The sequence below is a fragment of the Hibiscus syriacus genome, unplaced genomic scaffold (assembly GCF_006381635.1).
Source record: "Hibiscus syriacus cultivar Baekdansim isolate YM2019G1 unplaced genomic scaffold, ASM638163v2 tig00111129_pilon, whole genome shotgun sequence".
Taxonomy (NCBI): Eukaryota; Viridiplantae; Streptophyta; class Magnoliopsida; order Malvales; family Malvaceae; genus Hibiscus; species Hibiscus syriacus.
Window position 1 is genome coordinate 279,966 of NW_024062990.1, and position 72,089 is coordinate 352,054.

The 72,089-nt window shown below is 33.8% G+C and overlaps 3 protein-coding genes and 2 pseudogenes across 4 annotated transcripts; 2 read left to right on the plus strand and 3 right to left on the minus strand.

Annotated features, from left to right (window-relative positions):
- Positions 1-24,442: 24,442 nt before the first annotated feature.
- On the minus strand, positions 24,443-26,549 carry LOC120154444 (protein DETOXIFICATION 3-like). The gene is made up of 7 exons (XM_039166201.1): positions 26,275-26,549; positions 25,657-26,201; positions 25,434-25,520; positions 25,302-25,358; positions 24,982-25,220; positions 24,708-24,910; positions 24,443-24,629 (listed from the first exon to the last, which is right to left on the minus strand). Exons 1-7 carry the CDS (start codon positions 26,470-26,472, stop codon positions 24,543-24,545), a joined length of 1,416 nt encoding a protein of 471 aa, XP_039022132.1. The 5' UTR covers positions 26,473-26,549; the 3' UTR covers positions 24,443-24,542.
- Positions 26,550-32,115: 5,566 nt separating this feature from the next.
- LOC120154438 (cytochrome c-like) lies at positions 32,116-34,394 on the plus strand. Its single transcript, XM_039166191.1, has 3 exons — positions 32,116-32,404; positions 32,514-32,647; positions 34,034-34,394. The coding sequence occupies exons 1-3, from the start codon at positions 32,134-32,136 to the stop codon at positions 34,127-34,129; spliced, it is 501 nt and encodes a 166-aa protein (XP_039022122.1). The 5' UTR covers positions 32,116-32,133; the 3' UTR covers positions 34,130-34,394.
- Positions 34,365-42,878, minus strand: LOC120154435 (protein phosphatase methylesterase 1-like). Of its 2 annotated transcripts, XM_039166189.1 has the most exons (13): positions 42,688-42,878; positions 41,448-41,529; positions 41,293-41,363; positions 39,420-39,534; positions 39,210-39,289; positions 38,552-38,636; positions 38,381-38,461; positions 36,708-36,802; positions 36,586-36,636; positions 35,666-35,746; positions 35,098-35,170; positions 34,846-34,923; positions 34,365-34,621 (listed from the first exon to the last, which is right to left on the minus strand). In XM_039166189.1, exons 1-13 carry the CDS (start codon positions 42,798-42,800, stop codon positions 34,565-34,567), a joined length of 1,062 nt encoding a protein of 353 aa, XP_039022120.1. In that variant the 5' UTR covers positions 42,801-42,878; the 3' UTR covers positions 34,365-34,564. The 2 variants fall into 2 exon arrangements, with proteins under 2 accessions (XP_039022120.1, XP_039022121.1); XM_039166190.1 differs by lacking the exon at positions 34,365-34,621 and having other exon boundaries at positions 34,873-34,938.
- Positions 42,879-47,757: 4,879 nt separating this feature from the next.
- Positions 47,758-54,260, minus strand: LOC120154434 (annotated as a pseudogene).
- Positions 54,261-63,259: 8,999 nt separating this feature from the next.
- Positions 63,260-69,729, plus strand: LOC120154403 (annotated as a pseudogene).
- Positions 69,730-72,089: the final 2,360 nt, after the last annotated feature.

The following is a 72,089-nucleotide window of genomic DNA, read 5'->3' on the forward strand; positions in this document are numbered from 1 at the left end:
GTTTTTCCGGGCTAAACTAGAACCTTTCCCTAGCTTTTACACGGGATTAGCTAGAACCTTTCCCCTTTACAAAAGGATAAAAGATGTAAACAAGAAAACCTCTCTAAGGTAGGTGTTTACAAGATTGAGCTCACAAGAACAAAATATTTACAAGAGAAAGATGAAATAAGAATGAAAAACTCTTCTCTTGTGTTTGATTGCTTGGATAGTTGTTCTCTTTCTTCTTCAAGTGTCCTCAGCTTGTATTTATAGCTTGGAATGAGTTTGAAGTCGTATATAGCCGTTGGGGATGTTTTGGAGCCGTTTGGGGATGATTTTTATACTCAAAAAGGTTGCCCAGAATAGAGGGAATCGGTACCCTTCATAGGGAATCGATACCCCTTCATAATATTCAAATATTATGACCGTTGGGCTGTTGAACAGGGGGGAATCGGTACCCCCTGGGGGGGAATCGGTACCCCCTAGACATTCTGTTTTTCTCAGAGGCAAAAACCTGCAGGGGGTATCTGTACCCCCTGGGGGGTATCTGTACCCGGTATCTGTACCCCTGGGGGGAATCTATACCCCCTGGGCAATCTTGAAACCCCTTAAAATATTTTTGGCTCATATCCGAATTTTAATTGATTTTGAATTATTTTTGAAACCTTTTAAAAACTTTGAATAAATTCAATTAAGTCCAAAAACATTTTGTAAATTCAATTCAAGTCCAAAAACCATTTTGCCTTAAATTGTTATATCGAAACATAGTTCAACAATCTCCCCCTTTTTGATATAACAAAACATTTGAAAAATTGTTTTTGACAAAAACTCCCCTTAGTAAAATGTTTAATGAAAAAGATACTAGTTGTTGAAAAACATATGAAAATGTTAAGCTCCCCCTTTTCTCCTTTTTCATTAAGAAATTGAATTTTTCAAACCATAACCTCTCCCCCTTTTTGTTATATCAAAAATAATTCAATCTTTGAAGTTCAAATAACTTTGGAGAGTAAGTAGTAAATTTGACATTTTAAAAATCATTTGAAAAATCAAAACCCCCATGAATAAATGCATTCCAAATAAAATTAAGCTTTTAAGTTCATGACACTTAAACAAATATTGAATTTCTACAAATAATAACAAACATGTTAGAGGCACATGAAATTCAATATATCCAAGTCTAAAATACTTTATGCAATGCCAATTGTTGAAATTTGATATTAATACCAATTGTTAAAATTAAGTGCATATGCATAAAGTTTTCCAAAAATGTTATGCATTTGAAAATTTTGATATCAATTGTTAGAGAGATATCATTTTCATTTAAACCACATGCATAAACATTCAAATTTAGGTCAAAAATTTTTAAAATTTGTAAAATCAAAGTATTTGAAAAATTGATATCAATTGTTAGAGAGATATCAATTGCATTACAACCAATTTGACCAAATTTTATTATGATGAACTAAAAATTTTGAAAAATTATTAAGACATTAAATGTTCATCATAATTCTTTTTAACATACTGAGATTAAAAATAATACATAATTACTTAAAATCAAAACTCATGCATGCTTAAAATTAAATGAGCAACAAAATAACCAAAATTAAAAGCATTAAGCTTAGAGGTTACCCATTCCTTTTTCATGTGTGGCTAGAGCATCTTGAATATCATCATCTTCATCACCATTGCTCACACACACCTACAAGAGACATTCATTTCGATTTTGGTATCCAAATTGCTTTGGATCCTTGGACGTTAGTTTCAATGCCCCTTGTTCCTTTCGGAACCGTACTTGTCTAATTTTAAAATGTTTTCCTTTCTTCAAAGGACAAGTATGTTCCAAATGACCATGAAAATGGCAATGTGAGCATTTTGCCATTTTTACACATAATAGGTTATTTTTAGAAATTAATTCTTTTTCTTTTGTTAAGCCTTCAAGCTTAACTTCTAACTCAAATTTTTCTTTTCTAAATCTTTTATTTTGATTTTTGAAAGCTCTAAATCATTTTTCAAAATTTGATTTGATTTTCAAATCAACTTTTGCTTTCAAAATCAAATTATCTTTAATTTTGAGTTTTGAAATTAATTTCGTATATTTGGAATTCATGGTCTCAAATCCCAAATACAACCTATTATAAGCATCTTGTAACTCATCAAAAGTAAATGAATTAAATTCATTTGAGTTAGAAGATACCTCAACTTCTTCATGAGTGGCTATGAGGCATAGGTTGACTACTTCATCTTCATCATTGGAATCATCTTCATCACTCCAAGATGCAACAAATGTCTTCTTCCCTTTTTCTTTAGAAGAGGACATTCATACATGACATGCCCCTTCTTTGACAATCGAAACATACCGGGGGACTCTTCTTCTTGGTTGATTCATGTTTCACTTCCTTGGAAATCATGAATCTCTTGAGTTCCTTCAAGAGCTTGATCATTTCTTCTTTTTGTTCATCATCGTCTTCATCAACCTCATCACTTGAATCTTGATAGCTTTCATTGATGCCTACGTCCTCATTCTTCTTCTTCTTGATTTTCTTCTCTTCCCTTTCTTCATCTTCCTTCACCATCATCTCATGAGTGAGAAGGGAACCAATTAGCTCGTCGAGAGTGAGAGACTTTAGGTTTCTTGCTTCGATAATGGCCGTCTTCTTGATTGCCACTCCTTTGGAAGAGAGTAAATCATCTTCCTCACAAGCTTCTCATTTGGGATTACTTCTCCATATCCATTGAGACCGTTGACAATCATAGAGAATCTATCCGTCATAGCTTTGATGTCTTCATCGGGTTTCATCTTGAAGTTCTTGTAGCTATGGTTGAGAAGACTTTTCTTTGATTCCCTCACTTCGTCGGTTCCTTCATGAGTGACTTGGAGCTTATCCCAAATCTCTTTGGCACTGGAACAAGATGAGACTCTTCCATATTCATTTGGGCCTAAAGCACAAAATAGAATATGTATAGCCTTAGAATTAAGCTGAAAATTTTTCTGTTCTTCTCTACTCCAATCGTTGTACTTGCCGGGTGGAAAGGAGTAACCGTCCATGATTGAGTACCAAGCTCCTAGATTGTATGATTGAATGAAGTACATCATCTTATTCTTCCAATGTGCATAATTTGCTCCATTGAAGAAGGGTGGCTTGTTGACCGGTTGTGAATCCATAATAGGATATTCTTCAAGATAATAAGCACCGGAGGAAAAAGTCATTTCTTTGTCGGTTGCGTCGGGAATTGATAGAGCTTCTTCTAGGATCGTCTCAAGGTGGTTAAACATTCTTAACGAGTTAGGCTCTGATGCCAATTGTTGGGATTTTCGGAAGCTCGAAACGACAACTGGAATGATTTGCAAAGAGGGGTCGGAACGGTTTTTGTGTTTAGGGAGTAAGGAGATTGAAAGATAGAGAATTGCACAGCGATTTATAGTGGTTCGACTTTCTCAATCAAAGTCTACGTCCACTACCTTAGCTCCTCACCAAGGATTTTCCAACAAATTCACTAATTTGTTCTTTCTTTTGAGGATAAAGAGTAACCTTACAAACTCCCTAGTTTTTCCGGGCTAAACTAGAACCTTTCCCTAGCTTTTATACGGGATTAGCTAGAACCTTTCCCCTTTACAATAGGATAAAAGATGTAAACAAGAAAACCTCTCTAAGGTAGGTGTTTACAAGATTGAGCTCACAAGAACAAAATATTTACAAGAGAAAGATGAAATAAGAATGAAAAACTTCTTCTTGTGTTTGATTGCTTGGATAGTTGTTCTCTTTCTTCTTCAAGTGTCCTCAGCTTGTATTTATAGCTTGGAATGAGTTTGAAGTCGTATATAGCCGTTGGGGATGTTTTGGAGCCGTTTGGGGATGATTTTTATACTCAAAAATGTTGCCCAGAATAGAGGGAATCGGTACCCCTTCATAGGGAATCGATACCCCTTCATAATATTCAAATATTATGACCGTTGGGCTGTTGAACAGGGGGGAATCGGTACCCCCTGGACATTCTGTTTTTCTCAGAGGCAAAAACCTGCAGGGGGTATCTGTACCCCCTGGGGGGGTATCTGTACCCGGGGTATCTGTACCCCCTGGGGGGGAATCTATACCCTCTGGGCAATCTTGAAACCCCTTAAAATATTTTTGGCTTAAATCTGAATTTTAATTGATTTTGAATTATTTTTGAAACCTTTTAAAAACTTTGAATAAATTCAATTAAGTCCAAAAACATTTTGTAAATTCAATTCAAGTCCAAAAACCATTTTGCCTTAAATTGTTATATCGAAACATAGTTCAACACATTCGATGTTCAATTTATTCCATGGTGCATCGATGCATGGATTGGTGCATCTGTGCATCACTTTGAAAATTTGATTTTAGGCTTGATTTTGGTTCAAAATACTTTGTGAAAAATTGTTTAAAAAAATAGTTTAAGTATAAAACACAATTTTACACATTTAGTAAGGTTTGAAATTGATCTTGAAAGACTTGGAGTAATAATTTGATATTCGATTAATTAAATCGAATATTCTTATAAAATCTTTGTAAAATCTTAAAATTCATTTATACTTAGTTTGTTATATCGAAACATCAAAATGTTTTCAACAATGGGTTTTAAACCCGACTCAAAAGTATTGTAACCCATACTCTTACTACTTAAACTAGGTTACTATTTCAATTTTATAATAGTAAAAATATTACTTTAAGTTACCTAGTTTGGATCTTAAATCAAGGGAAAGTTATCCTAGTTGGAAAAAAATCAAACCAAAATATTAAACCCCTTCGTAGCTTATCGTTCGATGTCATCACCATCTCTGGCAGACGTGTCATACATTGTCGTCACCCCCGTAATCGCTGTCCAACCCCGATAAAAACCCACCTATAACCTCTCATAGTATTTCATCGTTGTTCGACATGAATTGTCGATTATTTGCTCGTTGAAACCAAAACTCGTCACTGTAGGTTTTCGCGTTTTCGCATTGATTTATCCACCGTAACGCTACATCGTTGTTGTCACGAAGTTCCTCACTTAGTTCCGACCAAAACAACGGCCACCTTGACCCCTTGTTGCCGTCAAATCCTCTATTGTCTGTATGGGTAAGATTCTTTGTTGAAAACATTTTGATATTTCGATATAACAAATTAAGTTAAATGAATTTTAAGATTTTCCAAATGATTTTCTAAGTATATTCGATAGAATTATTCGAATATCAAAACATTACTCCAAATCTTTCAAAGATCATTTTTAATCCTTACTCAAAGTGTAAAATTAAATTTTAAAATTAAAACAATTTCAAAATAATTTTACAAAGTATTTCGAATCATTTCAAAGCCAAAAATTCCAGATTGCTCAGAGGGAACCGATTCCCCCCCAAGGGGATACCGATTCCCCCTGAATGGTTTGGCTCCGAGAATTCCAGTATGCTCGGAGGGAACCGATTCCCCCACAGGGGGTACCGATTCCCCCACACTCCAAATTGTTTTATTAATTGTTTTCACACTAAAACGGCTATATTATTTTCTCTAATCATCCCCAACGTTCAGAAGTGATTCAATGTGTATTTAAGCAAGCTTAGAAGCCATTGATCAATAACAAGAAACATCAAGCAATTAGAATCAAGAGAGAATCAAAGAGAAAGTATCAAACCTCAAGTTTGAGCATTTCAAGCCTATTTTTCATTCAATATTCATTTTGCTTTCAAGAACACTTATTGTGCTCAATTGTATTTATTATTGAGTGTTCTTTCTTTGTTCTACAATTGTGAAAACATATTTTCCTTGTGAGGTTTTTCTTGTAATTTTGCAAATTTGTATTTCTCTTTGAGAAAAAGAGTGTTCTCAAGAATTGGGGTATATTCTTGAGGGAGTTGTAAGGTTATCTCTTTGGCCTCAAAAGAAAGAACAAATTAGTGAATTTGTTGGAAAATCCTTAGTGTGAATAGCTAAGGTAGTGGACATAGACTTTGGTTGATAAAGTCGAACCACTCTAAATCGCTGTACAATTTCTTTCAATCGATTAACTCAACAATTGGCATCAGAGCCTAACTCATTTGAAGGTTTAATCGCCTCTTGAGTCGATTCGGGAAAAGTTATATCGATAATCAAAGTCATCAATGGCCTCCACTTCAAACTTCGACTCCGGTCTCGATTCGATGCCTGTCAACAAGCCTCATTTCTTCAATGGAGCTAACTATGCCTATTGGAAGAATAGAATGATGTACTTCATTCAAGCAAGTGATATGGGAGCATGGAATGCTGTAGAAGAAGGATACATCAAACCTCTCACTCATCCAAGTTTGTGGAGTGAAAGAGAGACAAGAATGTTCCAGCTCAACTCCAAAGCCATCCATATCATTTTTTGTGCTCTTGGACCAGATGAATACGGAAGAGTTCATCGTGTACAACCTCCAAAGAAATATGGGACAAACTTCAAGTCACTCATGAAGGTACCGATGAGGTAAAGAAATCTAAAATTAGTATTCTAACGCATAGCTATGAAAATTTTCAGGATGAAACCAAATGAAGATATCAAAGCTATGACGGATAGATTTTCAACGATTGTCAATGGACTCAAATCATATGGAGATATCATTTCAAATGAAAAGCTTGTGAGGAAGTTAGTCTACTCCCTCCCAAAATCGTGGCAATCAAAGAAGACGGCAATCATCGAGACTAAGGACTTAACGTCCTTAACTCTTGAATAGCTAATTGGGTCACTCCTCACTCATGAAATGATGCTCGAAGATGAGGTGGACCTCGACAAGATTGACGAGACACCAAAGGAGAAGGAGAAGAAGAAAAACATTGGAGTTGCTCTCAAATCCACAAAAGATGAGAGTGATTCGAATAACGATGACGATGACGAGGAAATGGCATTGTTTGCCAAACGGTTCAGAAAAATGATGAGACCTTATCGAGGAAGAAAATTCAAACGAAATGAAGGCCTCAAAAATGAACCGAAAGAGAAGGACCTAATCATTTGCTACGAATGCAAAAAGCCAGGGCATGTTAAATATGATTGCCCACAATTGAAGAAAAAGGGTCAATCAAAGAATAAGCACAGGGATCATGTGGCTACATGGAGCGATGAAGAAAATTCCGATGAAGAGGAACAAGAAGTAGCTAACTTGTGCTTGATGGAATTTGGGGAAGATTCTAAGGTAACCTCTAACTCATCCGATTTTGATGATTTATCCTATGATGAGTTATTAGAGGAATATAATGGGTTGGCTTCGTATTATGAGAAATTATTTTTAAAATATAAAAATGATGTTTCAAAATTGAAAAATGAAAACAAACTCATATCCAAAACCAACAACGATCTTGAAAGTAAAATCAAAGATTTGCAAATCAAACTAGAAGAGTTTGAAAAGAAAAATTTAGATTTGCAAAATTTACTTTCAAAGATCAATGATGATCATCAAAAGAAAATTGATGATCTTAAAACTTCTTTTGATAAAGTTGGAACAAAACATTTTGAAAAAGGTGGAAATTCAAAATCTAACTTTGTTAGAAAAAGTTTTAGAAACTACAATCATAGAGGTCCCCAAAGAACCTCTAATGGAAAAATCATTAGAAGTATGTGGGTTCCTAAAGAACTCATTACTACTAAAGATAAAAATATCCTACACAAATGGATACCTAAGGGGACTAGGATTTTGGAAACTAATGAATATGGACCCAAAAGAATTTGGGTACCAAAAATCAAAAATTAATTTATGTTTGTAGGGAAAGGGGCATTGCTACAAGGCACGGGAAACAAATTCAAATTCATGGTGCCTTGATAGTGGATGCTCAAGACACATGACCGAAGACAAAAGCCGGTTCATTGAGCTTAAAGCCAAAAATGGAGGAGAAGTGACTTTTGGAGACAATTCAAAAGGTCACATTGAAGGTATTGGTACAATAGGTAATACTCTTCCATACAAATTAAAAATGTTTTGTGAATGGATTAAAGCATAATATATTGAGTATTAGTCAATTATGCGATAAAGGATTCAATGTCTTATTTGAAATTAATGGTTGTAAAGTCATTGACATTGCATCTAATCGGATTATGCTTGTTGGTCATAGAATAGGAAACATATACATGGTGCATTTAGATTCTTTTGATATGACTAATTTATGCCTAGTTGCTAAGGATGAACATGATAGTTGGTTATGGCATAGGAGACTAGGACATGCTAGTATGAGTGTTTTGCAACGGTTAATTCAAGGAGACCTAGTAAGAGGGTTGCCTAAGCTTAAATTTGATAATGATAAAATATGTGATGCTTGTGCTAAAGGAAAACAAAAGCGAGTTTCTTTAAATCCATTAATGATGTATCAACTAGTAGAGTTTTACAATTGATCCATTTAGATCTTTTTGGGCCAACTAGAACTACTAGCTTGGGTGGAAAACAATATGCATTTGTCTTGGTAGATGACTATTCTAGATATACTTGGGTTTTATTTTTAAGTACTAAAGATGAAGCATTAGAACAATTCATCACGTTTTCAAAAGTAATCCAAAATGAAAAAGGTTACTCTATAACTAGTGTTAGGAGTGATCATGGAACTGAATTTGAAAATCTTGGATTTACTGAATTTTGTAACTCTAACGGTATTAGCCATAATTGTTCAGAACCTAGAACCCCTCAACAAAATGGAGTTGTTGAGAGGAAAAATTGAACTTTAGAAGAAATGGCTAGAACCATGCTTTGTGAAAATAATTTGCCAAAATATTTTTGGACGGAATCCACAAATACCGCTTGTTATGTTGTAAATCGAGTAATGATTAGGCCAATTTTAAAGAAAACTCCATATGAAATTTTCAAAAATAAAAAGCCTAACATTAGTTATTTTTATCCTTTTGGATGTAAATGTTTTGTTTTAAACAACGGTAAAGAAAACCTTGGCAAATTTGATGCTAAAAGTGATGAAGGAATTTTTCTGGGTTATTTCTTAAATTCTAAAGCCTATCGTGTATTTAATAAAAGAACTTTAGTTGTAGAAGAGTCTATACATGTTGTTTTCGATGATAATCCCCTTCCGAGGAATGATTCTTGTGTGAATGATGATGTAGGTGTTATAAATACAAATGACGTTAGACATGACGTTGGAGAACCATTATCAAAGGAAGAAACGAAAAATGAGGAAACTCATGATCCTCTTGAGAATCCAACCATTGAAGAAAGGGAAGTATCTTATCCAAGAGAGTACAACTATGTCAAGGATGGTGAAATTATAGGTGATCCAACCATAGGTGATCCAACCAAAGGGGTAACAACTCGATCTTCTCTTAGAAATATTTGTAATTATGTTACATTTATCTCATGCATAGAGCCTAAGAATATTAAAGAAGCATTAAATGATGAACATTGGATTATGGCTATGCAAGAAGAGTTAAATCAATTTAGAGAAGTAAAGTATGGACATTAGTTGAAAGGACTAGTAATAAATCTACTGTAGGTACTAGATGGGTATTTAGGAATAAGCTTGATGAGAGTGCTAATATAGTGAGAAACAAGGCTAGACTTGTTGCTTAAGGGTATACTCAAGAAGAGGTCATAGACTATGATGAAACATACAATCCTATAGCTAGGATGGAAGCAATTAGAATGTTATTAGCATTTGCATGTTTCAATGAATTTAAATTATATCAAATGGATGTTAAAAGTGCATTTTTAAATGGTTTTATAAAAGAAGAAGTGTATGTGGAACAACCTCCAGGTTTTGAAGATTCAAATTTTCTGGATCATGTTTTAAAATTGAAAAAAGCTCTTTATGGTTTAAAGCAAGCTCCTAGAGCTTGGTATGAAAGATTGTCAAATTTTTTAATTGAAAAAGGTTTTTCAAAAGGGAAGGTTGAAACTACATTGTTTTTGAAGTATAAAGGTAAAGATTTATTAGTAGTTCAAATTTATGTTGATGATATAATATTTGGTTCTACTAATGATGTTCTTTGCCAAGAATTTTCTAAGCTAATGCAAAGTGAGTTTGAGATGAGCATGATGGGGGAGCTCTCATTTTTCTTGGGACTCCAAATCAAGCAAAGAAAAGATGGCATCTTCATCAATCAAGCTAAGTACGTCAAAGATATGCTCAAGAAGTTTGGACTGGAAAATGGGAAACCTCATGACACTCCAATGAGCTCTTCAACAAATCTTGACTTAGATGAAGGAGGTAAATGTGTAGATGTTAAATTATATAGGTCAATGATTGGATCTCTACTTTATCTAACTGCAAGTAGATCGGACATTATGTTTAGTGTTTGCTTATGTGCTAGATTTCAATCATGTCCTAAGGAATCACATTTACTAGCTGTTAAGAGAATCTTTAGATACCTTAAGGACACTCCTAGTTTAGGACTTTGGTATCCTAGAGACTCTCGCTTTAGCTTGCATGCTTTTTTTGATGCTGATTATGGAGGATGCAAATTAGATAGGAAAAGCACCTCCGGTACTTGCCAATTCCTTGGAAATATGCTAATTTCTTGGTTTTCAAAGAAACAAAATTGTGTTGCATTATCTACCACTGAAGCCGAATACATTTCAGCTGGTAGTTGCTGTGCACAAGTTTTATGGATGAAACAACAACTTTTTGATTATGGAATTGAAGTAGGTACCATTCCTATCAAGTGTGACAATACTAGTGCTATTTGTCTCACTAAAAATCCCATCCAACACTCTAGAACTAAGCACATTGAAATAAGACATCACTTAATTAGAAACCATGTCACTAAGGAAGATATAGTTCTAGAATTTGTTGATACTTTGCACCAATTAGCGGACATCTTTACAAAACCTTTAGACAAGGAATGATTTTGGACACTTAGGAGAGAATTAGGTTTGACCAATCTATCTTCACTGAGTGTTTAAAATAATTTTAGCACTTTTAATAATAAATAAAAAATGCTTATAATAGTAATTTTTGATTGCATTCATTGCTATTAGTTAGGGGGAGTTTATGATTCTTGATAAAAAAAATTAATTTTATGTTCAAATATCGTTTAAAGATTAATTAAATTGTTTGAACATGATTAATTTTCAATATATGAGTTGCCAATACCACTAGAGGAAATTAATTTAGCATTTTGGGTGTTTAAAATCGGATTTTAGCATTTTGGTGCAGAGGGAATCGATCCCCCTTGAGGGAACCAATTCCCCCTTTGAAGGGGAACCGATTCCCCCCACAGGGGAATCAATACCCCCTGGGGTTCTGGTTAAACCCGGGCAGAACCCTTATTTTTGTTCAAAACCCTATATTTTCTTCCTTGCCACCAAACTCTCTCCCTATCTCTATTCTTGCCTCCAATCATCGATTTTAATCGGAATTCACTTCAAATATCATCTCCTAAACTTGCAATCTTCATTAAAATCGTGCAAACAACATTAAAATCCACTCAATCTCATCCTTCAAGGTAAAATTTTCTAAACTCCCTATTTTATTGATTTTGAACATAGGACTTGTTTTAATTAGTTCTAGGATGAAATTTAGATTGGGAATTGATTGTTTAGTGATTAGAAACTAGATATTACAACCAATTTCATCAAAAACACAAGAAGTTTCCAAATTTTTTAAATTTTCGAAATTAAAAAAAATGTCAATTTTCAAATTATTGTGTTTTGATTAAATTATGTTGTTGTTATGAAAACTATACATATGTTGTTTCTCAAAACCATATTTTTCAAAAGTTTTTTCAAAAAAAAACTTTGCCCATTAGGATTGATTTAGAAAACCTTGAAATATTGAGGACTCAATTGAGTTTTGGGATTGATTAAATTGCATACATGTGTTTTCTAAATAGCAGGTTATCAATTCTTTTCCGATTTACTAAACCATGTCAAATCCTAAACGTGCTAGGTCATCATCTAGTCGCACACACCGTCAACTAAATCCACCTCCAAATCCTACTCTTATTTCAATTTCTAATCCTAATCCCATTGATCCTAATTTGACTATCCAAAATTCGTGTTTCAATCATCCTGGTCCTAGAAATCATCATTTTTGGTATTATCAATATTTCGACTCTTACAAAATCCGGGAAGAACGTATTCCTTCTCGTCAAGCTATGTTAGCTATCAATTTTAAATATCTTCCTCTTTTACAATAGTGGAAATTTGATAAACTCTTTGACCTTGAACTCATCGCTTACCATCAACTTGTTCGTATTTTCTATTCTAATGCCGTTTGTGTTAAAAACCAAACTGAAACCGAAACCATAGGAATTCGTTCCTACCTCTTAGGACAATTCTTATATATTGACTCAGCTTACATAGGCAATACATTCAGACTAGATAATGATGGTATTTCAAATGAAAAACAGGTTTTAGGATCTCGTTATAAAAGAAGGTATAGTGCAAGTGTCTTAGACCTTCATGAATGTTTTCTTCATCTAATGATTTCTTGGTGGTTTCGACCATCCGGAGGTCGTTATTCTACTCTTAGAGCCTTAGATCTTTGGTGGTTACATTGTTTCGAAAACAATATTAAAATTAACCTACCTCAAATTATTTTTGCTGAAATTGTTGAAACCGTAAATCTTGTTCCTAACAAGAAACTCTGTTCATCTCTTGTTTACGGTTACATTTTGAGTAATCTGTTTTCCAAAGCTGGGCTTAGAGTCGGTCTAGATGCTGTTTTTCCCCTTAAGAAACAAATTAACCTTCTTTCCTTAACGAGAGTGGGATGGATTAAGGATAAGGAAACTGGTGAATGGGTTCGATCTTCTGCAAATACTCCGGGAGCTAGTTCTTCACAAGCTCCACCCGAAGCTGACGAAGATCTCGAGCTTGAGAAATTAATGCGAGACATCGATGAAGCCGAAGATGAGCCTGAGCAGCCCGAGGAGCAGGCCGAAGAGCAAGCACAACAAACGCATCAAATGCCTCCATATTTCCAATCCTTTATGGAGACATTCGATTTTCGATACGCTACCATGGATTCACGCTTTTCTTCTATAGAGTCTCACTTATCTACAATGGGAGCTCAACAATTAGAAATTCTTCGGGAGATGCGTGCAAACAATGAAGCAACCAATGCGCGTATTAATGACCTCACTAACGAAATGGCCGCTATGCGAGCTCGTTTTCCTCCTCCTGATCCTGATATGTGATTTTATATTTTGCTTTGAACTCCAAACTTATTGTTTTAACATTTTGAATATTTTGGAATGTTTGAATTTGTGGATTGATTGACTTTGAATTTGTTTGGATTTATGAATGGTTAGAAATTATATATTTAGTGTGATTAAATTTATTCATTATTGCATCATTTACTTCATGATTAGATATATGACCAATTTTGCCATTTCACATTAATTATGAATATTGATTATGAAACTAATGGCTAACGTTTCTCTTGCTTGTGATCTTAGCAGCTTATATTATATATAATCAATTGGCTAAATGATTTCAAAACCTTGTTTAAATTCTTTAAAATGTCTTTTTGATTTAACAAAAAGGGGGAGAAGTGTTAAATGTGTTTTTAAATGATAAATGGGAGAAGTGTTAAAGTAAGGGGGAGTAATTTCAAAACTTGATTTCAAAATCTTAAAATTACTAAAATGTTTTGTTATATCAAAAATGGGGAGATTGTTGAAAACATTTTGATATTTCGATATAACAAATTAAGTTAAATGCATTTTAAGATTTTCCAAATGATTTTCTAAGTATATTCGATAGAATTATTCGAATATCAAAACATTACTCCAAATCTTTCAAAGATCATTTTTAATCCTTACTCAAAGTGTAAAATTAAGTTTTAAACTTAAAACAATTTCAAAATAATTTACAAAGTATTTCGAACCATTTCAAAGCCAAAAATTCCAGATTGCTCAGAGGGAACCGATTCCCCCCCAAGGGGGTACCGATTCCCCCCTGAATGGTTTGGCTCCGAGAATTCCAGTATGCTCGGAGGGAACCGATTCCCCCCCAGGGGGTACCGATTCCCCCCTTGTATAACGGTCGAAATATTTGAATTATACACTTAGGGAACCAATTCCCCATAGGGGGTACCGATTCCCCCCACGCTCCAAACTGTTTTATTAATTGTTTTCACACTAAAACGGCTATATTATTTTCTCTAATCATCCCCAACGTTCAGAAGTGATTCAAGGTGTATTTAAGCAAGCTTAGAAGCCATTGATCAATAACAAGAAACGTCAAGCAATTAGAATCAAGAGAGAATCAAAGAGAAAGCATCAAACCTCAAGTTTGAGCATTTCAAGCCTATTTTTCATTCAATATTCATTTTTCTTTCAATAACACTTATTGTGCTCAATTGTATTTATTCTTGAGTGTTCTTTCTTTGTTCTAGAATTGTGCAAACATATTTGCCTTGTGAGGTTTTTCTTGTAAGTTTGCAAATTTGTATTTCTCTTTGAGAAAAGAGTGTTATCAAGAATTGGGGTTTATTCTTGAGGGAGTTGTAAGGTTATCTCTTCGGCCTTGAAAGAAAGAACAAATTAGTGAATTTGTTGGAAAATCCTTAGTGTGGATAGCTAAGGTAGTGGATGTATACTTTGGTTGATAAAGTCGAACCACTCTAAATCGCTGTGCAATTTCTTTCAATTTTCTGCAAAAGCTTCCACAAAAATTTTTATTGCCAATTCATCCCCCCTTCTTGGCCGATTCAGTCAATCGATTAACTCAACATTCTTTTTCTTTTTCGGTTATTTCTCGTAATTTTGGTTGATTGTTTGGTTGGTAACTGCGTTAAATCGATGGCTATGGGAGTAATCGGTCGGTGACCCTACTTCGGTTACCCGTTACACGTGCCACCATGCGCCGTCGTGGCACGTGGGCTTTACTCCCATACGATTAAAATATTTCTTTGAATTTTCATTCAAATATTTATAATTTAATACTAAGTTTAACTTTAAAAACAAATATATATCACAAAGATAATTTGGTAAAATATATATTTAAGTAATTTTATGTTTCTCCAACCAAACACGATAATCTTATATTCCTGTTAAGCAAACTAAACAAAGTAATATAATATTCTCATAGTAATGTTATATTCTAAAAAATAATCTTTCATTCCACTAATATTATTCCTAAAGTAATCTTATATTCTATAGACCAAACCGCTCCTGAAAGTAGTCATTAAGGGGCTGTTTGTTTGGCTCTTAATTGAACCATTCAGATCTTAACACTAAATCAGACCGATTCATCGCTTTTGGTTCGCATAAAATCATGGCTCTGAATGATTTAGAGGGGATGACCGATTCAGACTCAAAAAGGACGCCTAATCATTCAGACGTAAGACGTTACGCTAATACCCTTTTGCTTACCCCTCTTGTTCTTGTTTACAATCCCAAAACAGAGATCAATTCCTTATACGTTCTACAATCGATTCATTCTCCTTCGGTCGTTCATCCTTCTTCGGTCGTTCACCTCCTTTGGTCGATTCATCCACCATAGAGAACACAACCAGATAATTATTTCTTTGTTTTAAATAGTCTATTTCTTTCTCTGCAATTATTCCATTTTTCGGCTTTGGGTTTTGTCAATTTCAGTCTAAAATCCAAAACCCACGCAGAATTGTCAATCTCTACACTTGATATCGAGTCCTTTCTGGTTGTTAGTGAAGGAAATTGAGTGATTGAGAGAAACAAGCAGAATTTCTCCATGGATTCTCAAGTTATGGTGGCTCTTGCTCTTTCTCTTGTCGGCAGATTCAATACTTCTCTGGGTCAGTTAACAGTCTTCTTCTTCATCATCTATTCCCCTATTTTTCTAAGTTGTTTTTATCAGTAAAATCTTAATTGTTTCTCTTTTTATGTATGTGTTTATGGGTACTTTGACTGTGCTTTGTTTTTCCCTGCTTGTTTTTGTGTAAATTTCTTCTATGTGAGATATCAAATTTTCTTCATTTTTTGAAGTATATTCATCACAACTAAAGTTCTCTAATGCTTGTTTCTTGGACTTTATATGTACAGATATGATGGACTTGTGCTAAAATTCCAGTCCTTTGAAATCATAATATGAATTGTAATCTTTGGCAATTGCTAAAGTTCTCTATTGTAGTTGGTTGTATTGTTTAATAAAAAAAATTCATGTTGAGATGAATTTTTTATTTTAATATTTATTTATAAAGTTTTAAGTCACAAATAAGTTAGAACATGCTTTTATTTTATGTTACTCGGGCTAAGGTGCGAGTGTCGGATACAAATATGTTTGAAAAAATGAAGCCGGAGTAACATAGCTTTTCATGTTATCTTTTCATAGAGATTTTGAACATGACAATTACTGGTCATGGTGTTGTAGGATGATAGAGAATGTTAGAGACCGTAAACCCTATTTATTACAGGGAACCCTTTCCGTTTTGTGTTGATTGGAGAAAGGAAATAGATAATTGATTATGGTTACATATGATATTAGCCTCTAGCCTTTATGGTTAGTTGCCTTTTCAGATTAAAAGCGTCTGATATCTTGTAGAAAATGAGGTGGCTTGTTGTGCTCAACTGCTACTTTTTGGTATAAAGTGTAGGAATGATTTTTGCTTCAGATAGTTATGCAAAAAGCATACCCTGGCAACTCTATTACACCCTGTTGAAAACATTTTGATGTTTCGATATAACAAATTAAGTGTTAATGAATTTTAAGATTTTATATTGAATTTTAAATTATATATTCGATTAAATTATTCGAATATCAAAATATTACTCAAACTTTTTCAAATGCCAATTTCAATCCTTACTCAAGTGTAAGATTATGTTTTAATCTTAAAATATCTTTTTAAACAAATTTTACAAAGTATTTTTAGCCTTAATCGAGCCAAAAATATTTTTTTAAAGGGCTTCAAGAAAAACCAGATTGCCCAGAGGGAACAGATTTCCCCCAGGGGGTACCGATTCCTCCCATGTTTTTGGCTCCGAGAGAAAACAAAATGTCCAGAGGGTACGATTCCCCTCATGGGGTACCGATTCCCCCTTGTGTAACGGTCGAAATATTTGAATTTTACACTACATGAACCAATTCCCTATGAGGGGGTACCAATTCCCCCCACGCTCCAAGTTGTTTTATTAATTGATTCTCATCCCCAAACGGCTCCAAAACATCTCCAACTGCTATGTACGACTTCAAACACATTCCAACCTATAAATACAAGCTAAGGACACTTGAAGAAGTAAGAGAATAACTATGCAAGCAATCAAACACAAGAGAAGAGTTTTTCATTCTTATTTCATCTTTCTCTTGTAAATATTTTGTTCTTGTGAGCTTAATTCTTGTAAACACCTACCTTAGAGAGGTTTTCTTGTTTACATTTCTTATCATTTTGTAAAGGGGAAAGGTTCTAATTCAGCCGGGAAAAACTAGGGAGTTGTAAGGTTATCTCTTTGTCCTCAAAAGAAAGAACAAATTAGTGAATTTGTTGGAAAATCCTTGGTGAGGAGCTAAGGTAGTGAACGTAGACTTTGGTTGAGAAAGTCGAACCACTATAAATCGATGTGCAATTCCCTATCTTTCAATCTCTTTACTCCTTAAACACAAAACCGTTTCGACTCCTCTTTGCAAACCGTTCCGGTTGTCGATTCGAGCTTCTAAAAATCCCAACAATTTTCATCAGAGCCTAACTCGTTAAGAAGGTTTAACCACCTTGAGACGATCCTCGAAAAAGCTCTACCAATTCCCAACGCAACCGACAAAGAAATGACTTTTTCCTCTGGTGCTTATTATCTTGAAGAATATCCTATTATGGATTCACAACCGATCAACAAGTCACCCTTCTTTAATGGAGTAAATTATGCACATTGAAAGAATAAGATGATGTACTTTATTCAATCCTACAATCTAGGAGCTTGGAACTTAATCATGGGCGGTTACTCCTCTCCACCCGGCAAGTACAACGATTGGAGTAGAGAATAGCAGAAAATTTTTTAGCTTAATTATAAGGCTATACATATTCTATTATGTGCTTTAGGGCCAAATGAATATGGAAGAATCTTATCTTGTTCCAGTGCCAAAGAGATTTGGTATAAGCTCCAAGTCACTCATGAAGGAACCGACGAAGTGAGGGAATCAAAGAAAAGTCTTCTCAACCATAGCTACGATAACTTCAAGATGAAACCCGATGAAGACATCAAAGCTATGACAGATAGATTTTCCGTGATTGTCAACGGTCTCAAAGGATATGGAGAAGTAACCTCAAATGAGAAGCTTGTGAGGAAGATGATCTAGTCTCTTCCAAAGGAGTGGTAATCAAAGAAGACATCCATTATCAAAGAAAGAAACCTAAAGTCTCTCACTCTCGATGAGTTAATTGGTTCCCTTCTCACTCATGAGATGATGGTGAAGGAATATGAAGAAAGGGAAGAGAAGAAAAACAAAAAGAAGAAGGAGGATGAGGTAGGCATTGCCTTCAAATCCACCAATGAAAGCTATCAAGATTCAAGTGATGAGGTGGATGAAGACGATGATGAACAAGAAGAAGAGATTCATGATTTTAAAAGAAGTGAAACATGAATCAACCAAGAAGAAGAGTCCCCCGGTATGTTTCAATTGTCAAAGAAAGGGGCATGTCAAGTATGAATGTCCTCTTCTAAAGAAAAAGGGGAAGAAGGCATTTGTTGTATCTTGGAGTGATGAAGATGATTCCAATGATGAAGATGAAGTAGTCAACCTATGCCTCATGACCACTCAAGAAGAATTTGAGGTATCTTCTAACTCAAATGAATTTAATTCATTTACTTTTGATGATTTACAAGATGCTTATAATAGGTTGTATTTGGGATTTAAAACCATGAATTCCAAATATATGAAATTAATTTCAAAACACAAAATTAAAGATAATTTAATTTTGAAAGCAAAAGTTGATTTTGAAAATCAAAATGAAAATTTGAAAAATAATTTAGAGCTTTCAAAAATCAAAATAAATGATTTAGAAAAAGAAAATGTTGAGTTAGGAGTTAAGCTTGAAAGCTTAATAAAAGAAAAAGAATTAATTTCTAAAAACAACCTATTATGTTTAAATATGGCAAAATGCTCACATTTCCATTATCATGGTCATATGGAACATACTTGTCCTTTGAAGAAAGGAAAACGTTTTAAAATTAGGCAAGTATGGGTTCCGAAAGGAACAAGGGGCATTGAAACTAACGTCCAAGGATCCAAAGTAATTTGGATACCAAAATCTACTTAAATGTCTCTTGTAGGTTTGTGGGAGCAATGATGATGAAAATGATGATATTCAAGATGCTCTAGCCACATATGAAAAAGGAATGGGTAATCTCTAAGCTTAATACTTTTAATTTTGCTTATTTGGTTGCTCATTTGATTTTAAACATCCATGAGTTTTGGTTTTAAATGATTATGCATCATTGTTTTAATCTCATGTATGTTGAAAAGATGATTATGATGAACATTTTAAAGATATATTAATTTTTAAGAATTTTTAGTTCATCATAATAAAATTTTGGTCAAATTGGTTTTAAATGTAAATGATATCTCTCTAACAATTGATATAAACTTTTCAAATACTTTGATTTTACAAATTTTAAATTTTTGACCTAAATTTGAATGTTTATGCATGTGGTTTAAATGAAAATGATATTTTTCTAACAATTGATATCAATTTTTTTCAAATGCATAACATTTTTTTTTTGAAAACTTTATGCATAATTCAACAATTTGTATTGCATAAAGTATTTTAGACTTGGGTACATTGAATTTCATGTGCTACTAACATGTTTGTTATTCTTTGTTGAAATTTAATTTTGTTTAAGTGTCAAGATCCTAAAAGAATAATTTTATTCGGAATGCATTTATTGAGGGGGAGCTTTGATTTTTCAAATGATTTTTAAAATGTCAAATTTACTACTTACTCTCCAAAGTTATTTTGAACTTCAAATATTGAATTATTTTTGATTTAACAAAAAGGGGGAGAAGTGTTAGAGTAAGGGGGAGTAATTTTTCAAACTTGATTTCAAAAATGATTTTCAATTAGAAAATCTTAAAATTACTAAAATGTTTTGTTATATCAAAAAAGGGGAGATTTTTTAAAACATTTTGATGTTTCGATATAACAAATTAAGTGTTAATGAATTTTAAGATTTTATAATGAATTTTAAATTATTCGAATATCAAAATATTACTCCAAGTTTTTCAAATGTCAATTTCAATCCTTACTCAAGTGTAAGATTATGTTTTAATCTTAAAATATCTTTTTAAACAAATTTTACAAAGTATTTCGAGCCTTAATCGAGCCAAAAATATTTTCTTTTTAAAGGGCTTCCAGAAAAACCAAATTGCCCAGAGGGAACAGATTCCCCCCAGGGGATACCGATTCCCCGGGAACAGATTCCCCCCAAGAGGGTATCGATTCCCCCCCAGATTTTTAGCTCCGAGAGAAAACAGAATGTCCAGAGGGTACCGATTCCCCCAGAGGGTACCGATTCCCCCCAGGGGTATCGATTCCCCCCTGTGTAACGGTCGAAATATTTGAATTTTACACTACATGAACCAATTCCTTATGAGGGGGTACCGATTCCCCCCACGCTCCAAGTTGTTTTATTAATTGATTCTCATCCCCAAACGGCTCCAAAACATCTCCAACTGCTATGTACGACTTCAAACACATTCCAACCTATAAATACAAGCTAAGGACACTTGAAGAAGTAAGAGAACAACTATCCAAGCAATCAAACACAAGAGAAGAGTTTTTCATTCTTATTTCATCTTTCTCTTGTAAATATTTTGTTCTTGTGAGTTTAATTCTTGTAAACACCTACCTTAGAGAGGTTTTCTTGTTTACATTTCTTATCCTTTTGTAAAGGGGAAAAGTTCTAGTTCAGCCCGGAAAAACTAGGGAGTTGTAAGGTTATCTCTTTGTCCTCAAAAGAAAGAACAAATTAGTGAATTTGTTGGAAAATCCTTGGTGATGAGCTAAGGTAGTGGACGTAGACTTTGGTTGAGAAAGTCGAACCACTATAAATCGTTGTGCAATTCCCTATCTTTCAATCTCCTTACTCCCTAAACACAAAACCGTTCCGACTCCTCTTTGCAAACCATTCCGATTGTCGATTCGAGCTTCCGAAAATCCCAACACACCCGTCATCACCATCAGTTTCACTAATAGCTTCGATTTTATTTTCGAAGGTAGTCCTAAGTTGCTTATTATTGGGTACTTGGTCTCAAATTTGTTTAGTCTACAACATAATGATGTTGTACTGAAAAAGTTTTGCAAATAAACATAAAACATAAAACATAAAACGATATGCTATTATCATGAAATGTGTAACTTCATATTTTTCCATTGTTTTCTTTATTTCATTACTTATTTGTTCATTTCCATTCAATTAACATTATGCAACTAGTTCCGTAAAACGTTTGCAATTCATTCTAACGGCTTGTCTTCTATTTTGGGACATGTTCTCTTTTTGTAATTCTTAATCAACTCTGTTTGCTAGTGAAGAACAAGATAATGGAAACGAACAAGACGAGATAAATGGAGTTGAATGGGGTTCTCAAGGCAATGAGTATATGGCTAATCTATGTGATCACATTGCTAATCAGTTGTTTTTAAATGCTTCAAATTAATATCTTTCTTTTGGGTTGATTTGTCTAGAACAAAAAAAAATGCTTGTTATGTATTTTGTTTCATCAAAAACATAAACCACTCTTTTATGTCATTTCATGTTAGTAGATTTGTTTATTATGAATGTTGATAATTTGTCTAAAAATGTGTTTTTAAGTTACTTGATTTTATATTTTGTTATGATTGTTGATAATTTTAACAAAAAAATGTGTTTTTATAAACATCAAAAAATAAAATATTTTTTAGCATTTATTCACAAGGTAGAAACAAATATATTTTATTTTGGCACAAAATCATACAAAAGGGTAATATGGTCACTTTTTATCATTCAGACCGGTCATTCATATGTATTATTAAACAAATTTTCTATTCAGAACTATATCATACATAACCTTTTAATCATTCAGACTATTAAATCATTCAGACTATTAAATCATTCAGTGTTAAACTATTATGTTTTAACAAACAACCCCTTGAACATAATATAAAAAACGATGCGAGCAAAACACTTCCCCCTTCCACGCTATCGCTATACCTGTATTAATATGGTTGAAATCATGAAGACCGATGACTTCAGATTTTATTTAGTTTCCACCTCATTCCCTGTAAACTAAGAAAGATGGTCTAAAGTGATCTGGAAAAAAGGATTTAGGACGTGCCGCCCAAATCTAAATGACCCCACACACCATGACTTTATGGCACCCACCCGGCCACCCCCAATTTATTAATCTGTTTCTTCCTTGAATGAAGAATCATCATGTCTAGTGTAATAATCAATCCCTTGATTTTATCATTTGAATTTATATTCCAATATCCATTCATCTAATAGAATATTCTGTCTATATTAATTATTTTTTTATATTATTATTTATAATTTCTGTAGTAAGTTAGATTATAACTGAACTGAATTGTATTATAGAATAATATGTAAGAGAATTAAGAGATGAAAGAGTTTCTAATACTTAAATCAATAATCTAATAAGTAATGGTATGAGATCATACAAGGTTTTAAGGTTGCTCATTGCTAGCAATTTAAGGTCTTACGTTTTCGTGGATCTGAACCCTTGTTGGGCTTGATGTCCTTTGTGGAGTAGAGGCTCTTTTAGTTGTGCCTCTATAACAAACTTTTGTGCCTTTATATACCTTTGGTTGTGCTGGGGAATAATCACGTATGACAGTTTTAATATATGATTAAAAAATACGTTATCGGTTTTGTTATTATTTAAATAAAAAATCGATAAAAAATTACCAGAAATATTATTATTTTTTACCGGTTTTGTTATTATTGGGCGCTTTATCGGTTTTGTTATTTTTTCTACTAGTTTTGTTATTATTAGACACTTTACCGGAAATGTTAAAAAACATTGATGTTTTAGGTAGAAATAATAATTTTTTAGATAATTTTTTACCGATTTTATTATTTAAATAATAACAAAATCGATAATACTTTTTTTAACATTATATTAAAGGTACCGCAATGTAAAACTTCCCGTTGTGCTTGGGTATCCGCAATGTAGAACTTCCCGTTGTGCTTGGGCAATCAATACGGTCCAGTTTTATTGCCACATAACAATACTAAATACAATTTCTATTGTGTTTTTTATTCTTTTAATTTTGTATATAATTATTGGTGTTCATTTTTATTGCCACATAACTAGTGGTAATGAACTTTAGCTTTTTTTTTTATTATTTTGAAGGGTTAATATACGTTTTGCTATTTTTTTTAGATAAGTAAAATTTTATTATCTAAAAGAAGAGTTCAGTACAAAAACATCTCAATCAAGGAACAAAGACAAACTACTTACAACAAAAAATGGTTAGCCTATACCTCAATTGTTACAAAGAAAAAATATTAACATTATCAAGTCTATTAAAATTTTTACTTCTAAGTTTAATGCCAACAATCTCCATCATGGAGCTTAACATCTCAACCGTTCGAGCCCTTCCTTGGAAATAGTCTTCTATTTCTTTCCTCCCAAACAATGTAAATGAAAGCACACCAAACAATATTCGTGATGGTAATGAGGAGAGATTTATGTTTTGCTACTTGAACTTGACTTCAACATTCAATTTGGCTCGTAATTGGGCACCTAAATTTGGCTTCAAAGTTCATTGTAGTACATACTTTCTTTTATCCAATTAGGTGTTTGAGCTCGTCTTTTGTTCAATTTAATACATAAATTTGATTTCTTGGTTTAAACTGTATCAAAGTTGTACGTATCAATTCAAACTAAAAAAATCAAATTTAAGTATCAAATTTAACCAAAAAGTTAAATTCAAATACCTAATTAGATTAATAGAAGGACCAGGTACCAAATTAGACTCTTGAACCAATTTCCAATATCTAATTGGATAAAAAAAAACTTGGGATGAACTTTGATACTAAGTTCAGGTACTAAAATATACATTTACCCTGCTTTGAATAACAAAATTAACAGACGAGTCAAAGCCAAATCCGATTCAGACTTGGTTAGACATGTGGTGTTTTTGAAGCCGGGTCCCGAAGTGGCTGTGTGTCAATCCCAAAGTGGTTGAGCGTCAATTGTCGAAAAGCTTTGAGGATGAAAATTGTGTCCTGCTTGAGTTGGGTCAAACACGCTTGGATCTTTTCTAGGGGTCGCCTGTCTTATTCAGACAACATGTTAGTGTCGTGTCCTTTTGACAAAAATTTATATAAAGTGCATCAATGCTGTCCACGTCACTTTGATTCAAATTAGGCCCCGCTGCACTTCCGTATTAGATTTTCTAAGCAACAATACACATATAAACCTCATTAACTATGTACATATCCAATTACTAATACAAGAAGGCATATTTCAGTACTTAAATATCGATATAAAATTTTATATTAAATTTTCAGTACTCAACTATGTACAAACCTCATGAACGTGTTGTGAGAGTATAGAAAATTTGTTAAAAAATATTTATAAAGAAATATTATGATTCAATTATATACTTCAAATGAAAAAGGTACATAATGATTTCGATGACGAAATTGAAAGTTTATAGATTACTATATCTATTATTGAAGATAGTTTATGGAATAAAAGAAGTGAGTCAGGCCACTGTATTAGGTGTGCCTACTGCCATTTCAGTCTCATTCTTTGCATCTTCCTGGATCGCCATTTCTCTAGCTTTTGAAGCCTGCACTACCCACAAATGAAACTCAATATATATTACATGATTAAAGGGAACATATTCTACGAGTGCAAAGTTTGAAACCTGTTTTTTCCAGTTTATGGAAAGCGAAATGATGGCCATCATGATGGCTTGAAAAGCAGTGCCGGTTGTCAATCCAATGAAAAGCCCTTTAACTTTGAAATGTAGAACGAATGCAAGAACTGCACCTAATGGGGCTCCTATTACATACGCCCCAACGTTCACAATGGCTGCCATCTTCTGCCACCCACATCCTCTTGCAACTCCTGAGAAACTAAATCACGTTTAATGCAAATGCCATCTTTTAAACATGTGTTCATCACATGAACCAACCAACCTGAAAGCACAGCTTGAAAACCGTCCAAAATGATTGTAAGACACACGATGGGAACAATGCCAGCCACATGATCTACGACTTCTTCGTCGCTGCTGAACGCGTACCCCAATATGTTGCGGCAGGAGTAGAGAATTGTGGCCGTGATAATCGTCTCCATCACTGAAATGCATACCAGTATGCAAACAGCCATCTTGGCTGCTTGTGCGTTACCAGCGCCCAGTTCATTCGCAACCCGAGTGCTATAACAATGAAAATCAGAACCTTTCTTCAACCACAAGTCATCTATGTATTCTACTTAATCATGAGGTTGGAAAACAAACCTTGTAGTTGCTCCTATACCATAAGGTATGAAAAAGTGCAGATAAGTAACTGCCAAGCTGCGCACAACTAAAATTCACAGCCTATGTAATTGGAAGGAGAGTATAGAAATCAAGTATTTGAAAGAAGGATACCATATAGAAAGCACCGAAGCCTCAAGTTTTGGATTTGGTAGCAGCCCTGAGAGAAAAATCAGAACCTCGGATCCCCACCATTCAAGACTGCATCATCGGAAAACATGAGAAAATCCGTTAGGGCATAGCTCGTATGATATAGTCGTAACTAATGTTACGTTATGATGGTCATTTAAATCCCATGAAAGGAATGCAAGAGAATTTTGTAAAAGAAAAACTTTACCAAACCATTGCAGCTGAAGGTATAGAAAGGCGGAAAAACACTCTGGTGCTGTGGAAAACTTCTTTGGAGAAAGCAGAACGAGTTTTATCACATTTTGAGGAAAATTTCATATAAAAGGCAAGAAATACCACATTCAAAAAAGTCGATAAACCTATCGAAAACGCGGCTCCGATCGTCCCTAACCCCGATTTAAGCACTAGTGCCCAGCAGAAAGGTATGTGGAAACACAAAGCTGCAAGTGAAATATACAACATGGGAAGAACCAAGCTTTGGGTCTGAAAATATCGAACCAGTGCTTGAAGTATGGCGTATCCATATATGGCAGGGATGAAAGCAAGTGCATATCTGTAGGCCACATGTGAGATTGCAGGGTCTTGGCCTATAAGTATCAGTATCTTCTCGGTGAAAACCCAAAGAATAGTTATCGGAACACAAACAATTAAAAGACTGATAATTGCAGAATAAGTATAGGTCCCAAGCTTCTGATACTGCTCTGCTCCATAAGCTTGCCCGCATAGAGTTTCCAATGCCCCAGACATCCCAAACTGCTTGAGTATAACAATAGCTAGTCAAACAATCCATGGGAAAACGGAAAGGGTTGTTGTTTGAGGAGTTTACCAGGAAGCACTTTCCGGTGACGATAATGAAAGAAGTGGCTATGGATACACCGGAAAGTTGAAGTTCACCCAGATGACCAACCATTATTATTGACACGAAGGGCAAAAGCTGCTGCAACACCGAGAAGGCCACCATGGGAGCAGCTAAGAGCCCCACTTTCTTCAGCTCCTTCAAAGAGACGATCCATTTCTCATCCATAATTCCTTCCTTCAACCTCTAATAATTGCAATGCCTACGATTAGTAGGAATAAGAACGAAAAGAAAAGGGCGATAAATGACAATTTTTTTACTAGCGAAAATTAGCAGGTGGGCACTGCTTTATACTCTTTTACAACCTGCTGCTTTTTTTAATTATTAAAAAACTCAGTTGAAAATCCGCTAGTTCGAAAATTTGTTGATTTACTTAACGTTGTTATGTTAGGGGCAATGGGACCATGGTGGGGCGTGCGGCAGCCGCGACCGGAGGTGACATCCATTAGATATTGAGACACGGCCACTTGATTAATAACATCTTCATTTTTTTTCTCATCTCCATTAGATATTGAGACACGGCCACTTGATTAATAACATTCATTAGATATTGAGACGGCCACTATACATTATCCACTATCAACCACACATTACCTGGTCATTTTCCACTTAAAATAGACGTCTTATCCGTTATTTTTTCTTCTTATTATTAATTATGATTATAATCTTTATTATTTTTTGTTAAACTAGTCAATTGATGTTTTGTGTACATGTTGATCTAGCATGTGTAAACTTTCACACTGTGAGTGATCTGGTTTTGGTTTCTGTCATGACCAATCTTTATTCTTCTTACTTTTGTTTATTTAAATAACTAACACTTTAGTTGAAAATCCTCTAGTTCGAAAATCGTGATATAAACTTGTATGACATTTTGATTCTCAAAATTTTAAAAAAAAATTATAAGTTAATTATACTTAATCATCTAGATATATTTATGAGGATGAACACACATATATATTAACTTTTGTATGAGGTGGGAAAAAAAACTTTGGACGTACACAATCAATAAAATATATGATTATTTAAAGAAAATTTGTATTTCAATACTCACCCTCAATAAAACGTGAATTTGTCACTTGTATCTGTCCACGTATCGATTTTGATTTTGTTTTGATATTAATATATGATTGTGATTATACATTTTGATGTATGAGTTTATTTAAAAAAATATATCTGTACATATATAATTAGAGTTGCATATGAAGACTTTTATATGAATTAAAATTTATTATTATTTTTGAATAATAGAGATGATTACAAGAAAATATATTCAAAATGAAATTATATTGTTAAAAGATCTATTATATAAGACTAATTTACATTGCAAAGAAAACGTTAGATTACATGATTTGAAGGAGTAAGTAATTCAAATCATGTATTAAATATTGGGGTAAATAACTCAAATGGTCCTCCAACTATAGGGATTGAAGTAAGATGATACGCAGGAAAAGAAAATTGAGAAGGCGTGAGAATATCAGAGATAAAGTGGCAGATACTCAACATTGAAGGAAGAGAACAAGTCAAGCAAATGAAATATCTCTGTGTATTTCTCATCAATAAACGAACAATTAAATGACTCATTCATTATGGTTACAGTTGTGCACAACAATACACCAGAACATTCTAGAAAAGCATTAGAACGACAAAGAAAGCAGAAAGCAAAATAGGAAGAAAAAAATTGGGCGTAAGATCATATATCTAGGCCCTTACTCTTCTTCATTAATGTAGCTCACTCCCTTCTTTGGGTCAACACAAATAGTTTGACTCACTATTGAAGAAACGGGCTTAACAAACAGAACCAACAGCTTGAAAACCACCTTAACCAACTCTTAAAATAGTAGATTACTTTATTCAGTCTTTCGATTATTAAAAGTTATAAAATGGTACTTCGGTAATAGAGTGTTGCTTTATTGAGTTCCTCGACTATTAAAAGTTAAAAATCATAATCTGACTATTCATTATGTTCTAGACTTATCCTGGAAGTTGTTTCAGTTGAATGTTAACATAATGATTGATATATGATACTCGTTTGAGATATTGGTATCAAATTTTATCATATCACAGTCAACAAGTTAATGTTTAGCTCAGAATATCGTCCTCTTTTTAACAGAAAAGGACGAGTTTGGAACATAATGAATAATCGGGTGACCATTTTGTAACTTTTAATAGTCGAGGGACTCAACAAAGCAACACTCTATAGTTAAAAAACCATTTGCGTTTTTTACACTGAATATTGTAACGATTTTGATTGTATTTGTTATGAACATATTATGATAAATTTTAGTGTAGATAAATCTATTTAATTGATTGAAAATATAACAAAGATATTAACTGATAAATAGAAGGTCGAATTATCTCATTAATCAATGTTTTATGTTCAAATTACCGTTTTATATTTTGAATCAAATAGTATTGAGATAATACGATTGAATATAAGTAATTTCTTTCTTTAATAAAAGTCGGAGAAAAACAATAATCTATCAAAAGGTAGCTGAAAACGTGACATAAAGACATACATAAACGTGTCATAAAGGTAGAGAAATATGTCACAAAGACATAATTATTATTATTAAAAAAACTAAAAAAACAAAGAAAAAAAATATAATCAGCAGGTGACAACCAACATCCAAATCGCTGTCGTCGCCGATTAAATAAAGTTAAAGAAAAAAAATTAGATTAATCAATAAAATTGATAAAAGAAGAACAAAAAGAGAAGCAAACATAAATTATTAAATAAATGTTGAGTAAAAAGTAATTTAGAAAACGACTAGTGATGAACAGTTGGGGAGGTTAATTTGATGTAACGATAACAGTTTTAAACCCTCAATGGAGCCTTGAAGTGGGATTTGAGAAAGAATAAAAAAAGTATCAATGAGAACATAAAACAAGTATTCAATTTTTTTTATTTTAATGTAAAATAGACACTACAATGTTAGTTTCACTAGTTAATGAACTGATGTGATACATTAAATTAATAAATAATATCTCATTTGATATTTTAATTATAATACAAAATTTTATTTTTTATATTTTATTTTTAATTAATAATTTCAAAATAAAAATGAAAAATTAAAATATATGAAAAATTACAAAATCCCAAGTTTTAACTGAAGACCTCTCTTTGGATTGCTTTAATGACAAGTGGCGTTTATCTGTACCACCTCCATTTTCATCTCTTCCTTGAGTGACAATCGAAGACCTTTATTTGGATTGCTTTATTGGTTAATGTCAAAATTAATACACCCTTGAAACAAGGTACATCACTCAGGCCACCCCTTTCCTTATCTTTCTAATGTCCACGACACTTTTATGATACTTTCTTTTTTAACATTTATTAACTAGGAGAAAATAATAGAAAATAGTGACGACTCCAAAAATATTTTCTACACGCACGTATATATTTATTACATAAATATTTTTATAGGGTGAATAGATAAACTTTTAGAGTAAACATCATTAATGAAATGAATAATTAATATAAAAAGTTTCGAATTTTATAGCGAACATGTGTCTGCATCTTTAAAAATTAATGCATAACGATAGCAATTAATATAGATAGGTTTAGTTGATTGAGACTCATCAGAGGCTTTGCAAGTATCAGTGTTCAAGTTGTATTAGTATTTCATTTGTTTGTTCATACGTAATGCTAACCCTATATCTTTAGACACGTCACTTTAAAAATCACGTTTTAATCCCTTTAAAATGTCATGAAATTATAAATTACTACAATGATAAAATTATAATTTGATTTCCAAAATTTTAAACGTTAATTATTATGAGTGTTAAAAAAATTCTGATTTTATCTTTGCATATGACATATGTTAACTGTGGAGTTAGAGAGGCACATAGCTATAGAATGTTCTGGTAAAATGCTTTTTTTTAATAATGAAAAAGAAAAGATTCAAATTTGGTACACAAATCAATTACAGCAGTAACATAGTTGAGGAATGCTCTCGGTCTTATTGTTGCCATACTCACTTGGTGCAGCATGTTTTATCTCATGGTGACTAATGGCTTGCCATGCACAATAGTTGCCTGCCTATATAGACAGAGTAGTTAAGCCCTTCATGAGGATGGAAGGTTAGGCAATATTATTGATAACCTACGAAAATTATACCAAACTTCCACTCCATACCCTAAATTTTCACTTTCCGTTTTATGATTTATATCCAATATTTAAAGTTCGTGATTATTTTTTCTATTGAAATTTGATAGTTGTTAATTATAGGCTTAATATCAAAATAAGTGTCCAAACTATATCACTTTTCCCGAATATGTGCTTAAATTATTTTCTTACCCATCCTGGTGCCCAAAGTTACAATTTTAGGTACTCGGGCCGTTAACGGTGTTAATTTTCCCCTGTTAAATGATAGTGTCACAATCTGATAATTTTAAAAATTTTATTTAAAATTTAAAATTAAAATTATATTTTTAAAAAACAAAAAATTTGAAATAACCCCAAAACTTTAGAAACCTTCATTTCAACCCTTAACCCACTCGGCCACCGCCCTTTGTCGTCAACGAAGTTCCTCCCGACCTCACCTCCCCCGATGACCAAAACCCCCAATCATGATCGATCGACGACCGATCGACGGTGAATTGGCATTTTATACCCCGTGAACTATAGGATGAAAATTGAAATCCCACGATATTTCGACGGCCAAAGGCGACAACTACGTCGTATGCCTAGGAGGATGGCAAGGACCACGTCGGTTGTGGTGGTTGTGGCCAGAAAGGGCTACACCGACATGTTAAGGTTAGGATTTGAGGATTTTAAAGATTTTAGAACTTTTTTATAATTTAAGAGGGGTTAGGGTTTTTTTATATATATAATAATATTTTAAAAAATAAATTTTAAAATCATCATATTGTGACACGTGTCACTTGATGGAGAAAATTAACGCTGTTGACTACCAGAACACCTAAAATGATAACATTTGTAACGTTAAACACCGAGATGAGTCAAAAAAATAATTTAAGCACGTATTCGAGAAAAACGGTATAGTTTAATCGATTGTTTTGATATTAAGTATTAATTGTATACATTCTCGCTTTTTGTTCAACCCATTGAATCAGAAATGATAACTTATCTAATTTATTAAAGAAAATTGAACCGATAGTCTAAAAGTACGATTATATATTAAAAATGTTAATACTACTTTTAAAATTTAACTATGATAAACCGTGAATAATATTATTTATAAATAGGGATAAACCGAGGGGCGAGTGGAGATAGTTATTTTTTAAAATTTTAAAATTGCTTTATATTTTAGATTTTTTCTATGTTTTTCTATTAAAAAATTATTTTCGTCTCCTAAAATTTTATAAGTTTAAGTTCGTCCCTAAAACTTTATAAATTCTAATTCACCTCCCTTAACATAAAATCATGCATCTATCACAATTCCAATATATAAAGATTAGCGATCATATAAAATAAGATGCATTATCCATTAGGTTTCCGTTCATTAATCTTCATTCTCAGAGTGAATTTATACATATATAATTGTTCTATTGTTCACCCCCCCCCCTCTAAGTTAAAGAAGCAGTGTATTTAATTATTATTATATTAAATAAAGAATAAAAAGAGGTGGGAGTATGTTGGTCCTGAAAAAAGGCCTTTGAAATTAGACCATATTAAAAGGAATGATAAATTATTTTATTTGCTCAGTATTGTCGATAATTTTTTAAAGACAAATAACTAAATGAAACTAAAACATAATGATAGACATGATTTTGAAAAAAATTAATAAACTAAATGATGAAAATGAAACTACACAAATAATTGGATAGCTAAATAAGTAATTTAGCCTATAATCTAATACGGCAGGCATGAGCAAGCTACGCTTCTGGATTTCCTCGGTCTCTGGAACATTCACAGAAAGATCTCAAAATTTCTCTGTACTTGTTATTCTCTCGTCTCCTCTCCCAAATTTTATTTCTTCAACGCAAAAGAAAGAAAGAAAGTTAAAGAAGCCTAAGCGTGGAAAGATGGCGTCGTTTGAGGAAGCTCCGCCTGGAAATGCAAAGGCAGGAGAGAAGATATTCAAGACCAAGTGTGCGCAGTGCCATACCGTCGACAAAGGTGCCGGCCACAAGCAAGGTACCCTCTTTTTCTTTCACAGATCGAAATAGGCTCTGCTTGTATTGAGGCATTTCAATTTGTTCTGAAATTCTAAGTTTGGAGTTGAATATGTAATATGGCTTGTTAGGACCCAACCTTAATGGTCTGTTTGGAAGGCAGTCGGGTACAACTCCAGGCTACTCCTATTCGGCTGCTAACAAGAACATGGCTGTGATTTGGGAGGAACACACTTTGTATGATTATCTGCTCAACCCTAAGAAGGTACTTCCTCTCTTTCTCTATAAACCCCCCCATTCCCCCCCTATTATTTTGTGATAATATAACTCAATTTCCTCGTTCTGAATGGATGCATTGAGATTTCAGCCCACTTTTGTGTGCGGGTAAATAAATGCGCATGCATTGCTGATTTTATTTGCCTGTTAATTCTATACTAGCCTGTGTTTGAACCGTAAACATGTATGAACTAAATATCTCAAGAACAAAAACTACTATATATGCATCCTTAGTCTTTTAGTTTTGATCGAGAAAATAAATCTCGTCTTGTCCTAAAATTCTCGTACAGAATAAAAAGAAAAACAAGATCACTACAATTTTATATAATTAATTATTAAATCAATTTTTAAGTATTTATAATTATGTTTCTCATCAAATTATAAATTCTTCTTATATTTATATTTTATTTTCATGACATATGTATACGTGTAATATAATTAATCATTTAATTTTGTATTATATTTTATAATAACATTATACATATATATATATATACTTTCTACTATTAGATTCTAATCTAACAGCCCCCTTTGCTATTTCTGGCTGTGGCGGAATCATAGCTTGGTGAAGGTGGACACAAATCTACCTTGAAATTTGAGTTTTTTCGATAAATTATTTATTTTATTGGTGGTGTCCGTCTTAAAATTTTTTGTACCCACCTAGTAATATAAGTTTTCTTCAATTAGTTATTTATTTTACGGACGGTGCCCACCCTTGAATTTTATTTGTACCTATACCATTTAAAAAATTTATGTTGTTAACGTACGTGTGCTCCTGAAAAATATTTTTAGATCCGCCACTGATTTTTTGTATATAAATACTAAATCATTTATGGTTTATACCTATCTATGATCTGGGATTTGATTTTGGTTCATAGGAGACTTGTGCTTTCCTGGTTTGGAATGTAGAAGCTCGGGGAAAAAACTGGAATTCTCCCATTATTTGTGGGTGTATGGGTGGTTTAGGGTGAGATATTTGCGTAGTTTGAATCGGCGATGCTGAGGACATGTGAGAATTTGTGGACTGTCATCCCGTGTCATCGATGTTTTTACTTATCTAAACATTTTGGTAAAAACAATTCCTTCCAGTTTAGTCACTCAACTTTTAGGTCGCTAATGTTTTGATCATCCAAGCATTAAACACTTAACGACAGTTAACGTTTTGGTCACTCAACTTTTAGGCACTAACATTTTAGTCACTAAACGGCACTTGAGTGACCAAACCATTAACACCCTAATTAAGTAGTTTATCCAATATAAAATTGATGTTGGACTCAAATGGTATTCTGTTTGTTGCATTGGTTTGGATGGCATTGCGAAATTGTTTTTTCATTTTGGCTTAAATTGATAGTAATTGGTAAAATTTAATGTGCAGTATATTCCTGGAACGAAAATGGTGTTCCCCGGATTGAAGAAGCCACAAGATCGTGCCGACCTGATTGCATATTTGAAGGAGTCTACGGCATCCTAAATGGGCTTCTAGCAGTAATATATGCAGTTTCCATTTTGCAGTCATTGGAGATTGTTTCAGTTTCAGAACACAAGAATAAATTAGACCTTTATAAGGCTTATTCAATTAGATTGGAACCGTATTTGATGAATTCCTGGTGAATTACCAGTCTGAGAAAGATGATTGTGTTTTCAGACTATTTAAAGATTGCACATATAAATAATATTACATCTAGAATATGAGCAGAGGCCAGCTGCCTCACCTTGTTAGATGTTTTTGTTTGTCATATAATAATATTCTTAGTATTCATTATTATTAGAACATAATAACTCCAGAGCTTTCCCTTCCTACTTGCTCCTAGCTTTAAAATAATCCGTGCAAGTAAACAAAACAAAGAGAACGACAGTAAGTTCGAAGACAGCCAGAGGCACAGAATGAACTTTGTCAGCCGCTGTTTTAAGATTTTGGCTCCGGCTGTGCTTGTGCCGGCCGAGGCCGAGCAAGTCCGGGGATCTGCAGAACAACGCATACATATAATTCAGATATGAATGTATCAAACACCAAATAATAATTTATGAATGTCGGTATTCAATTTTGTGCTGAGAGAGACTGAAACATATGGAAGCCATCTTTGCGAGTCATCCAAATCAATCAAGAACTTTAAATGATAAAAGATACTTGAGTATAATTAGAGAACCTTTTGCCCGCACAATACATTTTGGGAACAAAATACAAACCTCGACTCCGTGAGGACCAATGCGGTTGCGACCTATAAAATTGAGTATCAATGCAGCAAATTCTTCGGGTACATCCTCCTACCAAGTCAACATTTAGAAGTTTCAATTAAACATAAACAAAATATACCAAAACAGAACATCTGAGGAAATATAATTGATGTGAACCTGAATAGCATACATTTATAAGTTTCAATTAAACATAAACAAAATATACCAAAAAAGAACATCTGAGGAAATATAATTGATGTGAACCTGAATAGCATGCCCTGTATGTCTGACAACCACCATCTGAAACTTGCCTTGCATTTGACCTATTGTGAGTGCTCTATTATGCAAAGTAAAAGGAAAAACAGAAGTTAACAAATTGTAAAAAAAATCATTATAACTTTCTCGATCCTTTCCAATGCCACATGCTATAAGAATCCATCACTTTGGTTACAATGGCATCTTTCATTCAAATGCCAAAGAAGAAAAACTTTTATAGAACTTCTTTCAAGAGTGATATCAAAACAAAACCCTATGACTCTAAGGGTGTCGGATTCAAAATTTTGTCTTGGAACTTGTGATATTTGGTGGACCAAACCTCAATATCCATGTCCAGTGGATATGACTCGAACAGAAGTGTATTATGAACAATGGATAGTTGGGTCAACATAAACCATTTTACCTCAAAAATCAGAGATGATATAAAAGTAAAAACCACTAGAAGTGCTGATCTATTCATGTTACTAGACAAAAACTGGTATGTAGAGGAAAAACATGAAAGGACTGTAAAATTAAACAGGCAGGGTATTAACAATAGAACGAGACAACCGTCAACCTGTCCAGTCTGTCAGTGCCGGCTAATAGCAAGAGCTTTGGAACAGGGGAAGATAGAAACTTCTCTGAAAGGCCATCATACCTGCAAGACAGCGAAGTTAAAAATGAAACAAGAAATAGCACCATAATCATTGAGATCATTATATGAAAGAATTTATCATTGGATGTTTCAAAAATTTGAAAGGACTAGTAATTAAGGCTGGTTTTCGTTATTAAGAAATAAGGAACTGCCTTTCCTTTATGAACCTTGATAAGCTTTCAGTTCAACCAATTGATCCAACAAGCACAATAGGTTGACCTACATTTCAGTCGGTATTTTTCTCCCTTTCCTTTTCCTCTATCCTCACTCTTTAGAAAGATAGATGAAACAGTACTACCCATTGGAATTTTTTACAGATGACATATGCTCTACTTTAATATGCTGCTAGGTTAGTTAGTTACACGTGTATGAAAACATACATAAACATGTTTACTACGAAAACAAAATGCAATGGAAAAATACTGAGACCTCTTAAGTTATCCAGCACACCTTAACAAAGATTCATCCATGCAATTTGTTGTGTACGACATAAACTCTCATTCCGCAACAAATTCAAAAGTTCTTTTTTTTTTTCTATAATCATTATGTCACATTCAAGCACAGGCAAGGCACTTATATATTATTTTCATCAGCATTTTTCTATACACGTATTATTTTTTCTATAATCATTTTTTCCCTAAATTTGTTAATTTAGTAAAGTGACAGTAAAAATTGGTTAGGCATTTTAACCTAACAAGTTTGTATACTTTAACACTTCCCATCCATCCTACCAAGCGGAGTCTTACAATGAATGCTAAGGTTTCAGCTCAAATATCCGCAATGATGTTAGACCTCGTCAGTATTGCACACCATACAGAAGTTAACAGCAAAACTTCACTCACCAGCCTCTCCAATATTGTTCAGTCTGTTCCAACCGTGCTCTGTAGACATAACTATGGGAAAAAACAAAATTATTTCTGTTGGACTTGGAAAGGCATATAGTTAATATGACACAAATACTTACCATTTCTTTGAATCATCATACTTTAAAGTGGTAGGAATGGATACACGAGCAGAGTCAATATTTCTTAAAGAACCTCCTCTAACACTCCATTCAATCTGAACATGTTAATTTGCCATTAGAACAATAACTTCAACAAAGTTGCTTGAAGAAAATACAATTCAACTACATGCTCACTTTATGTGACATAAGATCTTGGCTCAGTCTGATCGAATGGCAAGCAGTGCATTTTCTCTGTATTCTGAACAAACAGCCTACTAAAGTAAAAATCAGGTTGGTCTAGAGGGTTTCCCTTATTTCTGGTAAAGTTAAGTAACTGCTCTTGGTGTTGGTGCTTAGTGTCCATAAGAACTCTATGTTCTCCTAGCACTCAAAACCAATGGTGATTTTAACTAAAACCTTATTGAGAGCATGAGAACATATATTCTCTACCGTTGATTAATTCTATTCATTTTCATATTTTCTTCTAATATAATTCTTTAGTAGTTCAGCAAGTTAGCAGCTGTTATCTGCTGTCACCTGTATAAGCACATGCAGACCACTACTCAAGTCAGCCCCTCAAGATAGAATTCCAATAATTTACTAGCGCTTCACTAATTGCTCAAATTTCTTATGGTCATGCTAAATAACCCACAATCCTATATCCCATGCATACCACTGGAGTTGAGAAGTTTTTAAGCAGTCTTACCTGCTAATTCCTAGGGTAGGGTCAGGTTTGCCCGAAGCTGGTTAGGATGTGTCTCCAGGGGCCCTCTAAAGGGAGTCTCAAAGGTCGGCTGTAGAAGTGGGACAACAGTCGGAGGCGCTTATCTGACTCTGTTAGTCGTTCGAGGGCTGTTTTAGCATAGGAGGTCCTGGGATTTAATGGCTAAAAGGTGAATCTTTGTTAGGAGTTGAGGTCATATCCTGTGGCATTGCCTAGGGAGCACTCTTCTTCCTCCAAATAGGCTTAGGGAGGTTCTTTTAACGAGGCACCTAAAAATCAGTTAGGTGGGCAGTCACCACATTGACACTGAAATTATTAATCAACAAATACATATAAACTATTCCTAATCAAAATCCTTTTATCATTCATGAGTTGATATATAGCTTGTGTGGATGTTGTTACACAAAAATCTTAATACATTATATGATTGGAGATAGTTGAACCATTCCAGAACCCTTATGTTAATCTGTAATCATGATTCTAATCGAGGAGAAAATGATTAATTGGCCAGGTATACTTTGGCAAACTGGGTAGGAAAGTGTCACAAGCGCAGAATCCAGATGATACTCAGCCAGGTCATAGCCTCTGCCATATTTGTCAGCAGTGAATTCAGAATTCCTACTACTTTGTACTTTCAATGGTTTGTCAAACCCTTCTCTAGTGACACTTTCATTATGGATCACTACTTGGTTACATGACCTTTTTTATCAACAAAATTATAACTTCAGGAACTAGAAAAAATTATTCTTTAGCAGTTTATAGTAAAAATTTAATGTGCACAAATATCCACTCAAATTATAAAGGCTAATGACTCCAAAAATGAACAGCGCAAATACAAACCTACACCAGTATCCACATAAACACATACATATAAGTTTGAAACACAGTACATTTAATCACATCAAAGAGAGAGATGATATACACACGAATAAAATAAAATGACATTCATAAGATAAGAAAATGCTTTTACCGCCTTCTCAATACTTGAAAAGTGCTGCATTCTGCCTGAGAGGATTTTCTGCATGTGAACTAATGATGCCATTGCTGTCCCCTGAAGCAAGTATGTTTGGTTTTAATACATTGCTTTGCTAGCAATGAAACAATTAAAAGATAATTTCAACCAGCCTTTTAAGGGACCAACCTCTACAACATCCACAACCACCAAAGCAGCTAAACTACGCAATGTTTTCTTTGCAGCAATGTGTACAGCAACTGAGCCTCCCATGCTGCATAGCAATGACATAAGGTGATAATGAGAAATTTAACCACTTTGCATTTTTTTCCAGTTCATTCTTTGCAAGAAACATAAAAGTTAAACAGGTGGTTCATTTTTCTATTTGACAATTTGATCTAAATCACCAAAAGACCAACAGCCATTTTATGGAAACATGCCTTTGGAAAATATAGTACATTACCAATGAATAGTTATTCAAAAATTACTCTTTGCTCAAAGTACAGAGCTAAAATTACCAGCTTAGATTATTCAGCTTTCCAAATTAATTGACAAAAATTAATCTTTTCCAAGAAACAACCTTGAAACCGGTTCATTCTTTGAATCCCATGACTCTAAATTATAGGGTTGTTAAAAGAACAAACAAACTTTTGTTAGAGCTAATAATGCATATACATTGTGCACGCACAGACAGAAAAGAGAAAGGAAAAAAAAGTCTAGCCACCCTTTGACAAGTCTCATTGATTAGTGTGCTTGATCAATGATCACTCTTCTTATTACTTGCTTCTCCTCTAGAAAATGAATTATGCACACTGCTATCAAAACTGAAACAACAGGAGAGCACAACCTGTGGCCAACAAGCACAATGGCAGGAGGAGAATCTCCATACAGCACCTTCAGAACAGAAAAAACATCATTGCACATAGTCTGCACATGTAAGATATCTTTAGTTCCGTAGAAGCATCACAGAATGATACAATTCATGGCCAAAGAATTAAAACAACAGTTGGTAGGAAAAATATCATTTACTTCTATTTACTATGCTTAAAATGGGTACCTCGATAGATAGAACAAGATCATTTTCTGAGGATGATTTTCCATGTCCTCTAAGATCCATGGTAACTACTCTAGCTTTCTCTTTAATTTTACTAGCTGACAGTGCAAATGAGAGCCTGCCATAGCAAGTTAGAAAACTCACTGTTATCAGAAATTCAATCATGATAAAAGCATAAATAAAATATTAATCTCCTAAATCTACATAAATGGGGCTCATTTTTAGATTGAATTTCAAGGGAGGAGAGCCTCTAAAGATAAAATATACTCCAAAATTAGTTAACAATTTATGACAAGCAGCAATATTCAATGAAGCATATGGATAATCAATAGGAACTATCTTCCAAGAAGCTCATCTCCAACTTGAATTAATTATAATATCTGCTAGGAAATCTCATCAAAGCAGTATTATATTTATTCAAGAATAGGAGGAAGAGAGGGTAAGATTAAACATCTTCATAGACATTCTCAACAAGCATGTAATTGTTGAACTCTTTAACAGGATGGAAAAGCAGTAATTAAAAGATAATTAGTTGGAAATGTTTCCCAGACAAAATAGTGGATCTTAAATATTAAAATGAAAATCTCTATGAATTAAATTTTCACCAAACATATAAAAAAGGGGGAAGGGCTTCTATTCTATGTAATTTCCAGAGAAAAATAATATTATGACTAAGATTTCATGCCGTCTATACCATTTATTTGGAATGGTTCAATTCACTTAAGAGCAAGAATGAAGAGGGCTGCTTAGGAATCTTATGTATAAAGACAATCTTGTAGTCCTTTCAAGAACAACATCCTTCCAACAGACCAACACAAAAGAAATTGAATTGCAAAACTGAAAATGGAAACCAAAACTTATCATTCAAAGTAGCATCGCAGCACAACAGTAATAGCTTGATGATAAAATTATCCATCTTACTTACAAGATTTAGGGTTTACTATGGTGTGTTGACTTAAAAATTTTCAAATGTACGTATTAGAGTCCGTGAACAAGATTTAGGTTTTGTCAGTTCTCTTCTCTTATTCTTTTTTAGAAGATTTTTCTTACTTGACATTAGAAATTCTTGATGGAAGAAGGATTTATTTATTTAATATTTTTTTTGGGGGCGGGGGGGCAGAATACAAGTGATAGTACTAAGACTCTAGCTTAAGATCTTTACACAAACCCGTTTTCATTGTGTCCAATTTTTTAAATATTTTTTTGGCATGTTCCGCACATATCCACCTCGTCGGCAGCAAATCCAAGTCGAACATTGATAGTTTGAGACAAAACTAGAACATGGGGGTTACCCCAGTGGTGGTGCTTCATAGATTATAATATTCTTTTTCAACACTTGAATTTAACCCTAAACCAGGGTTTCAAAATGCGGTCTGAAAACATGATAGCGCCCGCGAAATAACGGTAGCACCGTCGTCCGAATTACCCACTACACCCGCAATAGCGCCCGCGACGGCAACAATCACGGTAAACACGAAATGACCGAAAACGCAACCGCAACCGCGATTTGAAACCCTGCCCTAACCCTAAACGTTAAAGCAACATTTGGGAAGTAAGAAGCAAATATCAATAGCAAAAATTTACTAAACAAGCCTTAATATTCATAGATCACAGGAAACAAAGGAAAAATCATTTTTGTATTGAAAGAAAATCAAATGTAATTTATACTTTAAATAAAAGAAATGCAATGTCCTAAGTCTACTTTAATTTCTTATATTAATCAGTCCAATCACTAACTCTATAGAAAATGTCTAATAAGATAAAAGTCCAATTCACACACATTTTCAACAACTCTCAGAATCAAACTTCATGTATTACAAACAAGTAAAATATATATAAAAAACAAATGAAAATATATCACCGAGATCAAACATACCCAGAGTAACCACCCCCATGTAGACAAAAAACAACTGGTCCTTCTGTTCCTGCCATATATAAATGAAAGACCTAAAATGATAAAGCATATTAGAATAAAATAAGTACTGAAAATGGAAAAGTTGTCCATGGAACTGACAAAAAAATAACACTAACATCATCTGAGTCTGGTATGGAGACATCTTCCTCTCGATCAAAATAGTCGGACCAATCTAAAGGCGAGTATTTCTCAGAAGAAGAACTACAAAAATGTTTATTAAAAAAATCAAACACCCACAAAAGGAACATAGAAAATATAAATTCAAACAAAAAAAATCAGAATAAAAAAGAAAATCTAGCAAAAATAGTTCATCTCCTCCATCTCAAATTAAGCAGAATGTGAGTGCCATCTAAAAGGCCACATACAAAGACTAATGATTAGAGGAATATTGAATGCCAACGTTCTGGTTGTTAGTAATATAAACGTGTTATCTTATCTCCTTTGTTCAAGACATTCTAACGTATAAAATTCAGTGGAGAAGCCTTCGGAAGAGGAATATGAGTTACGGGAACATAGAGAAGGGAAGATTTCTTTCTTTGAATCTGTTTTCTCAAGCAGTTGGCACATCCAATTGGAGGACCACTCCTCATTCCATCCAAAATTTCAATAAAATGAGAAAGTATTGAATTCAGTAAGACTTCAGACCTGAGAAACTACACTTTTTCGCAATAAATACCAAGTAAGAAGCAGTAATCAAAAGCACCATTCGGTGTTGGAGAAAGGTAGATGCAAAATAATCCATCAACAAATAACTTAATCACAAACATGTCTATTATGAATAAATGCAAGAAAAACCGGGTAGGAATAAATTAACAGACATGATTGAAGAAGAAATGGCATGCATCAGTCTATCAACCCTGTTATTTTATTCGATGGGTCAACATATTCAATGTTATTGGATCTGGAACTGCTACTCTTCTTGCCTCATCCTTTCATTTATCATATATTCCGAGTCAACCAAAACTATCTTTTAAATTGATCTTTTAGCAAACTTACAAGTGACCTTAATTATTGTTTGATTTAGGATCTCGTGACAGAGACGATTATTGGTTAGACACATGCAATTGATAGTCTCTACATTTTTATACCAAGACACCTGAATCGATTGCTTGTGTCGGTATCGTTACTCCTTTTGACAACATTGTCATTTGGGTCAGTGTTAATTTTCCTTTCCAGAATCCAGTTTCGTTGAAAATTAGAACCCAAATAAAATTTGAAATAACAGATAAACATAAACGAAATCAAGCAAGAAAATTAAACAAACATGAAAACCAAGTTGTTCTAAGCGATTGAAACACGGGAACGAGAGAGAATATAAAAGCGAATGGAATATGAAAAGGAGGGAGATCGAGAAATCACTTAGTTGGGGGGCGATCAGGACGCGAGGCGAAGGCAGAAACAACCGGCGTACTGCTATCTTGTCGGTGCTGCTCGTCTTCCGGGACTGAACCCAGGTTCGATGAATCCATTTTTGTATCTTGTTTATTCACTTTCTAATTTTCGTACCAAATTTTCAAAATTTTATTTTGATTTGAGACAGAAAAGTAATAATGTTTAGTTCCAATTTCCAAATGGCGAGCATTCGCTTAAAGAAGTAACAACAACGCAAAGCCCAAAGAAAAGTTGAAAAACAATAGTCAGGTCAGGCACTCGCTCCAACTTACTACTCTTTATTAATCAATTGGCCCACGTTTCATTTTTTATCTGCTATCTAAAATAAATTGGTCAAATCCCTTTATTAGTCCTTAGGACAAGTCAAAATTTATTTTGAGATCTATAGTCTTTTTTACAGTGACATGGAACCTGTCATGCCAAGATGACGAGTTTCAATAAAAAATATTTTTATTCTAACTTTTTATCTTGATGTGATAAATTTTAATAAAATAATATATTTTATTCAAACTCGTCATCTTGACGTGACGAGTTCGAATAAAAAAATATTTTTATTAGAACTCATCACTTTGAGGTGATGAATTCTAATAACACTGTAAAAATTATTATAGATCCCACAAAAATTTTTACTTGCCCGAAAATAGTCCTAATTTGATATATTTATTATACTTAAATTTTTAATTTTTAATTTTTAATTTTGACTTAAATAATAATCATTAAATTTATGAAGTTCTGATATCAGGTGTATAACTTGTAGATTGAATTCTTCGTTTTCAATTTAATAATTTTAAATTTTTGTGATTTAATCATGTATTATTCTTATTAAGATTAAAATTTTAAAATTCAAAAACTATATACACCAATAACTAAAATAAAATCACTAATACATTTAGTATTTGTGATTTTATATCACTTAATATGTCCGATTTCCATATTGTCTGTAATTTAATATTAAAAGGTTGAGAGTTATCTTTAAATAAATATTATTTTGTATTTATTTCATAGTAACGGAAAAACAAAATAAATATTATATTTTACATTCTTTTAATTGTTTTATACAAATAGTAACATATTTTTGTATTCATGTCACTTTTAACTATTCTTTTGTCATCTTTAAGCATTAATTACTTCATTTTGTGTATTTTAATCTAATTTATCTTAGGGTTAGTTTGTTTTCATGTAATTGATTTTTCAAAAAATATTTTATTCATTTTCCAGTATAATTCATTTTATTGGTCAACTTAATTTCCTTTGCATTTTCTGAAAAAATGACTTATGGTTAGGGATGGGCATAGAACTCAAACCCGACCTGATCGGATCAGATTTTTTTTTTAAAAATCGAGTTCGGATAGGGTCGTGTTTTATATTAAAATATTCAGAGTCAGATCGGAGTCGAATTTAGAATTAAAATAATCCTACCCGACCCGATCTAAATAGTTAATAGATAATTATTTTTTTACTTTTTTACTTTCCCGGTAATGTGTAGCGTTTTCTATTAATTCAAAGCTTAAAAGAAAAAAATGAAGGAAATATCAAAACAAAACTAAGTTAATCAACAACTTTCATGGTTTCCGAGGGAGGTGAATACAATTGCCAAGCATGATATTAGGGCGTGACTTTCAACAATTATTTTAGCTATTTTGTTAACTCCTTTTAATGCTTTCTCAACGATTATTTTAGCTATTTTGTTAACTCCTTTTAATGCTTTTTTTCACGTTTTTTCCCTCCTTATTTATTTTTGTCAAAATGCAGGACCAAGCGTGATGTTAGGGTGTGACTTCCAACTATTATTTTAAGTATTTTTTTATATTTTAAATTAAAAAATTTATAGGTTTTAATAAATAAAAAATTAAATCGGGTCGGGTCGGGTTACAGGTGGAGTATCCTTTTTTCTCGGGTCGGGTCGAGTGGTCCAAAAACCCGACCTGACCCGACCATGCCCATCCCTACTTACGGTCTGGATTTTTGTAAGTCATTTTACGAATTTTTCACTTCAAAACATAAACACTCAAAACATTATTATTTTTTATATTTAATATTAATATATTATTTTGGTATCATTTTAATAAAATATTAATTATTAAATTATATTTATTGATAATTTTTATAATATAATATAATATAATATTTTTATTTTAATAATATATAATAAATTATTAATAAAACTAATATTATTTATTAGTTTCATAAGAAATATTATTGAATTGTTAAATATTTAAAATATATTCCTTAAAATATAATATAATATTCTTATTTTAATAAGTAATTAATATACTTAATAATATGTTATTTTTATTTTAATGAATATTTAATTTTTTTATTTTAATAAAATATAATAATATTAAAATTTTTATTTAAAATTGTAGATATGATGTTTTGATAATAATATTGACATAAATAATATTAGATAAATTATTCTAATTTTTGAAAAATATTATTATTATTATTTTGTTAATAAATAATATTATTGATTGCATTTGATGTTTATAATAAAGAATATTTAAAAAGTTTATCAACCAATGAAAAATGAATTACACAACATCATCCAAATACTTAAAATGATTTCCTATAAATATTTTCTAGGAAATGCGATTCATTTTACGGAATTTGTGTTTTCGTGAAACAAACGGACCTTTATATTTTATATAATTTATGGGGAAATTCTATATCGCACGACGCATATTACAACGTACCACTAAAGCGACGTACCAAAACGTACCACCAGCTAAATTATCCTTATTAAGTAAATATTAAAAAGGATAAAAAAATTACAATTTGTTTACCTAAATTATCATTTTTGTTTAATTTTAGTATTTAAACTTTAATTTTTTTTAAATCATGGACAATAATGCTTACGTGGCATGAAATGTCATTTTTTATTTTTTAATTATCACATCCTTTTTTATTTTTCATTATTTTTTAATTAATTTTATTAACCAATTAGGTGATGACATGTGTCACCACCTATGAGATAAAAGGGAAAAAATCATTTTTGCTCCTAGTATGAATTGATCTTGAATATCTTACAGAAAAACAAATCACTTAACCATTGAAATAAATTAGTTATTTGAGTAAATTTAACCATATTTTGTATTTAACTTATATAACAATATCACAAAAACTTATTTACTCAACTATAGTGTAAATTTTTTTATTATACCGAATTTAGTACTTACTTATATCATTATTAAATTAGAAGTTAAAATTTTACTTTATTTAGAAATAAAATTATCTGAAATAATTATAAAAGATATATTTATAATATTATAAAAATATTTATTTATTTTTTAAAATTTAATTAATTATTTGTTTGAAATAATATTTTTTTAAATTATTTATTTAAATTTAAATAATTTAAGTTTAGAATAAATTAGGTTTACTATCTAATTATTACTTCGGTTCCGTACAATATTATTTAAGATAATTTAAAACTAATATGATTTTATAAAATAATAAATATTTAAAATATTTTCATAATATTATAAATGAATTTTTAGAATAATTTATTATAAATTTTATAAATACATAAAAGTAATTATTTTTTTATTTTTTTATTTCCAAATAAAATGAAAAAAAAATTTAGAATAATTTAATATAAATTTTATAAATACATAAAAGTAATTATTTAATTATTTTCAAATAAAATGAAAAATTATTCTTTAATTTAATAATGATACAAGTAATTATTAAGTTTGATATAATAAAACAGATTTGCATTATAGTTGATTGACTAAACTTTTGATCATTAATTTAAAGTGTCAAATATTTAAATTTTATAATTAATGGAAAATATTAATTTTGTGGTGATATTATTATATAAGTTAAATACAAAATATGATAAAATTAATATAAATGACTATCATAATTCAATGGTTGAGTCCTTTGCATTTCATGTAAAAGGCCTAAGTTTAATTTATACTAAGAGCAAGAAAAGTCTCTCTTGTTTTATCCTCATAATTGGTGACACGTGTTACTATTTAATTGGTTGAATAAAATAAAATTAAAATACTTATAGAGATAGAAAAATGATGTGGGAATTGAAAAAATAAAAAAAATTGACATGTCATGCAACCACATTATCATTAATGGTTTTGAAAAATAGTTCAAGTACGAAAATGAAATAAAAAATAGTAGAAATACTAAATGTATAATTTATCCTATTAAAATAAAGGATAATTTAGCTAGTGATACGTTTTGGTACGTCGCTTTAGTCGTATGTTACAGTGCGCTGTGTGTGATGTAGACTCATCCATAATTTACGGTACAAATTTGATTTTATTTAAGAATTGAATTCTTACATGTACAATATAATAATTTTAATTAATATTATATTTATAGAGTGTACAATATATTAATGTTAATTAATATTATATTTATAGATTTTGATGTCTCGAACCATGTTCTAATGCAAAGATCCACGTCATTTTAATTAGCCATAACCACCATCATAAACAACTAATTTTGTACTTCTAAGGCTTAGCACTTTTATCATAGTATATCGACTTAATTTACTTTTATCAAAGTAATCGATTAATTTTCTTTTATCATAGTATATCAACTTAATAAAAAATTAACCAAACTATACTAAAATTGATTTTTGATATTTAAAAATGAACATCTAATGTTTCTCGTTGTAGTTTTAACTATCTATCATTAAAAAAAACTGTTAAATGATACGTATCGTACTTATATTTCTTAATTTTTAAATAAAATATTATTCAAAAATATATTTTAAAAAATATTGAACATGACACATGTAATTTAATTCTAACATCTTTTTTAGTAGTAAGTACTTATAACCAAAAAATTGGACACCTATTTTTAATAAAAAAAAATTGACATCAAAAGTCATTTTAAATATATTAAGCCTACTATATCAGCAATTTCAAGCGGGTTACTTGAGTTTTCCTTTCACAGTACACAATGTACGGTAACACCACGAAACTATGGTGCAGATCAGAGATGGCTCTTATCGATGATCCAATGACGGGCGGAAGAATACTGAATTGAGCAGTGCAACAAACCAAGACCACAACAAAAAACTAAAAAGATGATTTAAAACGGGAATATTATCCAAAGGAATGATACGGCAACTAGAAAGAAGCTAACAATAGAACCAGGCACAACTAAAGGCCTCAGAAACACAATTAACATCACTTAATAGATTAATATGGACTTGCATTATATCTCCAACACGACTAGAGGAGGATAAATGCAGCGTGGTGCTGCATACATCTGGGTCGAAACATACAGAGGGAATATGGGCTGTGGTGATAACGGTTTTTCAGTATGCTACAGGTGCATTATCTGGCGCTGCTGCATATCCACCAGACTGATCATAGGTGACCTGAGCTGCTGTTGACTGAGGGTAGGTTGCTGGTGCTGCACCATATGTTGGCACAGCGCCAGCACCATAACTAGAATCCTGCGTCCCTTGAAAACCATAAGCTGCATTGTTCGGGGCTGTTTGTTCAGGATAACCCTGCTGTGAGGGTGGAGGATATTGGCCGTACCCAGCAGCAGTATTCGGTTGTGCAAAAGCAGAAGGCTGGCTGTAACCAGGAACAGGCTGGCCACCTTGTTGTGAATATGCCTGGCCAGTCACTGGTGGAGTCTGATTATACCAGTCACTGGGTGGTACAGAGCCATATGGAGGATAACTTTGTTGCATGGGCCCACTTGCATACGGGTATTGCTGCTGAGGAGGCACATTAGGACCATATGACTGGCCACTTGGACCTTGAAATGGAACTTCTCCAGGTTGATTAGCTGGAGGACCATATGCTTGGGGTTCTTGTGGCTGCTGCATTGCAGATGGTGTCTTAACATACTGCTGCGCGGAGGGCCATACGCAGGTTGAGGACCTGGCGGTGCATATCCTGGCTGAGAATCCATGTCCTCCATAAGGATGATGAACCGGGGTATGATTTTCAAACTTCTCTCCATATCCATGTCCATAGCTATGCTGGGGAGCAGCAGCATGTGAATGGTGGCGGATGTGCATAGTCGGATGGACCATGAGGCTGTCCATAATTATATTTGATTGAGATGGCACTGCCCCCATAGCTGGAGCAGGTGTTGGCCCAGGTCCATGCCCACGAATTGAAGCCAAATATGGGGCTGGGACACTTCCTTGCCTACTATAGTAATCATAACCTCCGCTATGTGGAGGTCCCTGCAAGCTATGAGGCCTCTGCTCCCAGCTAGAACCAAAATTGCTTCTTGGAGCCATTTGATGAGGAGGGTAGCCACCATAAGGAGGTTGATAATGTGAGTTTTGAGATGGATATGGTCTCCTTTGCTGAAAATCATATGACGATGTCTGGGCAGGACGGCTGCGGGAACCCCACTGGGGTGGACCAATGGTTCCCCGAGGTCGATTGCCCTGCTGATTGAATCCACCAGAAAGAGATGACCTGGCATTCTGTTCATTTAACAAAATAATAAGTTAGCTAAGCCAACTTTCATTCACCAATTGAAAACAAAAACAACCGGAGTAGAAAGGAAGCTTCCATATTGTGCTTACTTGGTTCAAAAAGGACTCAAATACAACATCAACAATTACAAAACACAAAAATGAGAAGAGCAAACTGAGAGTAATATATCTGTTGAAATGCATATTCATTAATAATTGTATGGAGGGGAATAAATAATGCAATCAATATTATCACCAAGTTCGCATACTGAAAATCTATCTAAGCAAAACTAATATCACCATTGTGTATTTCCCTCCAAAACAGAGGACCAAAAGAACATCAGCACAATCAATAAATGAACACCAAATGAATATTTAATAATTAAAGACAAGAATGAGGGATTCGAGTGTTAACCAATATTAAAAAAGGGAATTTCTAATTGATCAGGCATCTTAAACTGCAAAAAACATATGCTAAATCTTTCGCATAAGATCATGTCATCCAGAGTGAGCAATGATATAAATGCCAATTCTTTCTCCGATCTTACAGCAATATACTTTTGACAATCGTGCATCGTCTCTACACATCAAAGGACAAGTGCCATATTCTTCAGAAGTTTCAGCATAGAATCAAAAAACATTCTAGAAGGTACTAACTTCACCAGGCGTACTTCTTCCAACAGGTTTCATGCACATAACATGGAAGCCAGTTACATGCAGGCTCACTATATTATTTTCATTTTTTAAGTCTCAAAACAATCTTACCAACTATTAACATCTTGGAAGTCGAGTTTAATGCCAGATACCTCTCTTCAGTGCATGAAGGGGAATAGTGGTTCTCTATTGCTACACCAAAAGAGCAACGCTGACCCATGCAAAAGGCTATCCAAATCTGCAGATTTTAAAGCCATCGAATTCGAATTGGCACCTTCAACATTAAATAAAGCATGGCAACCGGCATCTTGGATTGAATATATTATGGTCCAAATAGCATTCAAGTGATGTTGGCATTGATCATTAACACTCTTAACGTTCAGGATATAAAACTCATACTCCGAAGAACTATGAAATAAACGTTCCTCAAGTTGGATGACAGGGTGTTAGAAGATAATGCAGTTAACTACAATTGATTGTTTGCTTTGGCAAACCCATTGAGGGATATAGATACAATCTAACTTGATATTTCAGGTAGTTGGTCAAAGAAAATCTATACACCAGCGGGGAGATTTTAAGCTCCAGATTACATGGTTGCAACATGGGCTATTAAGATATATTTAAGAAAATTTATAAATTCTTACAATAGTTAAATAGATACATGATAGCATTCTAATTAACCTGCCAGAGTTAACAACAAACCTCACCTCTGGTGTATAGATTGCTAATTCCAATCTCATAAAGAGCATATTTTCATTTGTGCAGAAAAGAAAAGGTTAGTCATTAACATACAATTCTACATGAAATGTTGTTAAACTCAAGTCATCTCACTGGGATATCTGTCATCCTATCAACAGAATCTTGCACGTGAAGATTTTAGAAGTTACCAAGACAACTAAAACTCCAGATTAAAAACCAACTCTACTCTAATCCTGACCTGCTATGTCTACTAGGAAAGCGTACAAGCAAAATCCCAACATACACAAGTGATATTATTTTGCTCATGACATCTTTTTAACAAGCTTCATTCAAATTTCAGATATGTTTTATTCATCAGCACAATGATAAAGTTAAAATCCAACGTTGGAAAACAAACTCAACAAATGAATGGATTGCGTGACCAAGGATCACAAAAGTTTATATCAATGTTCATTGCCGGCAATTATATAACAAACTAAGTAAATGTTTCATCAAAGTGAATATTTCACCTCTAGTAGTAACATATTCAATAAATGATAAAGGAACACACACTGGATACTGTTAAAATACCATTAGAAATTAATTCTAAAGATGCAAGGTCAAAAACAAACCTGATCCATGACATCTTTTATCATTTCTTTGGCAATCTCAATTTGCCTCTTATCACCCGTCACTCTAACTATCCTTTTTTTGATTCATCCCCTTCTGGAAGATGTTGAGGTATCAACTAAACAGATAATAAATTATATAAGTATAAGCAGTAGCAAATTTGCAAGAATCTTAATCGAGACAAAGCAACAAAAATTAACAACCTGAATGCGAGCCCCTGACCTAGTCTGCAGTCCTCTGATAGTTTCCCCCCTCTACCAATGATAAAACCAACCTGAAACAAAAAACAAACCACACCATAGTCATGAACTAAAGCATGCTTGAACAGACCAAGTACATCTGTACCAGAACCTTGAAGGTTTGTATCAGAAAAAGGAATTTGGAATAACCTTCTCATTTGGTACTTGTATCTCAATCTGATCAGCGGCTCCAGCTGCCTGTGTGGTGGCAAGGCCCCTAGCTACAAGGGCGGGGAACCCCCAGCGTCGGCCTAAAACAAATGCAAAAGTTAAACTAATGAAAAGTAAAGGAAATAAAATTTTTAACTGAGGGATGGGCTGAGAACAGGAATAAGTAATAAGAACATGGGGACATGAAGAAAAAGTCTAGAAACAGCATACAACCTCTGCTATGACAGCATTTATAAGTGTCTCAGCTTTTATACTTGCCAAACTCCCTATTATTTCTACAGGCCTTGTTGGGGCATCACGATCAGCATCTGCATCCTTTGTAATTTGAATTTTTGCACCCGAGTTATATTGCAGGTACCTTATAGTATCCCCTGCTTTGCCAATGAGAACACCAACCTGCAGAAAGCATTCACAAAACCAACTCTATAACAACTTGGAAGTTGAGTTTATATTAAAACATGTAAAGCAAGCATGCCAGAATAGTGTTGGCTGTTGCTATAAAGAAAGTAAAGGCATTGCTCATATGAGAAAATGATTAGGATAATTGTAAAAGGAAAAAGGTGACCCAAACCACTGAACAAAAATAACAAGGAAGCACATTTGAGGTAGTCTAGACAAGTAAACATGAGACCCCTGTTTGAAATGGAGTTAATGGAAGACATCCAGGTTAAGAGAGGAAGAGAGAAAAAGTGTAACAAACACTAATGCAAAGAATTTAAAAAGGACCACAGTTTTCAGAGTTACCATGAACATGGGATGGAACATATTACAGCATAAAAATGATTACTTTTACTGTTTGATCATCTAAGGAAAGCAAAGCAAACTTGGTTTGTAGCCAGTTGGGCTAGTCTTTTGGTAGGAAAGGCCACCACAGGAAGAAATGCACATCCAATGAATATATCAGTATACTAATTTCAACAATATCTTCCTCCCTATCTGATACCATCTGGTTTTATGTCTGGAGGCATTAATATGACAAAAGAACAAAGGATGTTCACGCAGCAGGAAAGAGAAGTTGCACCAAGGAAGAGAGCTATGGATTTGATTATGTTGATAGGAAAAAGATTCCAAACCCGCCTTAGTCCCAGATGGGGGCAATCCAGGATGCCAACATATAAAATTCTCAAAATGTTTCCCTCGTCCTGATTGAGCCAGCTAAAAACATTAGCATACCTTAGCATTAGGAACCTCCATTTTGCGAGTAATAGTTGAACCATCATCACCATCCTGCTGAGGCACCTCATCAAAAGGCTGCTTACTCTCCTCTTTAGAAGGTGGTTCCTGACCACCATCTGCCTCAAAACTCTCAACTTTACCCAAGTCACCATCAGTAGTCTCATGATTACCTGTAAATTGTGGCTTACTCTCGTCTTTAATAAGTGGTTCATGACCATTATATGCCTCAAAACTCTCAACTTTACCTAACTCGGCATCACTAGCCTCATGATTATCTATAGATTGTTGCTCAGTTTCCTCAGTTGTTCCTTCAACTGGTATATGTTTTACGGTCGTTTGAGCCCCCTCAGATGGAGCATCGCCAACCTTTGATTGCTTTTTAAACTCATTGTGCAGCAAGGCCTCCTCTTCCTGCTCTGCAGGTTCATCCAACTTCTCAGCTTCGAATCCATTCTCATTAGCTGTCATGTAGGACAAGGATCATATAATAATTGGAATGAGTAAAGCATAAACTATTAGAAGATATAAAATAGTCAAAATCCATTATTTACCCTTTCTTATTTCTTTCCAGAAAAATTCTAAAAGATATTTAAATCCAAAAACAATACAAATTTCATATTTTAAAAATTGAATTTTGAAGTTTAAAATTAGCTTATCCTATTCTCATATGTAATGGGGGTAAGGGGAGTTAGGGTAGTAGGCTGCCCCCAACGCCAGGTTGAAAGCAGCTTCCATGAAAGACCTCCGTTATGAATTTTGAAGTTTCCAGTAGTTATATTACTTTAAAAATATTTGCTCAGTTTTTGGCAGTATTTGAACAATTAAATACTAAGAATGACAAAGAAATGGAGCCTTAATCTTCTAACTACACATTCACCTAGCACATAATTTGATATGAACCCCTGGAAAACCAGGTCCTTAAAGCTAGCTTATTAGAGGGAAGGCTCGAATTACAGCAAAATCCCGAACATTCAGGGCGACATTCAAGCCCATGACTGTTCAATTTAGGAAATAAAGTAAATCTAGTCACTAAAACTCACACTTGAGTTTCCTAGCAAGCTGTTTTATCAAATAGAAAATTTCCACTTGAACCAAAGCGAATATCGGAAATAATAACAAGAAAAACCTATAATTAATGTCCAACGCATAAAACCCATTCCACAAGTTGAACATAAAAAAACCCTAAAAATAAAACCAAAAGTAAAGGTAGAAAAAAATTCCATTACCGAAGCCGTCGGTTTCATCATCGACCAGCTTAGTCCGCTTCGCCTCGAACGAACCAGATGCCGCTACATCATTTTCCTCCACATCAGAACCGAGAGGCATGTCAACAGGTGGGGCTTGGGGCTCGATATCTTCAAGCTTCCGCTTATGATCGGAGGGGAGGGGATCGGGTGCAGCAGCGGCGACGACCTCTTGATCCGCCATTCAGATTCACCGTAAATGAAAGTCAGTCTCGGGTTTGGGGAGGGGAGGATTAGAAAGATAGGTATCAAAAGGGTTGGATGTAGATATCAGTAACGTATACGCAAAAGATTCTCCTTTGTTGTTAAGGACGCTTGTAATTGATTTGCAGATAGACATATACGCCTCCAGTCCAATTTATAGCTGCAAAACTCTCTCTCCCAAATACACAATTTTTTTAATGTACTTTCGACCCAAATTTACAGGTTTGGACTTTGGGTTTCATTTTTGGTGGGGGCGGGGCGGGCAGCCCGTTGGGCTGTAAATCACAAAGGGAACATAATTTGATTAGTAATTAGATATATTTTTGGCTAAAATTAGTATCTAAACTATTATTTTTTATCAATTTTGGTATCTAAATTTTATTTTATTTCAAAATCATTTCTAACTCAGTAGATTCAGAAATATTTTTGAAGATGGACACATATATCTTAATAATAAAAAAAGTTAATGGGTAAAAAATGACGGATCTAAAAATATTTTTGGGGTAAGCTCATATGCATTAATAACACAAAATTTACATATTTACATGTGTCAATCCTCAAGTAGTTGTGAATTCGTCATTATAAAAGTCTTCTATATTTTTTACACCTCGTAGAGAAAACTCATGAACTTGTACACTCCAAGATTACTTTCTTACGTTTCACAGAGTATGGGGAGGCAGAAACCATATTCAAAATTCATAGGTTGCTGCTCATATTGGCTGTAGGAGAAAGATACAAAAATGACTTGATCAGACAAAGTTACGATAGTATTCGCACACAATGAAACATAATTAATGTGGATTCAACAACATGTAATAGCAGTTGATCGATCAAGTTTCCAACCAATTTTCATTATTTGGACCTTGGCATCACGGCAATGATGGTCCTTTATCAAAATAGCGACTATATAATGATAAAGGATTCATTCATAATTGATTAATTATTTACAATGATCGTAATAATATCCGTTATTATTATAATTATAATAAACATAACAATTTCATCTTTAGATGGCAATCATTACCATCCATCTAACACTCGTCAGTTATGCACAGACAATAAAGAAACCCAACAAAGAAATGCAAAAGAAAAAGAAACACAATGGAAATAGTAGTAGAAACGAAACTCAGAGAGCACGATGGATCAAAGAAACTTGATATCAAACTTGCATTATAAGGCAAGGAGAAACTTCCACGATAACCGCTCAAGGAAGAGTCACATACACATATTCAACTTCTATATAAACTAATTTCTTTAAACCTTTTCAATATATGTTTATATGCGCTTGTATTTAATTATTTTAAGACAAGATTAAATATAAAATTATTAAAGGTAAGTGTCTATCAGATGGTCTCAGTGGTGAAAAATGATGTTATTTAAACCACTTCATATTATTAAAATATTAAAGTTAAAATTGTTTAAATTATAATTATTTATTCCTTAGAAAATAATCGTAGAAAACAACTATTTTTCTCTCGATAGCAAGACTATTGTTATTTATTTCCTTAGAAAATAATCGTAGAAAACAACTATTTTTCTCTCTCGATAGCAGACTATTGTTCTTGGGGATTTGGGGGGGGGGTTTCTCAGTTCATGTTGGTTCGGTTGTTGTTTAGATCGCAATGGATTCTTGTTGATTGAGAAAGGCTATGGATTGGAATAGACTTTTATCTGGTGTGGAGGAGTAATCTTTGGATTTCTTCCCATCGGAGTGTTGCGAGGTTTTGGTGATGATAACTTGTTGTCTGCAGTGTTTGAAGAGGGTATTTCCAAGTGGAAGCATTTGCTGGTTGGATAGTTTATTAGGTCTAATCTTAATTTTATATCTATGCAGAAGATTGTGGAAATTATGTGGGGGAAGTTCGGTAGATAAGGTTAGTCTCATTGGGTCTAACCTATATGTTTTCTCTTTTGCTAATGGAACTAATAGAGACTTGGTTCTGGAAAACGGTCTATGGCATATTTAGCATAAGCCATTAGTACTTAAAAATGGGAACCAAATTTGAAAAGGCTTGATTTTGACCTTAACAAGGATGCTAGTGTGGGTTCAACTATTTAACATTTCTTTGGAGTTATTCTCTAAGAAGGGACTTAGTTATATAGCAAGTGTCTTAGGAGTTCCTTTGTATATGAACTTTATATGGCCTCTAAGAGTGCTTAGAGTTAGCCAATGTGTGTGTTGAGGTGGACGTTGGTGTTCAGTTGCCTAGGGAAATAACTATCAAGATGTGTTATGGCTCCACTATAATGATAAAAGTTGTTATTCCATGCTTCTCATCTTGCTATGCTAAGTGTAAGACGTTGGTCATCCCAGGAAGAATTATACTGAGGGAGCTCATGAAGAATATAAAAATTAAGGGTTAAGGCTTCTATTAATTCTAGTTTAAGATTGTCCCTAAGGTTTAGGGCCAGGTGGTTATTCAAAATGAGTAGGTGGATTGTGGTAATAAGGGTGAGGTTGTAAGTGAGGCTAATATAGTGGAAGCTGGAGGTGTGTGGTAGTCAAGAAGTGGTTGTGTCTACTACTGTGAATGGTAAAGAAGTGTGTAATGAGGGAGCTGGGATTGATGCTAAGATTAGTAATTTTCCTCTCTTGGAATCTTCTTCTTAAAGGAAGAAAATGTCATGGAAAAAAGGTGATAAGGGAAAAGTAGCATTTGTTAGTTCCTCAAATGAGTTTGAGATCCTTGATCTTGGGATTGTTATGAAGAGATGAAAGGTGTGGCTAATATCCTGCAAGACATGTTGCTAGATTCTTAAGGGGTGGCTAATATCTTGCAAGACATGAAATCAAAAAAGAAAAATTAGTTAGATAAAATTAGAAGGATTGGTGATGTTGTTAGAGGTATTCTTTCTTCTCATGTTCTATGCTTGTTATTTTTAGAATGTGAGGGATTTAACCATCCCAAAAAAAACCTAAGGTAATGCATAAAGTGAATAAATTATATGTTGAGGTTCTTTGTATGTTTGAGACTAAAGTTAAGGAGCATAAAGATGTAGATATCATTGCAAAATTTATTGTTGATTGAACTATTATGGAACAATTGCTCTATTATTAATAGAAGGATATGTATTCTTTGAAAAAATTGATTAAATTTTTCTGTGTTGTATGTGGTTGATCATCAATTACTATATAAGGTAATTTGGGGTAGAAATGTGGTTATTATTGTTGTTTATGGTAGTAATAATGGGATGATTAAGAGAAGATTTTTGGCAACAACTTGGTATTGTTGATTCTTTGGTTGGCAGTTCTGCTTGCCTCATTGGAGGTTATTTTAATGTCATTGTTGCTGTTAGTGAACGTTTTAATGGTAAGGAGATGCATGCTACTTCTGAGATAGAGGACTTATAGTGTTGTAATGAGGGATTTAGGGCTGGTAGACCATCCTTATTTTGGTCCTACTTTTAACCTGTCTAATAAGATTGAGGTGGGTTTTTTGGTAAGAAAATTAATAGGGTCATTGTGAATGATAACTGGTGTGACTACTTCTTTGAATCTCATGTGGAGTTCTAGGCTTCTGGGGATTCATATCATTGTTTGACTGTTGTCTGAAACTCTTATGAAAGTGTTACTTCTATGCCCAAACCTTTTAAATATTTTAATTTCTAGGTTGAACATCCTGATTTCAAGGATATTGTTAAAAGATCTTAGTGGAGCTTGTGTAGGGGACCTAAAGCAAGCTCTTTTCTATAAATTGAAAAGCCTTAAACTTGTTTTAAGAGCCTTAAATAGGAATATTACTCCAATAATTTTGAGAATATTGCTAAAAGAAGAGCAATATTTATAGAGGAACATGTTAAAAATCTAGCTAAGTCTGTTTTGGGTGATATGGCTGCTGAAAAGGAACTTCAGCCTGAATTGATTGAGCTTAAGAAAGTTGAGAGGTTGTCTTATTAATAGAAGGCTAAAGAAGATTGATTGCATGAGGGTGATCAATATACTAAGTTCTTTCATTCTCAAGTTGGAGTAAAGAGAAAGAGAGATATAATTAGGGTTTTAACGGATGAGGAAAAGAATAAGTTTGAGACATTTGATTCTATGTCTTCTAAGACGGTAAGGTTATTTACTAAGCAATTTAGAATTATTGATGGTAATGTGAAAAGGTGTGATGCTGAGTATGTTAAAAGTTTCCTTAGGTATTATTTTCCTAGATAAAGGAAGGGATGGCTTGGTTAGGGAAGTTTCTAAGGAGGAAACAAAGTTGTTATTTTCAATCAAGGCAAAGACAAGGCCCCTGACCCTATGGATTTACCTCAAGTTTCTTTCAATCTTCCTAGGACATTGTTGGATGACTTGTGTACTGCTATGAAGCATTTATTTGCAACTTCTAAACTATTTTCTGCTTTTAATGCAACTGTTGCTCTTGTACCCAAACCGCCTAATTCAGTATTGCCAAGGACTGCTGACTTACAAAAAGTCTTTGACTCTCTAAATTGAGTTTTCTCCTGATTATTTTGAAAGGTTTAGGGCCACTAAACCAGTTTAGAAAGTTGATTGAGGTTTATCTCACTAATTCATATTCTCCATTTTTTAAATGGTAGGGGGTTTTAAAAGAAAAATAGTATATAAGGGGTCTACTTTCCTCTTACCTGTTTGTTTTAGCAATGAATGTTCTCTCAAGGTTGTTAGATGTTGTTATTGGTAAAAAGATTTTTCAGTATCATCCTAAGTGCAGGAAGCTGGGGCTCACTTATCTATGTTTTGTAGATGATTTATTGATTTTTGTAAGGGTTCAATAGATTCCATCTTGGGGTCATGTGTGTCTTGGAGGAATTTTATGAGATTTCTGGCTTAATGCCTCAAAGTCAGAGATCTTTACATTTGGCATGGGAGATGACCATGTTGCTTTGGTGTAGGAGGCTATTGGATTCAAGGTAGGTAGACTTTCTGTCAAGTATCTTATGGTGTCCCTTGTTCCTAAAAACTGATAGAGAAAGATTGTGCTAGTTTGGTGGATAAGGTTAAAGGTAGGTTAGGGCTTTAGTCAAATAAATGGTTGAGTTGTGCAGGCATTGCAACTGGTAAAAGTTGTTGTTTATCATTGTCAATTTTTGGTGTAGGTAATTAATCTTACCTATTGATGTGATAAGAAGGGTTGATCGGTTGTGTGTTAGGTTCTTCTAAAAAGGGAGTGATGTTCCTACTAGGGGTGCCAAAGTAAGTTGGAAAAATATATACCCCTAAATATGAGGGGTTTGGGAGTTAAGAATCTGAAGTGTTGGAATAGAGCTTGTGTTGTTGTTGGTGAAGAGATTGCTTGCTGAGGAGGGTTCCTTTGAGTGGCTTGGATTAATTTTATGCTTTTAAAGGAATGAATTTTTGTTGTGATAGTAAGCCTTATTTTAGTTGAAGTATGAGAAAAATATTAAAGATGAGGACTGAGATCTAGATCTTGTATACTAGGGTCTGTAATTGGACTAAGGTCACTGCTAGGTGGATTTGGAATGATATCAAGGTGAAATATGAGAAGGTGGTATGGAAAAAGCTTATTGGTTTCTATGAATATTCCCAAGTATTATATGATTGCTTGGATGGCTATCCTTGATAAACTACCTATTGCTGATTGATTGCTTAGAATGAGGATGATGGTTGATGGGAGTTGTAAGAATTATGGTGTACTGCCTAAAACTAGGAGTCACATATTTTTTTAGTGTTCTTTCTCGAGGTAGGTGTAGGAGGCCATCATTTGGCTGTGTAGGATTGATAAGGATGTAGACAACTGAGAAAGAGACTTAAGCCGGATTATTGCTCAGCTTAAAGGAAAATCTTAGGTTGTTTACATTTTTAGGATTGCTTGGAGTGCTTACATATATTTTATATGAAAATAGAGAAATTATAAAATTTAGGTTATACATAAAAGCATTAAAAATATTGTAGAATGTATAAAATGGATAGTTAGGGTAAAGGTGTTTAGGAAAGTTATTAAGAGTGATATGGTTGATCAGATCTTTGTATACCTTGGAGATTCATTCCTCTTAAGTGTTGATGTTCTGTGATTGATTGGTTTGTAGTAGTGGATTTTTTGTTGCTTCTTGGATAATAAAATGAATTACTTATTCAAAAAATTATTTATTTCCTTTATATTTATAATTTTTATAGTAAATATAATAAATTAAGCAAATAATATTATAATATTATATAAGTTATGACTAGGGGTGTGAATGAATCAAACTTAAATGAATATAATTATGTTTATTTCTTTATTTTTAAAGGTGTTTATGTTAGGTTCGTGTTATTTAAATTTTTAATATTGTGCTTGTAATTCTTTGTAGGTGTCGTGTTCAGTTCATTTAGCGTCCATGAACATATTTATTTAATGCTCATGAAAGTATTTATTGAACGTCGTCTTAGTGTTCGACAACCAACATTTTTTTTCTTTTATTACAAGCCAAAAAATGGTGAACTTACATCACTAGTTTTTAAAATTCTTATGCTTTACACTTTGAACTCCAAAGTTCACAATGTTCAAATTAGTCCCTACCTTCATGGTATTTAAAATGTAAAAACAAAGAAAATGAGAACTAGGTAAATGAGCTTATAAAGAAGTAGGGATGGGCATGGTTGGTTGGGTCAGGTTTGGTTCAACCCGACTGACCGAAAATATATAGCCTCCTCCTTAAACTTGAATCGATCTGGCTTTAGGGTGATTTCACTCGACTCGAACTCGACCCAACTTTTTGAGATAAAACTTGAAACCAACCTAACCTAACCTACCTGAAAAAAATAAATTATAAAAATATTAATTTTATTAGGTAAAATAAGGATCTAATTGAAATACATAGGGTATTATTGTAATTATCCCTAAATATAAGGTAAAATTACATTATTTTCTGAGTCGGGTATTTTTCACCATAAACTCGAACTTGACTCAAACTCATTCTCTAAAATATTCAACCCAACCTTGATTTTTTTTTAAAAAATCCTGACCTAATAGGGTCGGGTCAAAACCTGTCGAGATTGGGTCTCATGTCCATCCCTATCAACAAGTCGATAACGATCTAATAAAAAAGCTTGTTGTGAACATAAACGAATCGAACACCTTTGTTCATGTTTATGTTCATCTTTTATCAAAAAAATATTTTTTTCATTCTAATTTATTTAACTTAGTAGAGAAACATAAACAAATATATACGAATGATTCATGAACAATTTATTAAATACTTTTTCATTTACACCTTAACCGAATACAATAATTGTATATGTTGAAGAATTGGGCTAAGATAATGAAAGAACACAAGAATTATAACGAGGTTCAGCAATGTGCTTACGTCCTCGGTGCCTAGGTGGCGCTAGAAGTTTTATTCAATGTCACATAGATTTAGGTTACATCTCTCTATAATAAAAAACCTGGTACATAATTACATAATTAACCTTGTATTGGTATTTATGAGTCATACCTATCAAATCTCCACCTTGGCGAATATCTGCCCCTTGGAAACTTCATTGTGGGTTGGGTTACCTTACTTCTTTAACAACTCAAAACATTCAACAAGTTCAAGCAATGCTTGAACTTGTCTGTCGTAACTGGCTTGGTGAACATATCAGTGGCATTCTCATCAGTATGTACCTTCTGAAACAAAACCTCTCCAGATGCAACCAACTCTCTGATCTTGTGGAACCTTACATCAATATGTTTAGTTCTAGCACGATACACCTGATTCTTAGCCAAGTGAATAGCACTTTGATTATCACAAAGTAACTGAACTCTACCTTGTTGAACCCAACTCCTTCACTAAACCAGTAAGCCATAAAGCTTCTTTTGTAGCTTCAACCGCTGCCATGTATTCAGCTTCAGTTGTAGATAGTGCCACAACAGATTGAACAATAGACTTCCAACAAACAGGCCCTCCACCAAGAGTAAACACATACCCTGTCGTAGATATTCTATTATCCAAGTCACCTGCATAGTCTGAATCCACATATCCTACAACCAAAGGATTATCCCGCTGACTACCGAAAACAATTCCATGTCCCACAGTACCCTTTAAGTACCGAAAAATCCACTTGACTGCTTCTCAATGTTGCTTACCAGGTTTAGACATGTACTTACAAACTTGACTAACAACATGAGCTAAATCAGGATGAGTACATACCATTGCATACATCAAGCAGCCAACATCATTAGAATACGAAACCTTTGCCATATTCAGCTTCCTTATCTGTCTTCGGGCACTGTTCTGATGAGAGCTTAAAGTGATTCGCCAATGGAGTGCTAACTGGTTTTGCTGCTCATCGCAAACCTTTCTAGCATTTTCTCAACATAACCCCGTTGAGGTAGCCACAGTTTCCTTGAGGCTCTGTCCTTGTAATTTCATTCCAAGAATTTTCTTTGCAGCACCTAAATCTTTCATATCAAATTCCTGACTCAATAAGGTTTTCAAACCAATAACATCATCCATGTTCTTCACAGCAATCAACATATCATCAATATATAATAACATAAAAATAAAAGAACCATCATCAAGGCTCTTAACATAGACACAACAATCATACTCACATCGGTTATAGCCAATCTTGATATAGGAGTCAAACCGTTTATACCACTGTCTCGGAGACTGTTTCAACTCGTACAAAGATTTATGTAATCTGCAAACTAAATGCTTGTTTCCAAGTTAAGTGAAACCTTCAGGCTGTTGTTTCTGATTTGGCTCAGTTTGATGTGAAAATTGAGGATGAAGACAGAGCGATGATTCTGTTGTGTTCATTACCTCTCTTACGAACACATGGCGATTACTCTTACATATGGGAAAGAGACTATCAACGTTGAGGAAATTACTGCAGCATTGTTGGCTCACAACCAGCAGAAGCATAATACAGGGGAAAACTCTCAAGCCGAGAGCTTATATGTCAAGGGTAATTGAGACCGTGGATAGAAGCCAGGGTCTGGCAAGCGGAATTCTAGATCCAAATCTAGGGATAAGAAGACAATTCACTGTTACAAGTGCAAGGAGGAGGGACATATGAAGCGAGACTGTCCGAAGTTGAAAAAGCAGACTCATGAGAAGCGTGATGTTTCATCCAAGTCTGTGAACGTGGTCGAGGATGACAATTCTGATTGCAGGTAGGTTTCAGTGTACTAACACGATTTTGTTCATTGATCCATGGATTTGTTACAGTTTAAATTCTAGTTAATGAGGTTACCGAGAGATTGGCCTTCTTTGCAATAGCGGTGAACATAGTGGCGTATTTGGTTTTGGAAATGCACGAAACGCTTCAAATTGTAGCAACTCATGTGAATAACTGGATCGAAGCTTCTTATGTTCTAATAATACTCGGAGCATTTCTTGCCGATGCTTACTTGGGTCGATTCATGACCATCATCATCTTTTCTTGTATATCAGTTGTAAGTTAGCGTGTCCATTTTTAATTTGAAATGGTTAGACATGACTATGTAACATAAGTCCCATGTTGTTTTTCTCTGGGAATGATTTTGCTGACGCTATCGCCTCCATAGCCAGCCTACGACCTCCAAAGTGTGTGGCCATGCCATACATAAAAGCAACTGAGAAGCAAACAGGTTCCTCTTTTTTGCACTCGCTCTTATAGCCCTCAGAACCGACGGTATCAAACCCTGTGTTTCGTCCTTTGGGGTAGACCAGTTCGACGAATCTGATAAAAAAGAAGTACAAAAATATGCCTTCTTTAACTGGTTCTTCTTCGCCATAAACATGAGCGCCATCTTGAGGATCACAGTTATGGTGTATATAGAAGAGAAAAAAGGTTACGCTTGGGGTTTTGGACTCCCTACTATTTCTACTGTTTTCTCTATCATAATCCTAGCTATTGGACTACGGTTTTATTGTTACCAAAAACCAATGGGAAATCCTTCACAAAGTTTCTTCAGGTTCTTATGGCAGCTATCAGGAACCATTCTAATTGGGTTGAATTATGTGAGAAGTAACTCCATTGAAGAATATAAATTAAGATGCATGTTTTTATTGAACTATATCATTGCCTATATACAAGAGATTACAGCCTTTATAACTACTCATAACAGCTAATAACTAACAACTACCCTTAACAGTTTCCTAACTACACAACTAACTGCATACGTCAATAGCACCTTCATCATTCAACATCTCTCTACTTTTTTCTTTCTCCAGAAAAGACTGAGCATTCACCCTAGCTTTAAACACTTCAAATTGAATAGTAACTAGAGGCTTTGTGATTCTATCAACAACCTGATGACTACCTGGCACATAGTTCACCGATACTTGTTTCAATGCCACATTCGCACGAACAAAGTGAACATCAAACTCTACATGCTTACTCTTTGCATGATAGATTGAATTAGTTGTATTGGCCACAACACTGCTGTTATCACACCAAACAACTGGTACTTTCTGCCTTACAACACCCAAATCACTCAGTAGAGGATCCACCCATGTTGTTTCAGCAGTTACATCTGTAACACTTCTGTACTTAGCCTTCTTAGTAGATATGGAAGCTGACTTATGCTTCTTAGAGTTCCACATTACTAGATTATCCCCTACAAACACACAATAGCCAAAGATAGACTTGCGGTCGTCAGTGTTTGTAGTCCAATAAGCATCAGCAAAAGCTGCAACATTGAACCCTGCTACTGCAGGTGCTATGACCAATCCATGGTTAATTGTTCCCACCAAGTACCCAAAAATCCTTTTAAATGCAACAAGATGTTTTTCTTGGAGCATGCATATATTGTGTTGCCTTATTAACACTAAACGCAATGTCTGGACACGTGTGACATGCATATAACAATGCACCTACAATACTTCGATACTCATAGGCATTCTGAAGCAATACCCCTGCACCTTGACTCAACCTAGCAGACAAGCATGGGTGTAGATGAAGGATTGGCGATACTCATTTTATCTTCATCAACAGCTCTTGAATAAACTTCCTTTGGCTAAGAATTAATGAGCTACTACAACGCTTAACTTCTATGCCCAGGAAATAATGATCACCAAGATCTTTCAAGGAAAATTCACTCCCAAACAACCTCACTACTTCTTCAATCTGCATGTTAGAACTTCCAGTTACTATATCATCAACATACACAAGTATAAACACAATGACCATCTACCCAACGAACAAACAATAACGTGTCTGCTGAAGATTCTTTAAACCCAATCTTAACTATGAAATTTTTCAGTTTGTCATGCCAGTTTCGAGGAGCTTGGCGTAAACTATACAATGCATTTTTTAACCTACACCAAGGGACTGCCAATCTGACAACCGGACTGAATGTCTCACTAAAGTCATGTCCTAGCATTTGAGAAAATGCTTTAGCTACTAACCTAGCTTTATACTGCTAATGGAGCCATCAGGATTCCTTTTCAATTTGAAAATCCATTTACACCCAACCACTTACTGTCCTTCAGGTAGTTTCTCTAGGGTCCACGTATCATTCTTCCTTAAAGCTTCAACCTCTGCATGCATGCTACTCTCCAAATAGAAGACTGAAGTGCTTCATAAACTTCACAGGTTCTATATCATCATAGCTAGCAAATACAACTTAGCTTAAATTCCACTTACTTCTTGTTAACATCGAATGTCGATTCAAAGAGCCTACATCATGCCATCTCTTGAAGGAGAAACATTGTCAAATGAACCAGTCACAGGTTACACTTGACTTGCTAGTTCAACATCTTCAGCTGTATTGACTGAAGCACCACCTTCTTCTTGTTAGACTGCAACTTCTAGAGAAGTTCACCCATATCTACTATGGCCTAACCTATGACCAGAATTTCTATCAACACTGCCTTCACTTGAACTAATTACCTCTTGTTGAAATGCTACACTCAGAGAAGCAACACCCTCAATCAAACCAACCTGGTTCATATCACCAAAACATGTTCTTTGAGCTACACAAGTCCTATTGGTTTGAAATTGCCTCATATCAGTTATAACCTCAAGTTCTGCAGACGTTTGTTTATTAGGCACAGAAGCATAACTTGAACTCTCAATCCTTGTAAAGGAAAAAGTAAATTCATCAAAAATTACATGTCTAGAGACATATATTGCCATTGGCTGCTAAACACATGTATCATTTGTGCTGAGGGCTATAACCTAGAAATGTACATGGCTGGGAACGAAAATCAAGTTTGTGTTGTTCAAACAACCTCAAGTGTGGGAAACATTTACACCCAAAAACCTTCATGAATTCATATTCTAGTTTCTTCCCCCACAACTTCTCGTGAGGTAACAATCTATCTAAGACCTTAGTAGGAAGTCTATTGATGAGAAACACTGCAGTAACACTGCATAGTGCCAATAATGCAAAGGCATAACAACCTAGGCTAGCAACACCAAGGTAAGTTTAATGATGTGTTGATGTTTCCTTTATGCTACACCATTATGCTCATATTTGAGGGCAAGTAACACGATGCACAATCCCTTCTTTTAACACAGATGATAGTCTACGATATTCCCCACCCCAATCACTTTGCACAACCTTCACATATAGCCCAAAATAAGTAGCAACCATTTGTTGGAACAACTTAAATGTATTTACTGTCTACGATCGTGCTTTCAAAAAATAGACCCAAGTATGTCTTGAATAAGCATCAACAAATGACAAGTAATAGTAGTATCCATTAGAAGCTACATGAGTTGGTCCCCATATATTAGTGTACACAAGTGAAAGGGTTTGGTATAAACAGAATTGGAATGAAAGAAAGGCAATTTATGAATTTTGCCAACGCAACAAGCTTCACAAATCTTATCACATCTTTATTAACTTGTACATCAATAGTTTGGCATACACTAGTAACTGTATCATATGTTGCATGCCCTAACCTTCTATGCCAAAGACTGTAAACATCAAAAACCACTACAGAATTGACACATACATTTTTACAAACACTTGATGTAATAACACTAGGAAACACATAAAGTCCCTCTTGCATACGTCCTTGGAGAAGCACATCTCCAGTAACTGCATCACGAACACATCAACCTTGTGCATAGAATTCAAACACCACATTGTTGTCCCTAGCAAACTTGGACACACACAACAAATTCTGAGTTATATCAGGTACATGGAGTAAATCATTAACTAACAACACTCTAGAAGAAGACTTCATGAACGTACTACCAACTAAATCAACAGGTAATGAAACACCATCACCCACAACCAACTTACCTGGACCATTGCGGCCAGTTTTGTAAGTTATAACATCTGCATCTGGAGTAACATGGTGGGTAGCACCAGAGTTAACAACCCATTGATCCTGTTCAGCCACTGAAGGATCAACACTAGTTGAACCATGAAGTCGAGAACCCCTTGAAAAAATCATACAAGTACACTTATTATATGCAACAGTGTGAGCTTGAGCAGAGTCTTCATCATATCTAGACTGGCTGTTACTAACAATCTGAAATCCTTCATCATAATGATGCCAACAACGATCAACTAAGTGACCGATCTTGCCACACAGTTGACACTGAACGCACGGCCAACCACGTCCTCGACCCGCTCGACCACCAGACATGCCACCTGACCGAGCAGTGGATATATGATCTCTATCATTGTTCGAATATGATCGTTTAGAGTAGTCACCTGAACCAGCTCCATGAGTAAGATGAGTCGCAACCATCACCGTTTCTTCTTGAGTAGCAAACCCAACAATCTGCATTTTGTATCTATAAGCATGGTACAAACCTTATCTAAGGGAAACATGTCACTGCTTAACGTAATAACAGCCATAAACATGGTACAAACCCTTCAAAATGCTAGCAATATGTCTTACCAGAGGAATCAAACTTCCACATAAAGCCAAGGCATCACAAACTTCTTTAACATTGGCAATGTATACCCACATATTGTCTTCTCCCTTCTTGAGAGATTGAAGCTTACAATGTAAACTCATCACCAAGGTTAAAGACCTAGTTGCAAAGTATTGCAACACCGTATCCCAGATAGACGCAGCTGTCTAAGCTTCCACAAATTGAGATAAAAGATATGGACTAATGGTAGAAAAAAACCACGATGCTAACACATTGTCCTGGGCTACAAAATCATCATACGCTTCATTGAGAACTAGACAGCCATCTTCATTAACAATCATCTCCAATGGAGATTGCATACCATCGGTGAGAAGACGCCCAAGCCTATGACTGTGAACAGTAAGTAAAACTTGTTATTTCCACAACAAGAAGTTTGTTTCATCCAACATCACATTGATCTTCTTATTAGTAAACATCGAATCTCAACACTCAGCAGAAAAATACCAAGAATCGATAAAGAACTATTATAAGAATAGAAACATCATACCAGAATCACTGAACAATCACCTTTTACACATGAACACACGATGGACTAACATGAACACCTTGAGTTACGCAGCAAAGAAAGCACGAAGCTCCAGGATCTTATGGCGATTGATACCATGTGATAAAGTAACTCCATTAAAGAAATGTAAATCAAGATGCATGTTTCTTATTGAACTATATCACTGTTTATATACAAGAGATTACAGCCACTATAACTACTCATAACAGCTAACAACTGCCCTTAACAGTTTCTTAACTACACAACTAACTGTTTACGTCAGTAGCACCTTCATCATTCAATAAATTAAAACCTGGAGATGTTTTATATAAGTTTGATTCAAAGAAGTCTGATATTACTGGTACACAAAAACTTGCTCATACCAATCAGCATAGGTAATTACAGACTAAAACATTGAACACAGTGTTTATTTTGTATGTAAATTGACTTATTGTTACAGGTTCTTGGACAAGGCGACAAACGTGATAGATCCTGGAGCTTCTGGCACTAAGAACCGATGAGACTTTACACAGTGACTCAAGTAGAAGAATTAAATACCTTCCTTAGGATCCTCCCAATATTGGCATCTACGATAGCGCTTTCCATCTCATACTCTCAACTTTCCACCTTCTTCGTTAGCCAAGCCTCCAATATATACTGACATCTCGATCCACACTTTGTCATTCCGTCAGGTTCCACCACTCTTTTCAGTGCCCTTAATGCCATCATTCTCGTCCCCGTCTACGAAGTATGGATCGTCCTGATGTTACGAAAATGTACCAATCATCCCTGTGGCATCACCTCGTTACAAAGAATGGGAGTTGGCCTATTCATATCCATCTTCGCAATGCTCTCAACCGCTTTAATTGAGAAGAAACGTCGAGACGACCCTAACCACTCGTCTATGATGGTGTTTTTGGCTGCTCCAACAGTTCTTCTTCATCGGCAGCGTCGATGTTTTCACTTATGTGAGACAATTGGAGTTCTTTTACGATGAAGTGATCGACAGGACGAGAAGTATAAGTAGCGTGTTGTTTCTGAGTGAGGTTGGAATAGGGAGTTGGTTAAGCACCACACTTGTTAAAAGCATCAAGGGTGCAACCGGTGGGGAAAAGAATGGATGGCTAAGGCATGATCTCAACAAAAGCAGGCTTGAGAATCTCTACTGGATATTGACCATAATCAATTTTATGAATTTCATGGTGTATTTGTGGGTAGCTCAACGGTATAAGGGAAAGAACGACGAGGAAATAATGATGGAGTCTGTTCTTGAGATGGATGTTGATCAAGTTAAAAAAACAAATAGGGCTAAAGAGAAGCTTAAAAATATGGACTCCTGAGATCTAATATTAGTTTTTTTCAGTCCCTTCTTAGTTTTTTTACCTTTAAGTTATCATGTGTCACCATTTTTTTCACTTTATATGCAAATCAACCAATTCTTTCCCTACTGTTAAAATGACTTTTACTCTTGCATAATAGAAGCTCATATCATGAATTTGGTTTATGAACATTTACAAGATTTTTCTAATTGTAAATTAATTATTAAAAATGATTAACCATTATTAATTATTTAATTATAGATTAATTTATTACAATTATTTTTTAAAAGACAACACAATATAAATATTTTAAAGTTTCATAATTCATATTAAGAGTATATACTATAAAATACATCGTCATTAATAATACTTCATGTTCATCAACTAACATTTAGTTATAGTTTAATACACCATTAAAAGTTTTAAAGAAAAATCTTTAACAGATATAAAATAAACATGATAACTCAAAGTCTCTAAGATCAAATCACAAACACTCATGGTGGTCACGATTTCCTTTAAAATGAAATACGACTTATCAATCATAATTGTTAGTTGATTGTTAAATTCTTTATTCATATATTTCAAAACATGAAATAAATTAGAATAAAAATATAATGTGATAATCGTTTTTAAGATCGGTAATAGAATTTTTTTAATTTAATTAGTTTAACTCAAATTTAATGGAACCTATTGTTGGTCCATAACAACACAATACTAACCATTATTACTCAAACATGTATACCCCACAACATTATAATATTGAGAATGTTTTATCCTGCTAGATGATTCACAACTTTCAAATATTTTTTCATGTTGAATTATCCACAATAGTACAATATGCATCAAAACAAAATAATACACAATTTTTCATGCTAATGGTCCCCAACAATACACACTCACAATATCATATATCACACATAATTATAATAGAGTCAACATATCACTTATAAAATCAATATATCATACATATAAACACTCACAGTTCCATATCAAATATACTTATCATAACATAACATCATGCACGAGACCAATTTGATTATGATTTTATTAACAAAGCATCCATGACTCAGTTTAAGTTACAAAACAAAATGAATAAAAAAAATGAAATTTCATACAATCAGTGGTGAATCAATATGTAACATCCAAAAAGTCGGATCAATGACCAAAATGAAAGTTTTTAAAACTTAATGATTAATTTAAAAAAAGTTTAAAGTTCAGGGACTTAATTAGAGAATGTTGGTGTTTGGGTGAATAACAAAGTTTGAAAGTAGAAAGGGTATAATGGTCATTTGATAAGAAATATTTTTATTCCCCTTTTTAAGGATATAACCACGTGGAGAATGCGGGGAAAAAGAAAAGAAAAGTTTGGAGAGCTTGGTTCAACTAGCTTTTTCTTTATCCCGTGAGCTCAGTTAAAAGGTGAGTTTCTTACAAGTTGATTATTTATTAATTTTATGACGGGTTTTGATTCTTAGAGGGTTAAAAAAGCTTAAGGAATGCTTAAAGTGGCTTAAAACTCAAAGATTGATGAGTTATGAGAAATTTAGTAAAATGAGTTTTTAAGTGAATTGTTGAAATATAATGAGTAAATGGATTCTGAAGTTGAATTTGACTTTTCAAATGTCTAATTAAGAAGTTAGAAGTAATAGAAGTGAATTAAAAACATGTTAGAAATTTTGTAAAATTCTTGATTTCAAGAATTATGATGAAATATTGAAGATGATGATGTGTTATATGAATATAGATAGGTTAAATAAGTTGAGTTAAGTTTAGTAGCATGAAAGAAGTTAAAAATTGAAGGTATATGTAAGTATAGAAGAGTATATGAATATAAATTATGGGCATGGAGTATCGATACTGTTCATCCAGTATTGATACTTCAAAGAGAAAAAGGGGTCAAAATTTGAGAGAGGGTATCGATACTATATGAATGAGTATCGATACAAAAAACCAAAATTTTACAAGTCATTCAATGGGTATCGATACCTAAGGGGTAACATCGATACTAAGGGTACCAATACCATTTGGCCAATATTGGTATCATTTTGGAAACAAGGATCACAAAATCAAAAATGGGTATCGATACCCAGGCTTGGTATCGATACCACAGCTAGGGAAGTATCGATGCCATATATAGGGTACCGATACTATTCAAAGGGAAAATTGTATTAAGCCTTTCTTTTAGCATTGATTTATTAAGGATCGAACTATCATACTTAGAATTCTGATATGCATATCAAATGTATGATTGTGTAGATATCGATGGAGAGCAAAGTTCGTACAAGTCGACAAGTAATAATCATCGAGAAAGAGATAAGAGATCAATATTGACTAGTGAGGCCATGTGAGTGCATCCTAGTTGGTTTATGACGTTTAATGGA

What these genes read in the sequence shown, in the direction of transcription:
- LOC120154444 (XM_039166201.1), bottom strand. Translation starts at nt 26,472, where the DNA reads ATGGATGAGAAATGGATCGTCTCTTTGAAGGAGCTGAAGAAAGTGGGG. An exon ending in TCACCGGAAAGTGCTTCCTG is followed by an intron (nt 26,202 to 26,274) that starts GTAAACTCCTCA and finishes ATACTCAAGCAG; the next exon opens with TTTGGGATGTCTGGGGCATT. An exon ending in GGTATAGGAGCAACTACAAG is followed by an intron (nt 25,221 to 25,301) that starts GTTTGTTTTCCA and finishes TCATTGTTATAG; the next exon opens with CACTCGGGTTGCGAATGAAC.
- LOC120154438 (XM_039166191.1), top strand. Translation starts at nt 32,134, where the DNA reads ATGAGCAAGCTACGCTTCTGGATTTCCTCGGTCTCTGGAACATTCACA. An exon ending in AGGTGCCGGCCACAAGCAAG is followed by an intron (nt 32,405 to 32,513) that starts GTACCCTCTTTT and finishes ATGGCTTGTTAG; the next exon opens with GACCCAACCTTAATGGTCTG. An exon ending in ATCTGCTCAACCCTAAGAAG is followed by an intron (nt 32,648 to 34,033) that starts GTACTTCCTCTC and finishes TTTAATGTGCAG; the next exon opens with TATATTCCTGGAACGAAAAT.
- LOC120154435 (XM_039166189.1), bottom strand. Translation starts at nt 42,800, where the DNA reads ATGGATTCATCGAACCTGGGTTCAGTCCCGGAAGACGAGCAGCACCGA. An exon ending in CCATACCAGACTCAGATGAT is followed by an intron (nt 41,364 to 41,447) that starts GTTAGTGTTATT and finishes TTATCATTTTAG; the next exon opens with GTCTTTCATTTATATATGGC. An exon ending in CATGGGGGTGGTTACTCTGG is followed by an intron (nt 39,535 to 41,292) that starts GTATGTTTGATC and finishes TTGCTATGGCAG; the next exon opens with GCTCTCATTTGCACTGTCAG.